A 51,208-nucleotide genomic window follows, 5' to 3' on the forward strand; every position below is an offset into this window, starting at 1 on the left:
CCCCACATTCCTTCTGCAACTTCAGATCCAGCGCCCCACATTTCCCTGTATCTTCAGATTTAACACCCCACATTTCCCCCATATTTTGAGATCCAGCACCTCACATTCACAGGTAGGTACCTTCATTTCCAGTGTCCCACATTTGCCCCGTACCTTCAGATCCAGCACCCCACATTTCCCTTTAATGTATTCCAATGCCCTACATTTTCCCCATCAGATCCAGTACCCCACATTTGCCCCGTACCTTCAGATCCAGCACCCCACATTTCCCTTTAATGTATTCCAATGCCCTACATTTTCCCCATCAGATCCAGTACCCCACATTTTCCTGTATCTTCAGCTCCAGCACCCCACATTTCTCCTGCTCCATTAGATCCAACACCCCACATTCCACCCTACCCCCCCCCCCCCATCAGATCCAGCACCCCACATTTCATAATTTGGATTATCAACTTTTAACTCTTAGCACTCCTGACCCCGGGACCAGAAGGGTTAAGACCTCTGTAGAGGGCAGCCTTCTATTTATAGGGGTCTGATCCGGTTTCTTGGATTGGTTCCCGGGAGAAGTGAGCGGTCCTCTCAGCTGTTCCTGGCAGGGGGTGTCCCTATAGAGAACTCTCTGGACTCTGTTGGGGGGTGCAGGGCTTTGTCTCGTATGTAGAGGACAGATGGAGGCTGAGGCGTTATTATCCTGAGGTTCAGTCTGAGGTTTTTTAGTGGCCCTAGAAGAGGATCTGCACAGAGGAGTCACCAGGCTCTCCGCAGGCTCCGCTGCCAGCATGCTGTGGTCTTTGCTGGAATTTCTCTTCAATCATGTCCTCCTGGTCACCATTTGCTGCTTTGTGGCCTCCACAGTGGTGCTGCAATGTATGACTCGAATCCGCAGCACCATGAAGATCGACCGAGCGCAGAAACTGAAGGATCAGGCTCTCCGACTGATGGAAAAACATGGCGGTGACTTCAGGAAACAGGTACTCTATAGAAGGAACAGGTATTCTATAGAAGGAATCGGTACTCTATAGAAGGAACAGGTACTCTATAGAAGGAACAGGTATTCTATAGAAGGAACAGGTACTCTATAGAAGGAACAGGTACTCTATAGAAGGAACCGGTACTCTATAGAAGGAACCGGTACTCTATAGAAGGAACAGGTACTCCATAGAAGGAACAGGTATTCTATAGAAGGAACAGGTACTCTATAGAAGGAACAGGTACTCTATAGAAGGAACAGGTACTCTATAGAAGGAACCGGTACTCTATAGAAGGAACATGTACTCTATAGAAGGAACAGGCACTCTATAGAAGGAACAGGTACTCTATAGAAGGAACAGGCACTCTATAGAAGGAACCGGTACTCTATAGAAGGAACATGTACTCTATAGAAGGAACAGGCACTCTATAGAAGGAACAGGTACTCTATAGAAGGAACAGGTATTCTATAGAAGGAACAGGTACTCTATAGAAGGAACAGGTACTCTATAGAAGGAACAGGCACTCTATAGAAGGAACCGGTACTCTATAGAAGGAACATGTACTCTATAGAAGGAACAGGCACTCTATAGAAGGAACAGGTACTCTATAGAAGGAACAGGTACTCTATAGAAGGAACAGGTACTCTATAGAAGGAACCGGTACTCTATAGAAGGAACAGGTACTCTATAGAAGGAACAGGTACTCTATAGAAGGAACAGGTACTCTATAGAAGGAACAGGTATTCTATAGAAGGAACCGGTACTCTATAGAAGGAACAGGTATTCTATAGAAGGAACAGGTACTCCATAGAAGGAACAGGTACTCTATAGAAGGAACCGGTACTCTATAGAAGGAACAGGTACTCCATAGAAGGAACCGGTACTCTATAGAAGGAACAGGTATTCTATAGAAGGAACAGGTACTCTATAGAAGGAACCGGTACTCTATAGAAGGAACAGGTATTCTATAGAAGGAACAGGTACTCTATAGAAGGAACAGGTATTCTATAGAAGGAACAGGTACTCTATAGAAGGAACAGGTACTCCATAGAAGGAACAGGTACTCTATAGAAGGAACCGGTACTCTATAGAAGGAACAGGTACTCCATAGAAGGAACCGGTACTCTATAGAAGGAACAGGTATTCTATAGAAGGAACAGGTACTCTATAGAAGGAACAGGTATTCTATAGAAGGAACAGGTACTCTATAGAAGGAACCGGTACTCTATAGAAGGAACAGGTATTCTATAGAAGGAACAGGTACTCTATAGAAGGAACAGGTATTCTATAGAAGGAACAGGTACTCTATAGAAGGAACAGGTATTCTATAGAAGGAACCGGTACTCTATAGAAGGAACAGGTACTCTATAGAAGGAACCGGTACTCTATAGAAGGAACCGGTACTCTATAGAAGGAACAGGTATTCTATAGAAGGAACAGGTACTCTATAGAAGGAACAGGTACTCCATAGAAGGAACAGGTACTCTATAGAAGGAACAGGTATTCTATAGAAGGAACTGGTACTCTATAGAAGGAACAGGTACTCTATAGAAGGAACCGGTACTCTATAGAAGGAACAGGTATTCTATAGAAGGAACAGGTATTCTATAGAAGGAACAGGTACTCTATAGAAGGAACAGGTACTCTATAGAAGGAACAGGTATTCTATAGAAGGAACCGGTACTCTATAGAAGGAACCGGTACTCTATAGAAGGAACCGGTACTCTATAGAAGGAACCGGTACTCTATAGAAGGAACAGGTATTCTATAGAAGGAACAGGTATTCTATAGAAGGAACAGGTACTCTATAGAAGGAACCGGTACTCTATAGAAGGAACAGGTACTCTATAGAAGGAACCGGTACTCTATAGAAGGAACCGGTACTCTATAGAAGGAACAGGTATTCTATAGAAGGAACCGGTACTCTATAGAAGGAACAGGTATTCTATAGAAGGAACAGGTATTCTATAGAAGGAACCGGTACTCTATAGAAGGAACAGGTATTCTATAGAAGGAACAGGAACTCTATAGAAGGAACAGGTACTCTATAGAAGGAACCGGTACTCTATAGAAGGAACAGGTACTCTATAGAAGGAACAGGTACTCTATAGAAGGAACCGGTACTCTATAGAAGGAACAGGTACTCTATAGAAGGAACCGGTACTCTATAGAAGGAACAGGTATTCTATAGAAGGAACAGGTACTCTATAGAAGGAACAGGTATTCTATAGAAGAAACAGGTACTCTATAGAAGGAACCGGTACTCTATAGAAGGAACCGGTACTCTATAGAAGGAACAGGTACTCTATAGAAGGAACAGGTACTCTATAGAAGGAACCGGTACTCTATAGAAGGAACAGGTACTCTATAGAAGAAACAGGTATTCTATAGAAGGAACAGGTACTCTATAGAAGGAACAGGTATTCTATAGAAGAAACAGGTACTCTATAGAAGGAACCGGTACTCTATAGAAGGAACCGGTACTCTATAGAAGGAACCGGTACTCTATAGAAGGAACAGGTACTCTATAGAAGGAACCGGTACTCTATAGAAGGAACAGGTACTCTATAGAAGGAACAGGTACTCTATAGAAGGAACCGGTACTCTATAGAAGGAACAGGTACTCTATAGAAGAAACAGGTATTCTATAGAAGGAACAGGTACTCTATAGAAGGAACCGGTACTCTATAGAAGGAACAGGTACTCTATAGAAGGAACCGGTACTCTATAGAAGGAACAGGTACTCTATAGAAGGAACAGGTACTCTATAGAAGGAACCGGTACTCTATAGAAGGAACAGGTACTCTATAGAAGGAACCGGTACTCTATAGAAGGAACCGGTACTCCTTAGAAGGAACAGGTACTCCTTAGAAGGAACAGGTACTCTATAGAAGGAACAGGTACTCTATAGAAGAAACAGGTATTCTATAGAAGGAACAGGTACTCTATAGAAGGAACCGGTACTCCTTAGAAGGAACCGGTACTCTATAGAAGGAACAGGTACTCTATAGAAGGAACCGGTACTCTATAGAAGGAACAGGTACTCTATAGAAGAAACAGGTATTCTATAGAAGGAACAGGTATTCTATAGAAGGAACAGGTACTCTATAGAAGGAACCGGTACTCCTTAGAAGGAACAGGTACTCTATAGAAGGAACAGGTACTCTATAGAAGGAACCGGTACTCTATAGAAGGAACAGGTACTCCTTAGAAGGAACAGGTACTCCTTAGAAGGAACAGGTACTCTATAGAAGGAACAGGTACTCTATAGAAGGAACAGGTACTCCTTAGAAGGAACAGGTACTCCTTAGAAGGAACAGGTACTCTATAGAAGGAACAGGTACTCTATAGAAGGAACAGGTACTCCTTAGAAGGAACAGGTACTCCTTAGAAGGAACAGGTATGCTATAGAAGGAACAGGTACTCTATAGAAGGAACAGGTACTCTATAGAAGGAACAGGTATTCTATAGAAGGAACAGGTACTCTATAGAAGGAACAGGTATTCTATAGAAGGAACAGGTACTCTATAGAAGGAACCGGTACTCCTTAGAAGGAACAGGTACTCTATAGAAGGAACAGGTACTCTATAGAAGGAACCGGTACTCTATAGAAGGAACAGGTACTCCTTAGAAGGAACAGGTACTCCTTAGAAGGAACAGGTACTCTATAGAAGGAACAGGTACTCTATAGAAGGAACAGGTACTCCTTAGAAGGAACAGGTACTCTATAGAAGGAACAGGTACTCCTTAGAAGGAACAGGTACTCTATAGAAGGAACAGGTACTCTATAGAAGGAACAGGTATTCTATAGAAGGAACAGGTACTCCTTAGAAGGAACAGGTACTCTATAGAAGGAACAGGTACTCTATAGAAGGAACAGGTACTCTATAGAAGGAACAGGTACTCCTTAGAAGGAACAGGTACTCCTTAGAAGGAACAGGTACTCTATAGAAGGAACAGGTACTCCTTAGAAGGAACCGGTACTCTATAGAAGGAACAGGTACTCTATAGAAGGAACAGGTATTCTATAGAAGGAACAGGTATTCTATAGAAGGAACAGGTACTCTATAGAAGGAACCGGTACTCTATAGAAGGAACAGGTACTCTATAGAAGGAACCGGTACTCTTTATAAGGAACAGGTACTCTATAGAAGGAACAGGTACTCTATAGAAGGAACAGGACACAAGAAATAGTATTTTTATTCCATCAGTGCCCGTCCTTTACAGCAGGGAGCCTCAAACTACGGCCCTCCAGCTGTTACAGAACTACAAATCCCATGAGGCATTGTAAGACTCTGGCATTCACAGACATGACCAGGCATGGTGGGAATTGTAGTTCCGGAACAACTGGAGGGCCATAGTTTGATGACCCTTGCTAGAGTGTCAGCTCTGCAGCCTATACTATCTTCCCTTCCCACCCTGATTGTCTTCTGCCTGCAAGTCATGGGGGAGTCGGTGATCGGGGGGGTCTTTGAAAGTTCTATCTGGTACATACTGATTGTGAAGATATTGGGATATCTTGAGGTGTATGGCCATGATTGCAGCCATTTCCTGGACTCTAAGCAGACAGCCTGCACTGCTCTGCTATAGGTTGGTGATATTCTCTCCATCATGGCTTCCATATTTATCCCATTCAGCCATGGAGTTTTATTTTATTAGATCTGTGATGAGCCTCTTCCATCCGTACAGTAAAATTCTGCAACCCTGAGCAACCAATCAGCATTCTCCTTCCATTGATCTGCCCGCTCCTCGCACAGAAGAGACATCTGGTTGCTATGGGTGATGGAAATGTAACATGAAGTTATTATTCTGTGTTCCGTATTGTTATAACCTCATGGAAACATCTATGAGTCTTCCAGGATTCGTCCTCCTGAGGTTGGTGAAGGTCGGAGTCAAAGTCTGAGGGGTGTCAATGTTTGATTGTTGGACTGAGGACATGAAATGGGGGAGTCTGGTAGAGATGTGTAGGGGGAAAATGCAGCAACTTTCATGGGTATTCAGCGTATTTTCAGGGACAGTTTGAGTTTTCTTGGGCTGCTTTTGTATTCCATATTATTTTACTTGTATGGCCTTGCCCAATATTCTGTTTTTTTGGGTTCTAAGGGTTGGACATTATTATTGTTTGTTTATTATTGGACAGTCTTATTTTTTTTATTGGGTTCTGGGTATTGGGCAGTATTTCGGTGTATTTTGTTATGGGTTTTGGATTTTATTTCGGTTTTATGGGTTCTAAGAGTTGGACATTCTTTTGATGTGTTGGGTTCTGGGTATTGGATTTGATTTTGGATTGTTGGGTTCTTGTTGGGTTGGACATTCTTTTTTAATTTTGGGTATTGGACCTTCTTATAGTTTTTTGTGTTCTGTGTATTGGACAGTCTTTTGGCGTGTTGGGCTCTAAGAGTTGGGCATTCTTTGGTGTGTTCTGTATTGGACATTCTTATGGTTTTGTAGGGTTCTGGTTATTGGACAGTCTTTTGGCCTGTTGGGTTGTTTGGTTCTGGGTATTGGGCAGGCTTTTGGCCTGTTGGGTTCTGGTTATTGGACAGTCTTTTGGCCTGTTGGTTTCTGGTTATTGGACAGTCTTATGGTTTTGTTGGGTTCTGGTTATTGGACAGTCTTTGGTGTGTTGGGTTCTGGTTATTGGAATGAATTTCGCAGTTCCATTCTAAGCTGAGACCGCAATCTCCCCGCCGGTAGCCGTGAAGGCATCAGGTGTCAGTGCACCATTCAGAGGTGTAAGAGCGTTATCAAGAAGAAAGGGTGCCGCTCACCAACCCAGAGACTCTGTAAGCAGGGTGAAACATGTCAGGGGTACGTGGCTGGAGCAACACTGGCTGAGGCCGCATTCATCTACAGTACATACTAATGCCCTGGGTTGGTGAGTGGCACCCTTTCTTCTCTTTGATAGGGTTTTGGGTATTCGACAGTCTTTTAGTGTGTTGGGTTTCGGGTATTATTCTGGTTTGTTGGGTTCTAAGGGCTGCACATTCTTTTAGCTTTTTGGGTATTGGACATTGTTATGGTTTTGTTGTGTTCTGGACATCATTTTTTTGGTTTCTTGAGTTCCAGGTATTATTATGGTTTGTTGGGTTCTAAGGGTTGGACATTATTTTGGTTTGTTGGATTCTAAGAGTTGAACGTTGTTTTTGTGTGTTGGGTATTGGACCTTGTGTCAGGGTCTGGGTCTGGATCTGAACCTGGGAACTGCTGTGCCACCTGATATGCTTGACCACTTCCTTGCAATTCCTTGACCACTTTGAATCTTGTTTCTCTTGAACTTTTAACTCTTTGCTCCTCCCATGAAGAGGTTTGTTGGGTTCTGAGTATTGAACATTCTTTTGGCATGCTGATTGCTTGGTTGAGCGCAGCATTTTAGAGTTTTTTCTTGGGTAAGCCATGAAGCTTTGTGTACAGAACATACTAGGCAGACATACTTTTGGACTGTTGGGGGGAGGCTATGCTGGATGGATTTTGGACCTTAAGTGGTAGACTTGTCCTATACTAAAACAGATTTTGGGTGTGGAGATCGGAGGATCTAATACTGATCTGATAACAACCCACTGATGAGTCATTGTGTGAAGATCATGGACAGTGGCCACCCCACCATGGACAGTGGTCACCCCACCATGGACAGTGGTCACCTCACCATGGACAGTGGTCACCTCACCATGGACAGTGGCCACCCCACCATGGACAGTGGTCACCCCACCAAGGACAGTGGTCACCTCACCATGGACAGTGGTCACCCCACCATGGACAGTGGTCACCTCACCATGGACAGTGGTCACCTCACCATGGACAGTGGTCACCTCACCATGGACAGTGGCCACCCCACCATGGACAGTGGCCACCTCACCATGGACAGTGGCCACCCCACCATGGACAGTGGCCACCCCACCATGGACAGTGGTCACCTCACCATGGACAGTGGTCACCTCACCATGGACAGTGGTCACCTCACCATAGACAGTGGTCACCTCACCATGGACAGTGGTCACCTTACCAGTCCTCAAACTGAGGTTTCAGACCCGCCAGGCTCAGAGTTAGTGGAGGACACATCATCCCAGATTGAAAACACCGGATGTTCAGATGAATTTGGTTTCATCTCCTAATAAAATAAAGAAAATGTAGTTGTAGGAAGATGAAACCAATTCCTCCTCATAGAACGTACGATGAGTTACACATTTTGTTATGTTATGTTCTTATTCCAAAATGGATTCAATTCATTATTTTCCTTAAAATTTTACAAACCATCCCCCATAATGACAACGTGAGAGAAGTTTGTTTGAAATCTTTGCAAATGTATTAAAAATAAAAAAGGAAATATTCCCATGTACATAAGTATTCACACCCTTTGCCATGACACTCAGAATTGAGCTCAGGTGCCTCCTGTTTTCACTGATCATCCTTGAGATGTTTCTACAACTTGATTGGAGTCCACCTGTGGCAAATTCAATTGTTTGGACATGATTTGGAAAGGCACACACCTGTCTATATAAGGTCCCACAGTTAACAGTGCATGTCAGAGCACAAACCAAGCCTTGAAGTCCAAGGAATTGTCTGTAGACCTCGGAGACAGGATTGTATCCAGGCTCAGATCGGGGGAAGGGTACAGACAATTTTTTGTAGCATTGAGGGTCCCAATGAGCACAGTGGCCTCCATTATCCCGGCCAAACTGAGCGATCGGGGGAGGGGGGCCTTAGTCAGGGAGGTGACCAAGAACCCGATGGTCACTCTGACAGAGCTCCAGCGTTTCTCTGTGGAGAGAGGAGAACCTTCCAGAAGAACAACCATCTCTGCAGCACTCCACCAATCAGGCCTGTATGGGTGTGGCCAGACGGAAGCCACTCCTCAGTAAAAGTCACATGACAGCCCACCTGGAGTTTGCCAAAAGGCACCTGAAGGACTCTCAGACCATGAGAAACAAAATTCTCTGCTCTGATGAAACAAAGATTGAACTCTTTGGCCTGAACGGCAAGCGTCATGTCTGGAGGAAACCAGGCACCGCCCATCACCTGGCCAATACCATCCCTACTGTGAAGCATGGTGGTGGCAGCATCCTGCTGTGGGGATGTTCTTCAGTGGCAGGAACTGGGAGACTAGTCAGGATGGAGGGAAAGATGAATGCAGCAATGTACAGAGACATCCTTGATGAAAACCTTCTCCAGAGCGCTCTGGACCTCAGACTGGGGTGAAGGTTCATCTTCTAACAGGACAACGACCCTAAGCACACAGCCAGGATAACAAAGGAGTGGCTATGGGACAACTCTGTGAATGTCCTTGAGTGGCCCAGCCAGAGCCCAGACTTGAACCCGATTGAACATCTCTGGAGAGATCTGAAAATGGCTGTGCACCTCCCCTCCCCCATCCAACCTGATGGAGCTTGAGAGGTCCTGCAAAGAAGAATGGGAGAATCTGCCCAAAAATAGGAGTGCCAAGCTTGTAGCATCATACTCAGAAATACTGGAGGCTGGAATTGGTTCCAAAGGAGCTTCACCAAAGTATTGAGCAAAGTGTGTGAATATGGTTCACGATAATATCCGCGCCAAGGAGAGATGCAATCTATTGCTAGATTTTTCTAGGAAATGGCTGCTGCCTACCTCTAAAATATGGACCAGTGGTCAATATTAAATCAATGTGGGGAAAGTGAGGTACCTGGCGCTGCCCTGTAGTAATAATATTAACGTGTGCTATATCATATATAAGGGGTTAATACATAAACATACATAAAGTGCAATATATAAACCAATAAATTATGTAAATGATTAATACATCAAAAAGCATATATTGTTGTTGAGGTGCCTTAGTGCAATAAATCAGTGCGCATCAATTTCATAAAGTGTATGTGCGCATATGCAAAAGGTGCTAATGGTGCTCTCAAAGTAATATTAAAAAATTATATAAACTGCCAGTTGATATCAATCATCACAATATATTTAAAGTGATTAAGTGCAATAAATCTGTGCAGCATAATTTACATAAAGTGCACGTGCGCCTGTGCTGCCATAATAGGTAGCACCTGCTGGTGCTGGCAGTAATATCCCAAACCACTAATAAAAATAAAAAATATTGAGAGTGGTAAAAATGGTCATTAAAATATACCAAATAATGAATAGTGAACTATAACAACAACTAATAAAAATAGTGTGTGCAAACAAAAGGGATAAAATAATATACGTGCAAGTGATAGACTCTGACTGTGAAAAAAATGTGATTATGTATGGTATATGAAATAGAAAAATTTATATATCTCTAGTGAGAAAAATTCAATCTGATGGGTGAATAGAAACAGAAATAAAGTTCATATAAAGTCCATAAAAAAGTGCCAAAATGAGCGTGGGCTATTGCGGTATTCAGCTCCGAGGGTGTTTTCCGTGGTGCTCCGAATATAAGGGTGTCAAGTGTGGAGACAGTGCTGCCCTTAATATCGACTATTGCCCGCACTCACCAGAAGTTTTCACCCCGACAGGGGTAATCAGCATATAACACCTAGATCTATTCCCTGGTCCTGGGTGGTCCCATAAGCTGATCCCTTTATAGTAGCCGTATATGCCGCTTATATTATGTGCCCCTCGCGCTCACAAGCCGTGGGTCTGTTATGGGGTTTAAAAAAAAAAAAAAAATGTTGCTTGTGTGTCTCACCTACCACATGTAAGTAAGAAACCTAGGTGACTGATACTGCATACACTATCTACAACCTGACAGTCAGTGCTGCTGATCTCTTGCTGAGTCTTTGAAGCCACATCCTGTCTACAGGGACAGAGAATTGCCACCCCATAACAGACCCACGGCTTGTGAGCGCGAGGGGCACATAATATAAGCGGCATATACGGCTACTATAAAGGGATCAGCTTATGGGACCACCCAGGACCAGGGAATAGATCTAGGTGTTATATGCTGATTACCCCTGTCGGGGTGAAAACTTCTGGTGAGTGCGGGCAATAGTCGATATTAAGGGCAGCACTGTCTCCACACTTGACACCCTTATATTCGGAGCACCACGGAAAACACCCTCGGAGCTGAATACCGCAATAGCCCACGCTCATTTTGGCACTTTTATATGAACTTTATTTCTGTTTCTATTCACCCATCAGATTGAATTTTTCTCACTAGAGATATATAAATTTTTCTATTTCATATACCATACATAATCACATTTTTTTCACAGTCAGAGTCTATCACTTGCACGTATATTATTTTATCCCTTTTGTTTGCACACACTATTTTTATTAGTTGTTGTTATAGTTCACTATTCATTATTTGGTATATTTTAATGACCATTTTTACCACTCTCAATATTATTTATTTTTATTAGTGGTTTGGGATATTACTGCCAGCACCAGCAGGTGCTACCTATTATGGCAGCACAGGCGCACGTGCACTTTATGTAAATTATGCTGCACAGATTTATTGCACTTAATCACTTTAAATATATTGTGATGATTGATATCAACTGGCAGTTTATATAATTTTTTAATATTACTTTGAGAGCACCATTAGCACCTTTTGCATATGCGCACATACACTTTATGAAATTGATGCGCACTGATTTATTGCACTAAGGCACCTCAACAACAATATATGCTTTTTGATGTATTAATCATTTACATAATTTATTGGTTTATATATTGCACTTTATGTATGTTTATGTATTAACCCCTTATATATGATATAGCACACGTTAATATTATTACTACAGGGCAGCGCCAGGTACCTCACTTTCCCCACAAAGGGTGTGAATACTTATGTACATGGCAAAGGGTGTGAATACTTATGTACATGGGATTTTTTTCCTTTTTTACTTTTAATAAATTTGCAAAGATTTTAAACAAACGTCTCTCACGTTGTCATTATGGGGGAAGGGTTTGTAGAATTTTGAGGAATATAATGAATTTACTCCATTTTGGAATAAGGCCGTAACATAACAACATGTGGAAGAAGTGAAGCGCTGTGAATACTTTCCGCATGCTCTGTATGTCCCACTAAATGGTTCTATGGGGCCGGCGCGCAGCAGCCTTGCAGTATGTGGACTTGTTGTGAACAGGATAAAGGGCTGACGTTTGTTACCTTGTCGTTATCAATCATCTGTTGCACCTGCAGGGCTCTAATGAGGAAAGTGGCAGGGTCTGCATCCCTTTAGACGTGATTTCCCTTTGGGAGTATCTCACCAAAAATGACATTCCTATTGCAGGGGATTACCAAAATCTGACTTGTGTCTTACTGCAGAGGTAGGGAAAATCTGTTCTCCCAGAGGTGGGTGCATTGTGTTACCGGTGTCTGTGTGCTGGGTCAGAGCTCTGCTCTTAAGGCCCGTACACACGTACCGATCGTCGGCATACAAACGTCGGCGGACGAAAGATCTGCCGATTGTACGCGTGTTAGTATGGTGCCTCCGACAGATGTCTGCGCACAATCCGCGGACAAAAGTCTTTCGTGCAAACATGAAAATTTTTGTCTGCGGACACCAGAACGGACGATTGTTCGCCTGTCAGTACAGAATTCGGCCGACAGACCGCAGATTTGCAAGACTGGGCATGCTCAGAAAATTAAAAACACAGGGAAAGTTAACCATTACATGACATCACTTCTGCAGTCAGCTGAAGTCTGCAGACAAAATTCTTGTGCTGTCCTTGTGCTGTCTTTGCACTTTTCAGCAGACACCGACATCCCGGGGAGAAAAGACGAACATTTGTATGCCGACCATCGGTACGTGTGTACGGGGCTTCAGTGTGTGTAAGAGATCAGATCTGCCAGACAGAGATCTGTGTGTGTGTATAGTGGCTTAGCAGACCAATCGGCAAACAAACTGCAGGTAGTGATAATATCCCCCCAATTTGTGTGTCTGGAGTGTGTGGGAAGAGGGATAACTCCAGGATATCACCTCCCAGGATAGCTTTTAGAATCTTGGAAGTGTGTGGGGATCACCTGGCTGCTTCTCAACCCTTAGGATGCCTCTGATTGTATGTAAGATTTGTATCTGCCTGTATGTGTCCAGCCAGCTGTATTTGGGTGATACGTCATCTATTGGTGGCCAGTGGTATTGCAGGTTGTGACAACTATCTCAGCTCACCTCATTCCTTCTACAACTCACTAAGTCTTGGCTGGATCAGGGAACTTGTAGTCCTCTCAACAATCTGCCAGCATGCTGGTCAATTTCAGAGGATCTCTATGGATGTCTCTATAAGTTTCTCCATGGATGTCTCTATGAGTCGGTCTATGGATTTCTCCATTGATGTTTCTATGGGGGTCTCTATAAGTGTCTTGATGGATGTCTCTATTGAGTGTCTCTATGGATGACTCCATGAGTGTCTCTTTGGATGTCTCCATGGGTGTCTCTATGGATGTCTCTATGAGTGTCTCTTTGGATGTCTCCATGAGTGTCTCTTTGGATGTCTCCATGGGTGTCTCTTTGGATGTCTCCATGGGTGTCTCTTTGGATGTCTCCATGGGTGTCTCTTTGGGTGTCTCCATGAGTGTGTCTTTGGATGTCTCCATGGGTGTCTCTTTGGATGTCTCCATGGGTGTCTCTTTGGATGTCTCCATGAGTGTCTCTTTGGATGTCTCTATGAGTGTCTCTTTGGATGTCTCTATGGGTGTCTCTTTGGATGTCTCCATGAGTGTCTCTTTGGGTGTCTCTATGAGTGCCTCTTTGGGTGTCTCTATGAGTGCCTCTTTGGGTGTCTCCATGGGTGTCTCTTTGGATGTCTCCATGGGTGTCTCTTTGGATGTCTCCATGAGTGTCTCTTTGGGTGTCTCTATGAGTGCCTCTTTGGGTGTCTCCATGGGTGTCTCTTTGGATGTCTCCATGAGTGTCTCTTTGGATGTCTCCATGGGTGTCTCTTTGGATGTCTCCATGAGTGTCTCTTTGGGTGTCTCCATGGGTGTCTCTTTGGATGTCTCCATGAGTGTATCTTTGGGTGTCTCCATGGGTGTCTCCATGGGTGTCTTTTTGGATGTCTCCATGGGTGTCTCTTTGGATGTCTCCATGGGTGTCTCTTTGGGTGTCTCCATGGGTGTCTTTTTGGATGTCTCCATGGGTGTCTCTTTGGATGTCTCCATGGGTGTCTCTTTGGGTGTCTCCATGAGTGTCTCTTTGGATGTCTCCATGGGTGCCTCTTTGGATGTCTCTATGAGTGTGTCTATGCATGTCTGTATGGATGTCTCCATGGATGTCTGTATGAGTGTTTCTTTGGGTGTCTCTATGGATGTCTCTATGGGTATCTATGGATGGCTTCATTAATAATAAAGTGACAGTTTTAGGCTCCTGCAATGAGTTTACTGGTGAGGATTGAAGGGGGGTTAATCCCAGGTGGGGGGTTGTTGTTTCTATTTTCTGCCCCCATTACGGGTGATATGACTCATGTTATCCGGAGATTATAGATGAATTATAATAAGAGGGGGGCGGGACTGGCAGAGGCTATTTCTGGCCCAATTGTTTGTGCCAGGCGGAGGGTAGTGCCCAGTCTCTCGTTGTCTGAGGACAGTGGCGCAGTGTTCGGGGAGATGCTGAGCTCTCTGCGATTCCTCCTGTCCGGAATGACGGTCACTCACCTGCTGGTGGCTGTCCTGTGCGCTGTAGTAGTTGGATTTCTGCTTGTACGATGGACGGATCGGAGGCGGTGTGATCAGAGGATTGGGAGCGCCGTGATGGAGAGAGAATGTTCCCTGCGGCTCATGGAGAAGGCTGTGCTGCAGTATATGGAGCAGGTGAGAGGGATCCAGGGGCCCCCACTATGGGGCCTGGGGACCCCCCAATTTCAGTGTTCTCTGTACAGCACTGCGGTATGTCAGAGCTATATAAATGTATAATAATAATAGTGTGTGACTGTAGTGGGGGTTCCGTGTATAGAACCTGCTGGATCATCTGTACCGTGTATAGAAGCTGCTGCATCTGTACAGTGTATAGAACCTGCTGCATCTGTACTGTGTATAGAAACTGCTGCATCTGTACCGTGTATAGAAACTGCTGCATCTGTACCGTGTATAGAACCTGCTGCATCTGTACCATGTATAGAGCCTGCTGCATCTGTACCATGTATAGAGCCTGCTGCATCTGTACTGTGTATAGAACCTGCTGCATCTGTACAGTGTATAGAGCCTGCTGCATCTGTACCATATATAGAGCCTGCTGCATCTGTACCGTGTATAGAGCCTGCTGCATCTGTACTGTGTATAGAGCCTGCTGCATCTGTACCATATATAGAGCCGGCTGCATCTGTACCGTGTATAGAGCCTGCTGCATCTGTACTGTGTATAGAGCCTGCTGCATCTGTACTGTGTATAGAACCTGCTGCATCTGTACAGTGTATAGAGCCTGCTGCATCTGTACCATATATAGAGCCTGCTGCATCTGTACTGTGTATAGAACCTGCTGCATCTGTACTGTGTATAGAGCCTGCTGCATCTGTACGGTGTATAGAGCCTGCTGCATCTGTACCATATATAGAGCCTGCTGCATCTGTACTGTGTATAGAACCTGCTGCATCTGTACGGTGTATAGAGCCTGCTGCATCTGTACCGTGTATAGAGCCTGCTGCATCTGTACCGTGTATAGAGCCTGCTGCATCTGTACCGTGTATAGAGCCTGCTGCATCTGTACCGTGTATAGAGCCTGCTGCATCTGTACCCTGTATAGAGTCTGCTGCATCTGTACCATGTATAGAACCTGCTGCATCTGTGGCATATATAGAGTCTTCTGCATCTGTAACGTGTATAGAACCTGCTGCATCTGTAACGTGTATAGAGCCTGCTGCATCTGTACCGTGTATAGAGCCTGCTGCATCTGTACCGTGTATAGAACATGCTGCATCTGTACCATGTATAGAGCCTGCTGCATCTGTACTGTGTATAGAACCTGCTGCATCTGTACAGTGTATAGAGCCTGCTGCATCTGTACCATATATAGAGCCTGCTGCATCTGTACCGTGTATAGAGCCTGCTGCATCTGTACTGTGTATAGAGCCTGCTGCATCTGTACCATATATAGAGCCGGCTGCATCTGTACCGTGTATAGAGCCTGCTGCATCTGTACTGTGTATAGAGCCTGCTGCATCTGTACTGTGTATAGAACCTGCTGCATCTGTACAGTGTATAGAGCCTGCTGCATCTGTACCATATATAGAGCCTGCTGCATCTGTACTGTGTATAGAACCTGCTGCATCTGTACTGTGTATAGAGCCTGCTGCATCTGTACGGTGTATAGAGCCTGCTGCATCTGTACCATATATAGAGCCTGCTGCATCTGTACTGTGTATAGAACCTGCTGCATCTGTACGGTGTATAGAGCCTGCTGCATCTGTACCGTGTATAGAGCCTGCTGCATCTGTACCGTGTATAGAGCCTGCTGCATCTGTACCGTGTATAGAGCCTGCTGCATCTGTACCGTGTATAGAGCCTGCTGCATCTGTACCCTGTATAGAGTCTGCTGCATCTGTACCATGTATAGAACCTGCTGCATCTGTGGCATATATAGAGTCTTCTGCATCTGTAACGTGTATAGAACCTGCTGCATCTGTAACGTGTATAGAGCCTGCTGCATCTGTACCGTGTATAGAGCCTGCTGCATCTGTACCGTGTATAGAACATGCTGCAGCAAAACTGACATTAATAAAGAAAAGAAAATGACATATACATTGCTGGCAATACAGATCCTACCCCCTATGTAAATGAGTATGGGGTTCATTGTATCCCTACCCATTAACCAAAAAGAAATAAAAGCAGTTTTTGACAAATCCTTTATTAGAATTAAAAAAAAAACCGTGTCCCCCGATCTAGATCCAACGTCAATCATGGTGCCCATGCACCGCCGGAACCCGAAAAAAGAGAAGAAAAAAAAAGCACCTCCTGTGACCCAAAGGGCCTGGTATGGATGGGGGGGGGGGGGGGGGGGCTAAGCCATTTTTTTCACATTTTCATATTGCCGACAATGTTTTTTTTTTTTTCCATCCAACACAGAAGCCCGTTGACAGCTGATGACTCAGCCGTTGTTAAGGACGCCCAGGCCGGCTTCCCCGCTTGCTCCTTAACAACCAGCAATTCACTATGCCCTGATTGGGCAAAGCTTTGACCCATCAGGGCTTAGAATGCACTGTACAGTGTGCAGTGCATTGTGGGGAGCTCGGCCGGGGAACACTTTCACTGAGCGCCCTGCAAATTCGAGTGTTCGCGGAATGGGCGATGTTCGGGCCGAACTTATCCTCGGGTCGAACCGATCGCCCAACACTAGGCAATACCCATCCTAGTGGGTGACCCATTGAGATGTATAATATTCATATCTGGGGTTATTGTTTTGCCCAGGGTGCTCCGCAGCAGAAGTATCAGTTCAGCTCAGGCTGGGTACACCCTGGAAGAACTACGAGTCACCCCTTCTTCACCATTTAAAGTCTGCACCAATCAGGGGAGCTGTTTTCTGATTGGCCGCAGCACTGTTACTCTGGGGAGTGGGGAAACCCTGAACTCCCGGAAGCTGTGCACCAAAGAGGGGAGTGTTTCAATGCAATTTTCTTTGTATAATCATAGCTCCTCCCTCTGTTTGTGATGTCACCTCCTGTACAGTGGTGACAACACCTGCATTGCTCTGGATATATGTAGCTCCTCTCCCTGTATGTGTTATGTCACTTCCTGTACAGTGGTGACAACATCTGCCTTGCTCTGGAGTCTGGATACACATAGCTCCTCCCTCATTATGTGTGATGTCACTTCCTGTACAGTGGTGACAACATCAGCCTTGCTCTGGAGTCTGGATACACATAGCTCCTCCCTCATTATGTGTGATGTCACTTCCTGTACAGGGTGACAACATCAGCCTTGCTCTGGAGTCTGGATACACATAGCTCCTCCCTCATTATGTGTGATGTCACTTCCTGTACAGTGGTGACAACATCAGCCTTGCTCTACACATAGCTCCTCCCTCAGTATGTGTGATGTCACTTCCTGTACAGTGGTGACATCTGCCTTGCTCTGGAGTCTGGATACACATAGCTCCTCCCTCAGTATGTGTGATGTCACTTCCTGTACAGTGGTGACATCTGCCTTGCTCTGGATTTACATTGCTCCTCCCCCTGTGTGATGTCACTTCCTGTTGTCTTGTTTCAGCATGGTGATGTGGATGCGGGTCGGATCCTCTCGCTGTCTCTGAGTGATCTGGTCAGTGAGTTGAAGAGCGGTTCAGTGTCTCCGGAGGCCGTGCTGCACGTCTATATAGAGAAGGTGACAATGGATGGGGGGTCATTTACTGCTAAAGTGATGTAATTCAGAACAGCCAATCAGGTCTTAGCATTCTTTATCTAATTCATTCCAGACTGCTCAGGGCAGAATGCTGATTGGTCATACAATTATTTACAATTAGTCGGTTCTGATCATCTTCTAATCTGTGGATGGCACCAGGCTGTCTCTGGGAGAATGTTAGACAGTAGAGTTTGGCCCTATTGGGGGGAATTATTCCTCAGCTGCCCTCCCCTCCTCCATTCACACTCCAGCCAGCCATGTGTACCTTGGTGGTCGGCCAATCTCTGGCTCCTGCATTGGGGTCGGTTATGGGCTGGGCTCCTGTAGAGTTCAGGATTCCTCTTCATTGGTGGTCTGCACATCCAACCATCACCCAATAATGAAAGTCAAGGGCCACACCCTTCCTAAGAGGTTCAGATACAACTTTATTCCAAAACAAGTAAGAGGGACAATCTAAAAAGAAGCCAATGCGTTTCAAGGGTCTAAGAACACCCCTCCCCCTCCTCATCAGGGCTAGAAAGAACACCTCTACACCAATCCAGTCATATATCGGTGTTGGGTTGATATGGAATTGTTTTTTTGTTGTTTTAAGCCCTATTGAAGGGGGCGCTCTTGGTCCCACGAAATGCATTGGATACCTTGTGGATTGTCTGACATTTATCAGAATAAAGTTTTTTCTGAACCTCTTAGCGGGGGTTTGGCACTTCAATTTAAATGTTGGTACATTACACTACAAACCAAGGAGACGTTGGAGATCCTCTGGGGTGTAGAAGCTGCCTGTCCAGGGCCCAGATCAGTTACACCCCCATCAATACCATAAGATGGCCCTACCAATGAGATAACCCTATGAGTCCAGCGCTACCAATGAGATAACCCTATGAGTCCCGGGCTACCAATGAGATAACCCTATGAGTCCCGGGCTACCAATGAGATAACCCTATGAGTCCAGGGCTACCAATGAGATAACACTATGAGTCCAGGGCTACCAATGAGATAACCCTATGAGTCCCGGGCTACCAATGAGATAACCCTATGAGTCCAGCGCTACCAATGAGATAACACTATGAGTCCAGGGCTACCAATGAGATAACCCTATGAGTCCAGCGCTACCAATGAGATAACCCTATGAGTCCAGGGCTACCAATGAGATAACCCTATGAGTCCAGGGCTACCAATGAAATAACACTATGAGTCCAGTGCTACCAATGAGATAACACTATGAGTCCAGGGCTACCAATGAGATAACCCTATGAGTCCAGGGCTACCAATGAGATAACCCTATGAGTCCAGGGCTACCAATGAGATAACCCTATGAGTCCAGCGCTACCAATGAGATAACCCTATGAGTCCCGGGCTACCAATGAGATAACCCTATGAGTCCCGGGCTACCAATGAGATAACCCTATGAGTCCAGGGCTACCAATGAGATAACACTATGAGTCCAGGGCTACCAATGAGATAACCCTATGAGTCCAGCACTACCAATGAGATAACCCTATGAGTCCAGCACTACCAATGAGATAACCCTATGAGTCCAGGGCTACCAATGAGATAACCCTATGAGTCCCGGGCTACCAATGAGATAACCCTATGAGTCCAGCGCTACCAATGAGATAACACTATGAGTCCAGGGCTACCAATGAGATAACCCTATGAGTCCAGCGCTACCAATGAGATAACCCTATGAGTCCAGGGCTACCAATGAGATAACCCTATGAGTCCAGGGCTACCAATGAAATAACACTATGAGTCCAGTGCTACCAATGAGATAACACTATGAGTCCAGGGCTACCAATGAGATAACCCTATGAGTCCAGGGCTACCAATGAGATAACCCTATGAGTCCAGGGCTACCAATGAGATAACCCTATGAGTCCAGCGCTACCAATGAGATAACCCTATGAGCCCAGCGCTACCAATGAGATAACACTATGAGTCCAGCGCTACCAATGAGATAACCCTATGAGTCCAGGGCTACCAATGAGATAACACTATGAGTCCAGGGCTATCAATGAAATAACACTATGAGTCCAGTGCTACCAATGAGATAACACTATGAGTCCAGGGCTACCAATGAGATAACCCTATGAGTCCAGGGCTACCAATGAGATAACCCTATGAGTCCGGGGCTACCAATGAGATAACACTATGAGTCCAGGGCTACCAATGAGATAACCCTATGAGTCCAGGGCTACCAATGAGATAACCCTATGAGTCCAGGGCTACCAATGAGATAACCCTATGAGTCCAGGGCTACCAATGAGATAACCCTATGAGTCCGGGGCTACCAATGAGATAACACTATGAGTCCAGCGCTACCAATGAGATAACCCTATGAGTCCAGCGCTACCAATGAGATAACCCTATGAGTCCAGGGCTACCAATGAGATAACACTATGAGTCCAGGGCTACCAATGAGATAACCCTATGAGTCCAGCACTACCAATGAGATAACCCTATGAGTCCAGGGCTACCAATGAGATAACCCTATGAGTCCAGCGCTACCAATGAGATAACACTATGAGTCCAGGGCTACCAATGAGATAACCCTATGAGTCCAGGGCTACCAATGAGATAACACTATGAGTCCAGGGCTACCAATGAGATAACCCTATGAGTCCAGGGCTACCAATGAGATAACCCTATGAGTCCAGCGCTACCAATGAGATAACCCTATGAGTCCCGGGCTACCAATGAGATAACCCTATGAGTCCCGGGCTACCAATGAGATAACCCTATGAGTCCAGGGCTACCAATGAGATAACACTATGAGTCCAGGGCTACCAATGAGATAACCCTATGAGTCCAGCACTACCAATGAGATAACCCTATGAGTCCAGCACTACCAATGAGATAACCCTATGAGTCCAGGGCTACCAATGAGATAACCCTATGAGTCCCGGGCTACCAATGAGATAACCCTATGAGTCCAGCGCTACCAATGAGATAACACTATGAGTCCAGGGCTACCAATGAGATAACCCTATGAGTCCAGCGCTACCAATGAGATAACCCTATGAGTCCAGGGCTACCAATGAGATAACCCTATGAGTCCAGGGCTACCAATGAAATAACACTATGAGTCCAGTGCTACCAATGAGATAACACTATGAGTCCAGGGCTACCAATGAGATAACCCTATGAGTCCAGGGCTACCAATGAGATAACCCTATGAGTCCAGGGCTACCAATGAGATAACCCTATGAGTCCAGCGCTACCAATGAGATAACCCTATGAGCCCAGCGCTACCAATGAGATAACCCTATGAGTCCAGGGCTACCAATGAGATAACACTATGAGTCCAGCGCTACCAATGAGATAACCCTATGAGTCCAGGGCTACCAATGAGATAACACTATGAGTCCAGGGCTATCAATGAAATAACACTATGAGTCCAGTGCTACCAATGAGATAACACTATGAGTCCAGGGCTACCAATGAGATAACCCTATGAGTCCAGGGCTACCAATGAGATAACCCTATGAGTCCGGGGCTACCAATGAGATAACACTATGAGTCCAGGGCTACCAATGAGATAACCCTATGAGTCCAGGGCTACCAATGAGATAACCCTATGAGTCCAGGGCTACCAATGAGATAACCCTATGAGTCCAGGGCTACCAATGAGATAACCCTATGAGTCCGGGGCTACCAATGAGATAACACTATGAGTCCAGCGCTACCAATGAGATAACCCTATGAGTCCAGCGCTACCAATGAGATAACCCTATGAGTCCAGGGCTACCAATGAGATAACACTATGAGTCCAGGGCTACCAATGAGATAACCCTATGAGTCCAGCACTACCAATGAGATAACCCTATGAGTCCAGGGCTACCAATGAGATAACCCTATGAGTCCAGCGCTACCAATGAGATAACACTATGAGTCCAGGGCTACCAATGAGATAACCCTATGAGTCCAGGGCTACCAATGAGATAACACTATGAGTCCAGGGCTACCAATGAGATAACCCTATGAGTCCAGCGCTACCAATGAGATAACACTATGAGTCCAGGGCTACCAATGAGATAACCCTATGAGTCCAGCGCTACCAATGAGATAACCCTATGAGTCCAGGGCTACCAATGAGATAACCCTATGAGTCCAGCACTACCAATGAGATAACCCTATGAGTCCAGCGCTACCAATGAGATAACCCTATGAGTCCAGGGCTACCAATGAGATAACCCTATGAGTCCAGCACTACCAATGAGATAACCCTATGAGTCCAGGGCTACCAATGAGATAACCCTATGAGTCCAGGGCAACCAATGAGATAACACTATGAGTCCAGGGCTACCAATGAAATAACACTATGAGTCCAGCGCTACCAATGAGATAACTCTATGAGTCCAGGGCTACCAATGAGATAACCCTATGAGTCCAGCGCTACCAATGAGATAACCCTATGAGTCCAGGGCTACCAATGAGATAACACTATGAGTCCAGGGCTACCAATGAAATAACTCTATGAGTCCAGCGCTACCAATGAGATAACACTATGAGTCCAGCGCTACCAATGAGATAACACTATGAGTCCAGCGCTACCAATGAGATAACACTATGAGTCCAGCGCTACCAATGAGATAACTCTATGAGTCCAGCGCTACCAATGAGATAACCCTATGAGTCCAGCGCTATCAATGAAATAACCCTATGAGTCCAGCGCTACCAATGAGATAACCCTATGAGTCCAGCGCTACCAATGAGATAACCCTATGAGTCCAGCGCTACCAATGAGATAACCCTATGAGTCCTGCGCTATCAATGAGATAACCCTATGAGTCCAGGGCTACCAATGAGATAACACTATGAGTCCAGGGCTACCAATGAGATAACACTATGAGTCCAGGGCTACCAATGAGATAACTCTATGAGTCCAGGGCTACCAATGAGATAACCCTATGAGTCCAGCGCTACCAATGAGATAACCCTATGAGTCCAGCGCTACCAATGAGATAACCCTATGAGTCCAGGGCTACCAATGAGATAACCCTATGAGTCCAGGGCTACCAATGAGATAACCCTATGAGTCCAGCGCTACCAATGAGATAACCCTATGAGTCCAGGGCTACCAATGAGATAACCCTATGAGTCCAGCCATACCAATGTGATAACCCTATGAGTCCAGCGCTATCAATGAGATAACCCTATGAGTCCAGGGCTACCAATGAGATAACCCTATGAGTCCAGCGCTATCAATGAGATAACCCTATGAGTCCAGGGCTACCAATGAGATAACCCTATGAGTCCAGCCATACCAATGTGATAACCCTATGAGTCCAGCGCTACCAATGAGATAACCCTATGAGTCCAGGGCTACCAATGAGATAACCCTATGAGTCCAGGGCTACCAATGAGATAACCCTATGAGTCCAGCGCTACCAATGAGATAACCCTATGAGTCCAGCCATACCAATGAGATAACCCTATGAGTCCAGGGCTACCAATGAGATAACCCTATGAGTCCAGCGCTACCAATGCAATAACCCTATGAGTCCAGTGCTACCAATGAGATAACACTATGAGTCCAGCGCTACCAATGCAATAACCCTATGAGTCCAGCGCTACCAATGAGATAACACTATGAGTCCAGTGCTACCAATGAGATAACACTATGAGTCCAGTGCTACCAATGAGAAAACACTATGAGTCCAGCGCTATCTTTCCACTTTCCTCACCCATCACCCAATGTCCGCCTCCCGCTGTTCACATCGGGGGTCATCTATGGCCTGGGGGTCATCTATGGACTGGACTCGTAGTGTTCAGGAAGACATTCCTCTTCATTGGTTACCTATTCTACAACGCATTACATCTCCTGTATATAGATGGACGCCCCAATCCACTGATCAAGAGATAAGAGAACTTCTTCTAGAACTCCATTCTGAGATGTCCAGGCTCAATGACGAGTGATGACAACGGTGACATTTCTGCCATGTTAGTAAATCCCATTGTGTCTTATTTATGGTCCAGGCTTTGGAGGTGACGCGAGAAGTGAACTGTGTGACAGATTTCCTGGCAGAGTGCGAGGCACAACTACAGGAGCTGAAGAAGCAGCCGGAGAAAGAGAAAGGTCTTCTCTATGGAGTACCAATCTCACTAAAGGACAATGTCGGATACAAGGTGACGTCTTCCTGGGTGGCGTCATATAAAAAAATTAGACTTCCCTTCCCCCCATCCCATCCCCAAACCACAAAAAGATTGCATGCTCCTCTCCTGTACCTCCATCCAATCCCCATACCACCATATTGTATGCTCCTCTTCTGTACCTCCATCCAATCCCCATACCACCATATTGTATGCTCCTCTCCTGTACCTCCATCCAATCCCCATACCACCATATTGTATGCTCCTCTCCTGTACCTCCATCCAATCCCATTCCACCATATTGTATGCTCCTCTCCTGTACCTCCATCGAATCCCCATACCACCATATTGTATGCTTCTCTCCTGTACCTACATCCAATCCCCATACCACCATATTGTATGCTCCTCTCCTGTACCTCCATCCGGTCCCCATACCACCATATTGTATGCTCCTCTCCTGTACCTCCATCCAATCCCATACCACCATATTGTATGCTCCTCTTCTGTACCTCCATCCAATCCCCATACCACCATATTGTACGCTCCTCTCCTGTACCTCCATCCAATCCCCATACCACCATATTGTATGCTCCTCTCCTGTACCTCCATCCAATCCCCATACCACCATATTGTATGCTCCTCTCCTGTACCTCCATCCAATCCCATACCACCATATTGTACGCTCCTCTCCTGTACCTCCATCCAATCCCCATACCACCATATTGTATGCTCCTCTCCTGTACCTCCATCCAATCCCATACCACCATATTGTATGCTCCTCTTCTGTACCTCCATCCAATCCCCATACCACCATATTGTATGCTCCTCTCCTGTACCTCCATCCAATCCCATACCACCATATTGTATGCTCCTCTCCTGTACCTCCATCCAATCCCCATACCACCATATTGTATGCTCCTCTCCTGTACCTCCATCCAATCCCATACCACCATATTGTATGCTCCTCTTCTGTACCTCCATCCAATCCCCATACCACCATATTGTACGCTCCTCTCCTGTACCTCCATCCAATCCCCATACCACCATATTGTATGCTCCTCTCCTGTACCCGGTGATGTTGGTCCTGTCACCTCATTGGTGGGCTCATCCATAGAGGTGGAAGTTTGGAGATGTGTTTGTGGAGGAATGACTCTGGGATTCGTCTCTCTGCAGGGACATAACATGCACTGCGGTTTGGTCCATTTCCTGGGAACGCTGGAAGCTGAGGACAGTGCGGTGGTCCATGTGCTGAAGAAACAGGGAGCCATCCCATTCGTGAAAACCAACGTCCCCCAATCCCTGATCAAGTAATCCCTACACTGGAATGTCCCCAAATATTCACCCAGAAAATAGGGAGTCTGAAAGTTACAGTGAATGCTGGGATTCAGTAGTGAATGCTGGGATTCAGTAGTGAATGCTGGGATTCAGCTGTGGCTGTGTAGTAAATGCTGGGATTCAGTAGTAAATGCTGGGATTCAGTAGTGAATTCAGTTGAGGCTGTGTAGTGAATGCTGAGATTCAGTCCTGACTGTGTAGTGAATGCAGAGATTCAGTTTGGCTGTGTAGTGAATGCAGAGATTCAGTGTGACTGTGTAGTGAATGCAGAGATTCAGTGTGACTGTGTAGTGAATGCTGTGATTCGGTGTGATTGTGTAGTGAATGCTGGGATTCACTTCTGACTGTGTATTGAATGCTGGGATTCAGTAGTGAAGGCTGGGATTCAGTGTTGCTGTGTAGTGAATGCAGAGATTCAGTGTTGCTGTGTAGTGAATGCAGAGATTCAGTGTGGCTGTGTAGTGAATGCAGAGATTCAGTGTTGCTGTGTAGTGAATGCTTGGATTCAGTAGTGAATGCTGGGATTCAGTGTGGCTGTGTAGTGAATGCAGAGATTCAGTGTGGCTGTGTAGTGAATGCAGAGATTCAGTGTGGCTGTGTAGTGAATACATTCCCATTAATGAAGATTCTTTTCCATTCTTCAGCTTTGATTGCAGTAACTCCATATATGGACAGACTTTGAACCCCCACAATCACAGGAAGACGTGTGGGGGCTCCAGCGGGGGTGAAGGTGCTCTGATCGCAGGGGGCGGAGCTATCCTCGGAGTGGGCACTGACGTGTTGGGAAGTATAAGAATGCCGTGTAGTTTCTGTGGAATTTGTGGCCTCAAACCCTCCGGAGACCGGCTGAGGTGAGTGCGTCCGAATCCTTACACTGGGAATCATTTACTGACCTCAGAGTTCTCAGATGTTCAGGGGGAGGTGTCTCCTTGTGGGGTTCCATGTCACCTCATACATTGCATCCGGAAAGGTGAAGCTCCTTTGACACCAATTCCAGCCTCCAGTATTTCTGAGTATGATGCTACAAGCTTGGCACTCCTATTTTTGGGCAGTTTCTCCCATTCTTCTTTGCAGGACCTCTCAAGCTCCATCAGGTTGGATGGGGGAGGGTCGGTGCACAGCCATTTTCAGATCTCTCCAGAGATGTCCAATCGGGTTTAAGTCTGGGCTCTGGCTGGGCCACTCAAGGACATTCACAGAGTTGTCCCTCAGCCACTCCTTTGTTATCTTGGCTGTGTGCTGAGGGTCGTTGTCCTGTTGGAAGATGAACCTTCACCCCAGTCTGAGGTCCAGAGCGCTCTGGAGGAGGTTTTCATCAAGGATGTCTCTGTACATTGCTGCATTCATCTTTCCCTCCATCCTGACTAGTCTCCCAGTTCCTGCCGCTGGAAAACATCCCCACAGCATGATGCTGCCACCACCATGCTTCACAGTAGGGATGGTATTGGTCAGGTGATGGGCGGGGCCTGGTTTCCCCCAGACATGACGCTTGCCATTCAGGCCAAAGAGTTTCATCTTTGTTTCATCAGAGCAGAGAATTTTGTTTCTCATGGTCTGAGAGTCCTTCAGGTGCCTTTTGGTAAACTCCATGCGGGCTGTCATGTGACTTTTACTGAGGAGTGGCTTCCGTCTGGCCACACCCATACAGGCCTGATTGGTGGAGTGCTGCAGAGATGGATGTTCTTCTGGAAGGTTCTCCTCTCTCCACAGAGAAATGCTGGAGCTCTGTCAGAGTGACCATCGGGTTCTTGGTCACTTCTCTGACTAAGGCCATCCTCCCCCGGCCCGCTCTAGGAGGAGTCTTGGAGGTGCTGCAGAAATGTTTCTGTACCCTTCCCCCGATCTGTGCCTCCATACAATCCTGTCTCCGAGGTCTACAGACAATTCCTTGGACTTCATGGCTTGGTTTGTGCTCTGACATGCACTGTTACCTGTGGGACCTTATATAGACAGTTGTGTGCCTTTCCAAATCATGTCCAATCACCTGAATTTTCCTTTTCAGTTCAAAATCAATCAAGTTGTAGAAACATCTGAAGGATGATCAGTGGAAACAGGAGGCACCTGAGCTCAACTCTGAGTGTCATGGCAAAGGGTGTGAATACTTATGTACATGGCAAAGGGTGTGAATACTTATGTACATGGGATTTTTCCCTTTTTTATTTTTTATAAATTTGCAAAGATTTCAAACAATCTTCTCTCACGTTGTCATTATGGGGGATCGTTTGTAGAATTGTGAGGATAATAATGAATGGAATCCATGTTGGAATAAGGCTGTAACATAAAATGTGGGAGAAGTGAAGCTCTGTGAGAACTTTCCGGATGCTCTGTATGTTCTGGACTTACCATAGAGAACTGGAGACCTGCACTGCGATGATTGGTCATGTGACGTCAGAGGGGACATGTATGGTGTTTTCTCTACACAGGTGGATGAGTACCCAGAAACGAGGGGCCCTGGACCAGACTGTGCATGGGGCCCTTTCTTAGTAGCTACCCCACAGCTAGCAGAAGATGTGAATATCAGACAGTTGGAGATAGTAGTAGTAGTAGTAGTGGTAGTGGTAGTAGTGGTAGTAGTGGTAGTAGTAGTAGTAGTGGTAGTGGTAGTGGTAGTAGTGGTAGTGGTAGTAGTGGTAGTGGTAGTGGTAGTGGTAGTAGTGGTAGTAGTGGTAGTAGTGATAGTAGTAGTAGTAGTGGTAGTAGTGGTAGTAGTGGTAGGTGTCCGTTGTCTTCTGTTGGACTGGTTCTGTAATGTTAAAGACTTTTCCAGTTCTAGTCAGGAAGACTCCCCAACATTTATACCACACAGGCAACACCGACACCTTCATCCAATCACCATGGAATGTGTAGATGATAATTGTCCAACAAGAGGATGGGATGATGGAACGAGAACAGGGGGGTTCCTCAACTATCACACCCACCATCCAATTCTTGGATAATCCACATTGACACATGTCATAGAGAGCGAATTAAGGTGTCATTGTTCCTTGTGTGGATCTAAATGTTGGGGTGTCTTCCTGACACTCATTATAGAACTGAAGAATTGGTTTGGAGAAGCTCCATGAGACCATTTACCAATAGAAGTATCATGACCTGGATCCATGACACCAAATACTACTACACCATGACCTGGATCCATGACACCAAATACTACTACACCATGACCTGGATCTGTAAGACTAACTACTACTAGATACACCATTACCTGTATTCATGAGGCCAACTACTATTGGATATAACATGATCTAGATTTGTGAGACCAGCTACTACTAGATACACCATGACCTGGATCCTTGAGACTAACTACTATTAGATATCCCATGACCTTTATCCATGTGACCAACCACTACTAGATACACCATGACCTGGATCCATGAGAACCTTCAGACATCAGAGAATTGTGTGATATACCCTGGAAGGTGTAGAGGGGTCCTGAAAATGCTCAGGGCCCCCATTATTAGTACGGATGCTGCACTTTATAGGACGGTTTATGTCTCAATGTTTGCCCTCTAATTTTTGTGTTTTCTAGTGAGAAAGGATTGCTGTCTCCAGTCCAGGGGATGAAATCAGGTCAGCCATTTGTATTATTTTATAGATAACATTCAGCTAAAACTGCTGAACCAATATTAATACATCGGACATCATACTATGGATGACATCTGCTGTGCACCGTTCTCCATCCTTCGTCACCATGTAGATCAGACATGATGTTCTGTACATGGCATTGTATGTTGTCTCTGAAAGATCTCATGTTGTGTGTTTGGTGTCCCCAGCTGTCAATATGCCGGGTCCCATGGCACGAGATGTGGACAGCCTGGCCCTGTTTATGAAAGCCGTACTCTGTGATGAATTGTTCCAGCTGGACCCCACCATCCCCCCGCTACCGTTCAAAGATGAGGTACGAAATGTCATTGTCTGACCTGGAACCTTTGCTGTGAGGTCTCCGGTTCTCTCTGGATCCAGAATGTCTGAGCTGTTCTCCTTTTTCTCTAATATGTGTCCTCTGGGGTCCCTCTCCCCTCTGAGTGTCCTGTAGAATATGTTTCTCCTGGGACCCTTCCTCCCTCTAACGTATCTCCTGTATGTCTCATCTGGGGCCCCTTTCCCCTCTCATGTGTCTTTTGTCCGATATGTCTCCACAGGGGCCTCTTTCCACTCTGATGTGTCTCCTGTCTGATATGGCTCCCCTAGGGACCCTTCTCTCCCCACTGACATGTCTCCTCTAGGGCCCTTCTCTCCCCACTGACATGTCTCCTCTAGGGCCCTTCTCTCCCCACTGACATGTCTCCTCTAGGGCCCCTCATGACCTGGATACTCCATTTCTGGTTTCCAAAAATTCCCTCTGGGGCCCCTCTCCCCTCTAATGTATCACCTCTGGGGCCCCTCTCCCCTCCTATGTATGACCTCTGGGGCCCCTCTCCCCTCTGATGTATCACCTCTTGGGCCCCTCTCCCTTCTGATGTATCACCTCTGGGGCCCCTCTCCCCTCTGATGTATCACCTCTTGGGCCCCTCTCCCCTCTGATGTATCACCTCTGGGGCCCCTCTCCCCTCTGATGTATCACCTCTTGGGCCCCTATCCCTTCTGATGTATCACCTCTTGGGCCCCTCTCCCCTCTGATGTATCACCTCTGGGGCCCCTCTCCCCTCTGATGTATCACCTCTGGGGCCCCTCTCCCCTCCGATGTATCCCCTCTGGAGCCCCTCTCCCCTCTGATGTGTCCCATTTGGGGCCCCTCTCTCCTCTGATGTGTCCCCTCTGGGGCCCCTCTCCCCTCTGATGTATCCCCTTTGGGGCCCCTCTCTCCTCTGATGTGTCCCCTCTGGGGCCCCTCTGATGTGTCCCCACTGAGGCCCCTCTCCCCTCTGATGTGTCCCCTCTGGGGCCCCTCTCCCCTCTGATGTGTCCCCTCTGTGGCCCCTCTCCCCTCTAATGTGTCCCCTCTGGGGCCCCTCTCCCCTCTAATGTGTCCCCACTGAGGCCCCTCTCCCCTCTGATGTGTCCCCTCTGGGGCCCCTCTCCCCTCTGATGTGTCCCCTCTGGGGCCCTTCCCTTGTTCTTTGAAGCAGAGGTAATATCTCCCATACCTTCCCACCATGTTATGGGTGATGTGGCCCTATCCATGGACAATGATGTCTCCCTGGGGTCACCTCTCAGTAGGAGAAGATGGGGATATTTTTCGGTATTTATCATTTTCATGTCGCAGTTTTCTCCTTCCAGATCTATAAATCGACAAAGAGTCTGACCATTGGATTCTATGACACCGATGGATATTTCCTCCCCCATCCGAGTGCCAAACGAGCAATTCAGGAAACCAAAACCCTCCTGGAGGAGGCGGGACACAAGGTGCGCCCCATAATCCTTCACTCTGAACTGAATTTATTTAAAGCGGAAAACTGAGCAAAAGAAAATGGCGGCATCCGGGGGTTTCCCATGCTGGAAATGTTTGAGATCCAAAATACATTCATAACAGAAGGTGTGGGAGATGTGAGAGGAGTTAAAGATGTAGGATGTGTGAGAGGTGCGGGAGGGGTGAGAGGTGCGGGAGGGGTAAGAGGTGTGGGAGGAGGAGTGGGAGGTGTCTGTAGGGGTAAGAGGTGTGGGAGTAGGAGGTGTGAGAGGTACAGGAGGGGTGGGAGGTGTTGGAGGAGTGAGAGGTGAGGTTTGGGAGGGGTGAGAGGTGTGGAAGAGGGGAGGTGCATTAGGTGTGAGCCGGAGAGGTGAGGTGTTGGAGAAGGGAGGGTTGAGAGGTGTGGGAGAGGTGAGGTGCGGGAGAAGGGAGTAGGAGGTGTGAGAGGTGTGGAAGAGGGGAGGTGAGGTGTGGGAGAGGTGAGGTGTGGGAGAGGGGAGGGTTGAGAGGTGCGGGAGAGGTGAGGTGTGGGAGAGGTGAGGGTTGAGAGGTGCGGGAGAGGTGAGGTGTGGGAGAGGTGAGGTGTGGGAGAAGGGAGGGTTGAGAGGTGCGGGAGAGGTGAGGTGTGGGAGAGGTGAGGTATGGGAGAGGGGAGGGTTGAGAGGTGCGGGAGAGGTGAGGTGTGGGAGAAGGGAGGGTTGAGAGGTGCGGGAGAGGTGAGGTGTGGGAGAGGTGAGGTGTGGGAGAGGGGAGGGTTGAGAGGTGCGGGAGAGGTGAGGTGTGGGAGAAGGGAGGGTTGAGAGGTGCGGGAGAGGTGAGGTGTGGGAGAGGTGAGGTGTGGGAGAAGGGAGGGTTGAGAGGTGCGGGAGAGGTGAGGTGTGGGAGAGGTGAGGTGTGGGAGAGGGGAGGGTTGAGAGGTGCGGGAGAGGTGAGGTGTTCGAGAAGGGAGGGTTGAGAGGTGCGGGAGAGGGGAGGGTTGAGAGGGGTGGGAGAGGTGAGGTGCGGGAGAGGTGAGGTGCGGGAGAGGTGAGGTGTGGGAGAGGGGAGGGTTGAGAGGTGCGGGAGAGGTGAGGTGTGGGAGAGGTGAGGGTTGAGAGGTGCGGGAGAGGTGAGGTGTGTGAGAGGGGAGGGTTGAGAGGTGCGGGAGAGGTGAGGTGCGGTAGAGGTGAGGTGTGGGAGAGGGGAGGGTTGAGAGGGGTGGGAGAGGTGAGGTGCGGGAGAAGGGAAGGTTGAGAGGTGCGGGAGAGGTGAGGTGCGGGAGAAGGGAAGGTTGAGAGGTGCGGGAGAGGTGAGGTGTGGTAGACGTGAGGTGCGGTAGACGTGAGGTGCGGTAGAGGTGAGGTGTGGGAGAGGGGAGGGTTGAGAGGGGTGGGAGAGGTGAGGTGCGGGAGAAGGGAAGGTTGAGAGGTGCGGGAGAGGTGAGGTGTGGGAGAGGTGAGGTGTGGGAGAAGGGAGGGTTGAGAGGTGCGGGAGAGGTGAGGTGCGAGAGAGGTGAGGTGTGGGAGAAGGGAGGGGGAGTAGGAGGTGTGAGAGGTGTGGGAGAAGGGAGGGTTGAGAGGTGCGGGAGAGGTGAGGTGCGGGAGAGGGGAGGTGCGGGAGAGGTGAGGTGCGGGAGAGTGGAGGTGTGGGAGAGGTGAGGTGAGAGCTCGGAGTCTCTTGTATCTCATTGTGTGTATTATAGATTATAATGGATTGGATATTTATCGTTTTTCTCCCCAGCTGGTTCCATTCACCCCGCCTAGAATTGAATTCGCCATGAATGAGCTCTGCATCCGCGGATTCTTCGCTGACGGGGGGAAAACTCTGGTAGAGAAATTGTGAGTTGATGGCGGAGCAGTAAGAAATCTGAGCCTGGTTGGTCATTATTACATGTGTGGTGACTGCGTACATCTCCTGATGGTGTCCTATGAACTGTATAGTGAAATATATTATATATACAGTGTATGGGGGGTTGGTGTATATACAGGGGGGAATAATGATTTGATCCCTGCAGATTACAAAGAAATGGGGGGTGTATAATTTTATCATAGGTGTATTTTATATGATAGAGACAGAATATCAGAAAATCACATGATAGAAATGTTATTAATGGAGTTGCAGTTCAGAGAGTAAAATAAGTATTTGATCCCCTTAGTAGTTGGTGGAGAAACCCTTTTTGGAAGCACAGAGGTCAGACGTTTCTTGTAGTTGGGAAGCACAGAGGTCAGACGTTTCCTGTACATGGAGGCACAGAGGTCAGACGTTTCTTGTAGATGGAGGCACAGAGGTCAGACGTTTCTTGTAGATGGAGGCACAGAGGTCAGACGTTTCTTGTACATGGAGGCACAGAGGTCAGACGTTTCTTGTAGATGGGAGCACAGAGGTCAGACGTTTCTTGTACATGGAGGCACAGAGGTCAGACGTTTCTTGTAGTTGGAAGCACAGAGGTCAGACGTTTCTTGTACATGGAGGCACAGAGGTCAGACGTTTCTTGTAGTTGGGAAGCACAGAGGTCAGACGTTTCTTGTAGTTGGGAAGCACAGAGGTCAGACGTTTCTTGTAGTTGGGAAGCACAGAGGTCAGACGTTTCTTGTAGATGGAAGCACAGAGGTCAGACGTTTCTTGTAGATGGAGGCACAGAGGTCAGACGTTTCTTGTAGTTGGAAGCACAGAGGTCAGACGTTTCTTGTAGATGGAAGCACAGAGGTCAGACGTTTCTTGTAGATGGAAGCACAGAGGTCAGACGTTTCTTGTAGTTGGAAGCACAGAGGTCAGACGTTTCTTGTAGATGGAGGCACAGAGGTCAGACGTTTCTTGTAGTTGGAAGCACAGAGGTCAGATGTTTCTTGTAGTTGGAAGCACAGAGGTCAGACGTTTCTTGTAGTTGGAAGCACAGAGGTCAGACGTTTCTTGTAGATGGAAGCACAGAGGTCAGACGTTTCTTGTAGTTGGAAGCACAGAGGTCAGACGTTTCTTGTAGATGGAGGCACAGAGGTCAGACGTTTCTTGTAGTTGGGAAGCACAGAGGTCAGACGTTTCTTGTAGTTGGAAGCACAGAGGTCAGACGTTTCTTGTAGATGGAGGCACAGAGGTCAGACGTTTCTTGTAGTTGGAAGCACAGAGGTCAGATGTTTCTTGTAGTTGGAAGCACAGAGGTCAGACGTTTCTTGTAGTTGGAAGCACAGAGGTCAGATGTTTCTTGTAGTTGGAAGCACAGAGGTCAGACGTTTCTTGTAGTTGGGAAGCACAGAGGTCAGACGTTTCTTGTAGTTGGGAAGCACAGAGGTCAGACGTTTCTTGTAGTTGGAAGCACAGAGGTCAGACGTTTCTTGTAGTTGGAAGCACAGAGGTCAGACATTTCTTGTAGTTGGGAAGCACAGAGGTCAGACGTTTCTTGTAGGTGGAAGCACAGAGGTCAGACGTTTCTTGTAGTTGGGAAGCACAGAGGTCAGACGTTTCTTGTAGATGGAAGCACAGAGGTCAGACGTTTCCTGTAGATGGAAGCACAGAGGTCAGACGTTTCTTGTAGTTGGGAAGCACAGAGGTCAGACGTTTCTTGTAGATGGAAGCACAGAGGTCAGACGTTTCTTGTAGATGGAGGCACAGAGGTCAGACATTTCTTGTAGTTGGGAAGCACAGAGGTTAGACGTTTCTTGTAGTTGGGAAGCACAGAGGTCAGACATTTCTTGTAGATGGAACCACAGAGGTCAGACGTTTCTTGTAGATGGAAGCACAGAGGTCAGACGTTTCTTGTAGATGGAGGCACAGAGGTCAGACGTTTCTTGTAGTTGGAAGCACAGAGGTCAGACGTTTCTTGTAGATGGAAGCACAGAGGTCAGACGTTTCTTGTAGATGGAAGCACAGAGGTCAGACGTTTCTTGTAGTTGGAAGCACAGAGGTCAGACATTTCTTGTAGTTGGGAAGCACAGAGGTCAGACGTTTCTTGTAGGTGGAAGCACAGAGGTCAGACGTTTCTTGTAGATGGAAGCAGAGGTCAGACGTTTCTTGTAGTTGGGAAGCACAGAGGTCAGACGTTTCTTGTAGTTGGGAAGCACAGAGGTCAGACGTTTCTTGTAGTTGGGAAGCACAGAGGTCAGACGTTTCTTGTAGATGGAAGCAGAGGTCAGACGTTTCTTGTAGTTGGGAAGCACAGAGGTCAGACGTTTCTTGTAGATGGAAGCAGAGGTCAGACGTTTCTTGTAGGTGGAAGCACAGAGGTCAGACGTTTCTTGTAGATGGAAGCAGAGGTCAGACGTTTCTTGTAGTTGGGAAGCACAGAGGTCAGACGTTTCTTGTAGTTGGGAAGCACAGAGGTCAGACGTTTCTTGTAGTTGGGAAGCACAGAGGTCAGACGTTTCTTGTAGTTGGAAGCACAGAGGTCAGACATTTCCTGTAGATGGTGGCCAGGTTTGCACACATCTCAGGAGGGATTTTGGTCCACTCTTCTTTACAGATCTTCTCTAAATCCTTAATGGCTTCTTATCTGTTGCTTGGCAACTCGAACCTTCAGCTCCCTCCATAAATTTTCTATGGAATGAAGGTCTGGAGACTGGCTAGGCCACTCCATGACCTTAATGTGCTTCTTCTTGAGCCACTCCTTTGTTGCCTTGGCGATATGTTTTGGGTCATTGTCATGCTGGGAGACCCATCCATGACCCATCTTCAGTGTTCTGGCTGAGGGAAGAAGGTTCTCATCCAGGATTTTACAATACATGGCCCCGCCCATTGGCCCCTCAATGTGGCAAAGTCAGCCTGTACCTTTATCAGAGAAATAGCCCCAAAGCATCATGTTTCCACCTCCGTACTTGACTGTAGGGATGGTGACTTTAGGGAAGGTGACTGTAGGGAAGGTGACTGTAGGGATGGTGACTGTAGAGACAGTGACTGTAGAGACAGTGACTGTAGGGACAGTGACTGTAGGGACGGTGACTGTAGGGACGGCGATTGTAGGGACGGTGACTGTAGAGAAGGTGACTGTAGGGACGGTGACTGTAGGAATGGTGACTGTAGAGACAGTGACTGTAGGGACGGTGACTGTAGGGAAGGTGACTGTAGAGACAGTGACTGTAGGGAAGGTGACTGTAGGGATGGTGACTGTAGGGACGGTGACTGTAGGGATGGTTACTGTAGGGAAGGTGACTGTAGGGACGGTGACTGTAGGGACGGTGACTGTAGAGATGGTGACTGTAGAGAAGGTGTCTGTAGGGACGGTGACTGTAGGGACGGTGTCTGTAGGGACAGTGACTGTAGAGACGGTGACTCTAGGGAAGGTGGCTGTAGGGAAGGTGACTGTAGGGAAGGTGACTGTAGAGAAGGTGACTGTAGAGAAGGTGACTGTAGGGATGGTGTCTGTAGGGATGGTGACTGTAGGGATGGTGACTGTAGGGAAGGTGACTGTAGGGACAGTGACTGTAGAGACGGCGACTGTAGGGACGGCGACTGTAGGGACGATGACTGTAGAGAAGGTGACTGTAGGGACGGTGACTGTAGGGAGGGTGACTGTAGGGAGGGTAATTGTAGGGAAGGTGACTATAGAGAACGTGACTGTAGGGATGGTGACTGTAGGGATGGTGACTGTAGGGATGGTGACTGTAGGGAAGGTGACTGTAGGGACAGTGACTGTAGAGAAGGTGACTGTAGGGATGGCGACTGTAGGGACGATGACTGTAGAGATGGTGACTGTAGGAACGGTGACTAGGAACGGTGACTGTAGGGAAGGTGACTGTAGGGACGGTGACTGTAGGGAAGGTGGCTGTAGGGAAGGTGACTGTAGGGACGGTGACTGTAGAGAAGGTGACTGTAGGGATGGCGACTGTAGGGACGATGACTGTAGAGATGGTGACTGTAGGAACGGTGACTGTAGGGAAGGTGACTGTAGGGATGGTGACTGTAGGGAAGGTGGCTGTAGGGAAGGTGACTGTAGGGACGGTGACTGTAGGGACGGTGGCTGTAGGGAAGGTGACTGTAGGGACGGTGGCTGTAGGGACGGTGACTGTAGGGAAGGTGACTGTAGGGACGGTGACTGTAGGGACGGTGACTGTAGGGAAGGTGGCTGTAGGGAAGGTGACTGTAGGGACGGTGACTGTAGGGACGGTGACTGTAAGGACGGTGACTGTAGGGACGGTGACTGTAGGAACGGCGATTGTAGGGACGGTGACTGTAGAGAAGGTGACTGTAGGGACAGTGACTGTAGGAATGGTGACTGTAGAGACAGTGACTGTAGGGACGGTGACTGTAGGGAAGGTGACTGTAGAGACAGTGACTGTAGGGAAGGTGACTGTAGGGACAGTGACTGTAGGGATGGTGACTGTAGGGATGGTTACTGTAGGGAAGGTGACTGTAGGGACGGTGACTGTAGGGACGGTGACTGTAGAGATGGTGACTGTAGGGAAGGTGACTGTAGGGACGGTGACTGTAGAGATGGTGACTGTAGAGAAGGTGTCTGTAGGGACGGTGACTGTAGGGACGGTGTCTGTAGGGACAGTGACTGTAGGGACGGTGACTGTAGAGACGGTGACTCTAGGGAAGGTGGCTGTAGGGAAGGTGGCTGTAGGGAAGGTGACTGTAGGGAAGGTGACTGTAGGGAAGGTGACTGTAGAGAAGGTGACTGTAGAGAAGGTGTCTGTAGGGATGGTGTCTGTAGGGATGTTGTCTGTAGGGAAGGTGACTGTAGGGACAGTGACTGTAGAGAAGGCGACTGTAGGGACGGCGACTGTAGGGACGATGACTGTAGAGAAGGTGACTGTAGGGACGGTGACTGTAGGGAGGGTGACTGTAGGGAGGGTGACTGTAGGGAAGGTGACTATAGAGAACCTGACTGTAGGGATGGTGACTGTAGGGATGGTGACTGTAGGGAAGGTGACTGTAGGGATGGCGACTGTAGGGACGATGACTGTAGAGATGGTGACTGTAGGAACGGTGACTAGGAACGGTGACTGTAGGGAAGGTGACTGTAGGGACGGTGACTGTAGGGAAGGTGGCTGTAGGGAAGGTGACTGTAGGGACGGTGACTGTAGAGAAGGTGACTGTAGGGATGGCGACTGTAGGGACGATGACTGTAGAGATGGTGACTGTAGGAACGGTGACTAGGAACGGTGACTGTAGGGAAGGTGACTGTAGGGAAGGTGACTGTAGGGAAGGTGACTGTAGGGACGGTGACTGTAGGGAAGGTGGCTGTAGGGAAGGTGACTGTAGGGATGGTGACTGTAGGGAAGGTGACTGTAGGGAAGGTGACTGTACATGTGTCTCCTTGAGGAGGGGGACCTTGCGGGCGCTGCAGGATTTCAGTCCATGGAGGTGTATTGTGTTACCAATGGTGTGTTTGGTGACTGTGGTCCCAACTGCCTTGAGATCATTCACAAGCTCCTCCCGTGTATTCTGGGCGGATCCCTCACTTTTCTTAATGACCATCCTCACCCCATGAGGAGAAATCTTGCATGGAGCTCCACACTGAGGACCATTGATGGTTATTTTGGATTTCTTCCATTTGTGAATAATCGCTCCAACATTTGTCTCCTTCTCACCAATCTTCTTGCTGATGGTCTTGTAGCCATTCCAGCCTTGTGCCGGTCTCCAATCTTCTCCCTGACCTCCTCTGACAGCTCTTTGGTCTTCCCATGATGGTGAGCTGTGATTGGAGGAAAGAGATTCTGTGGACGGGTGTCTTCTATACATATAATGAGTTGTCGTTAGGAGCTCCTTCTTACATTGACAGGACTAATCTGTGACCACATGAGCCCCTCCTGTAGCCAGTCTGTGGGAGGCGGAGTTATTGTTGGTTGGTTGGGGATCAAATACTTATTTTACTCACTGAACTGCAACTCCATTTATACCATTTGTATCATGTATAGGTTCCCCATGTATATACAATGTATGGTGTGTCCATGTACAGTATCTGACAAAAGTAAGTACATCCCTCACATTTCTGTAAATATTTTATTCTTTCTTTTCATGTGACAACACTGAAGAAATTAGACTTTGCTACAATGTAAAGTAGTGAGTGTACAGCTTGTATAACAGTGTAAATTTACTGTCCCCTCAAATAAACTCAACACACAGCCATTAATATCTAAACCTCGGGCAACAAAAGTCAGTACACCCCTAAGTGACAATGTCCAAATTGGGCCCAATTAGCTATTTTCCCTCCCCGGTGTCATGTGACCCATTAGTGTTACAAGGTCTCAGGTGTGAATGGGGAGCAGGTGTGTTAAATTTGGTGTTATCGCTCTCACTCTCTCATACTGGTCACTGGAAGTTCAACATGGCACCTCATGGCAAAGAAATCTTTGAGGATCTGAAAAAAAGAATTGTTGCTCTACATAAAGATGGCCTAGGCTATAAAAAGATTGCCAAGACCCTGAAACTGAGCTGCAGCACGGTGGCCAAGACCATACAGTGATATAACAGGACAGGTTCCTCTCAGAAAAGGCCTCGCCATGGTCCACCAAAGAAGTTGAGTGCCGTGCTCAGCGTCATATCCAGAGGTTGTCTTTGGGAAATAGACGTATGAGTGCTGCCAGCATTGCTGCAGAGGTTGAAGGGGTGGGGGAGGGGTCACCCTGTCAGTGCTCAGACCATACGCCGCACACTGCATCAAATTGGTCTGCATGGCTGTCATCCCAGAAGGAAGCCTCTTCTAAAGATGATGCAAAAGAAAGCCGCAAACAGTTTGTTGAAGACAAGCAGACTAAGGACATGGATTACTGGAACCATCTCCTGTGCTCTGATGAGACCAAGATAAACTTATTTGGTGTCAGATGGTGTCAGGCGTGTGTGGGGGCAACCAGGTGAGGAGTACAAAGACAAGTGTGTCTTCCTACAGTCAGGCATGGTGGTGGGAGTGTCATGGTCTGGGGCTGCATGAGTGCTGCCGGTGTTCCGTGAGAATTACCTACCCGTGAGAAAAACCTACCCCTCGTCACTTCCGGTACTCCGCACTGTATGTAATGCAGCGGGTACATTAAAACAGCTGTGCTGATATACGAGTGATCTCCGCTCCTGTCCCGGTCACTTCCCTGCTCTCGGATAGTAAATATAAAAGCGGCAGCGGCTGTATGAAAACATAAATCACTGAGCCGAAAGCCGCTTTTATATTTACTTGCCGAGAGCAGGGAAGTGACCGGGACAGGAGCGGGGATGACTCGTATGTCAGCACAGCTGTTTTATGTAACCGCCGCGTCGGTAGGTTTTTTTCACGGTACACCGTGATCGTTTTATACTAGTGCGCATGCGCACTAGTAAGCTCCTCTGTTCTGTCATTAGGTATCCGGCGCTCTGAGCATGCGCACTGCTGCGCTGCTCAGATGCTTCTGGCCGGAAGTGACGAGGGGTAGGTAATTCTCACAGGGTAGGTAATTCTCACGGAACACCGGCACTGGGGAGCTACAGATCATTGAGGGAACCATGAATGCCAACATGTACTGTGACATACTGAAGCAGAGCATGATCCCCTCCCTTCAGAGACTGGGCCGCAGGGCAGTGTCACGATCGACCACGCCCACGGCGACTAGCTAACCGAGACGTGGTTTTGTGACTGGGGAGTATAAGGGAAATTCCTACTGAGTAATTAGACTGACTGTGATACTTTCACAGCCCGCACTGCCTTTGGTCACCACTAAAGGGAGACTCCACTCCAATCCAGCTGGCTGACCACACACAGGCAGATACGAATCTTACATACAATCTGGTGCACTGTAAGGGTTGGGGAGCAGTCTAGCAATTATCACACACTACTAGGATTCCTCCAGCTATACTACAAGCTAGAACCCCGGTGTTAATCACTCTTCCCACTGTCCACACACCACAAACGATAGCCTGCCACCACCCAACAGTTTGTCCGCAGACTGGTCTACTGGGCCACTACACACACGCAGATCTCCGTCTGGTTTACAATCTGCATGCAATCTGCCAAAACACAGTGCAATTGCATACAGATTGGCATGTAGCTTAGACCAAACAATTAGGCACTAAAATGCAACAATCTCTCCAGAGATATGAGTCCTAGCTTAGTACACAGAAGTCACTTATTATTTTTATAATTTAATATCCCGAAAGTGGGCAGTGCATAAAAAATATATACAAAGCAAAAGGAGTTACAAAAAATACACAAAATATAAAAAGACACACAATTGGCAATTTGCTATGAAAATAAAAAGGAATAAAAACAGAAATAAACTTTACCAAAGCTTATCCCTTGGTAGAAGCATACCGGAAACCGTGTGGGGACTCCCCAGTTTAGAACTGGCTTCATGGAAGAACACTGTGCAAATCTCAGGTTTCCCAATTTATTGGAATATGAATGTGGGCTGGACTTTAGCCCTTGACCAATCAACCCCAGGGGGTGTCCCCATCCCAGCCCACACGATGTTTTGTGTTCTGAACTGACCAGAGTCGAATCGGCCCAGAACGGCGCTGACCGCTGAGTCAGGGATAGGAATTCTGACACCAGCGCATCGGTCTGATCGCGACAGTACCAAACAACGCCTGCCTGCCACAATCAGGCACCATATAACGGTTTTGTGCAATTATCCAGGATTCCACACACGCTACAGACACAGATTTACATGTACTTGTAGCCCAACACGTGAGCCATAAGAATGAATTATTTTCCTCTCTCTGTCACTAATATTTTAGCTTTTATGAGAGATAAAATATGTTCCTTAGATCTGATGATACCAATCACAGCTTGCAGACCATTTGAAGCCTCTCACTGCCCCCCTGCGGATCCCTGCAGCCAAGGTGACCAGCAGTCCTCTTTGAAGCTCCAGGAAGGTGACAATTCCTGTCCATTTGTATGGGAGACTTTATTGGCATGTAGGTGTCAACTCTATCCGAGAGAATGGTCCTGTCTCTTTCAGATGCTAATAGCAGGACATGTGTGTATGACTGATACTAAATACTACAATTCTTAATAACCCAAAAGGACACTACATCTACAATTATACTATTTCTACAGATCACTTCATATCTCACTAAGGCTCAACTACCCTACACTTACATTTATGTTACAGGCAATATTCCAACATAATGACCCCAAACACCTCCAAGATGACCATTGCCTTGCTAAAGAAGCTGAGGGTAAAGGTGATGGACTGGCCAAGCGTCTCCAGACCTAAACCCTATTGAGCATCTGTGGGACATCCTCAAACAGAAGATGGAGGAGGGGAAGGTCTCTAACATCCACCAGCTCTGTGATGTCATCATGGAGGAGGGGAAGAGGACTCCAGTGACAACCTGTGAAGCTCTGGTGAACTCCATGGCCAAGAGGGTTAAGGCAGTGCTGGAAAATAATGGTGGCCACACAAAATATTCACACTTTGGGCCCAATTTGGAGATTGTCACTTAGGGGTGTACTGACTTTTTTTGCCAGCGGTTTAGACATTAATGGCTGTGTGTTGAGTTATTTTGAGGGGACAGTAAATTTACACTGTTATACAAGCTGTACACTCACTACTTTACATTGTAGCAAAGTCTCATTTCTTCAGTGTTGTCACATGAAAAGATAGAATAAAATATTTACAGAAATGTGAGGGGTGTACTTACTTTTGTGAGATACTATATATACAATGTATGGGCTCTCCATGTATATACAATGTATAGATTGTGTCTCTCCCGTGCAGTAAGCCGGACGTGGTGGATCCACACCTGAAGCAGCAGCTCCTCCTCTGGAGAATTCCGGCCATCCTGAAGAAGATTGGGGCGTTCTTCATGAAGCCGATGGTGAGTGAATCTCACATCACAGTGACTGAGCTGATGATGATTTTGTAATTCTCAAATCTTCTACCCCCCCCCCCGAGACTCTGCACAGGACTGTTAGGGTGCTGTGGATGCTGCCATCTTGGACTCCTTGTGCCAAATTTTGTATGAATGGCAGTGGTGTCACAGATGGGAGGGGGGATGGAATGGCAGCGGTGTCACAGATGGGAAGGGGGACGGAATGGCAGTGATGTCACAGATGGAAGGGGTGATGGAATGGCAGAGGTGTCCCTGATGGGAGGGGGGATGGAATGGCAGCGGTGTCACAGATGGGAGGGGGGATGGAATGGCAGAGGTGTCCCTGATGGGAGGGGGGATGGAATGGCAGCGGTGTCACAGATGGGAGGAGGGATGGAATGGCAGTGGTGTCACAGATGGGAGGGGGAAGGGAATGGCAGTGGTGTCACTGATGGGAGGAGGGAAGGAATGGCAGAGGTGTCCCTCATGGGAGGGGGGATGGAATGGCAGCGGTGTCACAGATGGGAGGGGGGATGGAATGGCAGTGGTGTCACAGATGGGAGGGGGAATGGAATGGCAGTGTTGTCACAGATGGGAGGGGAGATGAAATGGCATTGATGTCACAGATGGGAGGGGGGATGGAATGGCAGAGGTGTCCCTGATGGGAGGAGGGATGGAATGGCAGTGGTGTCACAGATGGGAGGGGGGATGGAATGGCAATGGTGTCACAGATGGGAGGGGGGATGGAATGGCAGTGGTGACCCTGATGGGAGGAGGGATGGAATGGCAGTGGTGTCACAGATGGGAGGGGGGATGGAATGGCAATGGTGCCACAGATGGGAGGGGGGTTGTAAAGTGTGTGGTGAACAAATGTTCTCCTCCTGGGTGTCCTCATCACTGACCAATGAAATTCTATCCGGGAGACCTAAATCTGGTTCCTATGTACCGCCTGATACAGAAAGCGGCACGGGAAGTGTAGTATCCCATAGCAACCAAACCTAAGTGGAGGTAATTTCAGCGCCACCTACAGACTCATCATGAATATCTCCTCATAGTTCCCGCGAATTGCCAACCACCTGGAGGCGCACAGCGGAGTGGGGTAGGTGAGGTGTGGCTTCTTACCCATAATGCTTAGCGAGCTTTCTAACCGCCAATCTACTGACCACCAGCTGACTTGTTTTCCATTAATTGCTATAAATCATTTCCACACACCGCCAGCAAGAGTGTTTACCAGTCTGTGCCCAGTGTATGGATATACCAGTCTGTGCCCAGTGTATGTATGTGTATGGATATACCAATCTGTGCCCAGTGTATGGATATACCAGTCTGTGCCCAGTGTATGGATATACCAGTCTGTGGCCGGTGTATACCAGTCTGTGCCCAGTGTTTACCAGTCTGTGCCCAGTGTATGGATATACCAGTCTGTTCCCAGTGTATGGATATACCAGTCTGTGCCCAGTGTATACCAGTCTGTGCCCAGAGTATGGATATACCAGTCTGTGCCCTGTTTATACCAGTCTGTGCCCTGTGTATACCAGTCTGTGCCCAGTGTATGGATATACCAGTCTGCCCTGTGTATACCAGTCTGTGCCCAGTGTCTGAATATACCATTCTGTGCCCTGTGTATACCAGTCTGTGCCCAGTGTATGAATATACCAGTCTGTGCCCTGTGTATGAATATACCAGTCTGTGCCCTGTGTATACCAGTCTGTGCCCAGTGTATGGATATACAAGTCTGTGCACTATGTGTATGGATATACCAGTCTGTGCCCTGTGTATACCAGTCTGTGCCCAGTGTGTGAATATACCAATCTGTGCCCAGTGTATACCAGTCTGTGCCCAGTGTATAGCAGTCTGTGCCCAGTGTATGGATATACCAGTCTGTGCCCAGTGTATAGCAGTCTGTGCCTGGTGTATGGATATACCAGTCTGTGCCCTGTGTATGGATATACCAGTCTGTGCCTAGTGTATAGCAGTCTGTGCCCAGTGTTTACCAGTCTGTGCCCAGTGTATGGATATACCAGTCTGTGCACTATGTGTATGTATATACCAGTCTGTGCCCAGTGTCTGAATATACCATTCTGTGCCCTGTGTATACCAGTCTGTGCCCAGTGTATGAATATACCAGTCTGTGCCTTGTGTATGAATATACCAGTCTGTGCCCTGTGTATACCAGTCTGTGCCCAGTGTATGTATATACCAGTCTGTGCCCTGTGTATACCAGTCTGTGCCTAGTGTATAGCAGTCTGTGCCCAGTGTTTACCAGTCTGTGCCCAGTGTATGGATATACCAGTCTGTGCACTATGTGTATGGATATACCAGTCTGTGCCCTGTGTATACCAGTCTGTGCCCAGTGTGTGAATATCCCAATCTGTGCCCAGTGTATACCAGTCTGTGCCCAGTGTATAGCAGTCTGTGCCCAGTGTATGGATATACCAGTCTGTGCCCAGTGTATAGCAGTCTGTGCCTGGTGTATGGATATACCAGTCTGTGCCCTGTGTATGGATATACCAGTCTGTGCCTAGTGTATAGCAGTCTGTGCCCAGTGTTTACCAGTCTGTGCCCAGTGTATGGATATACCAGTCTGTGCACTATGTGTATGTATATACCAGTCTGTGCCCAGTGTCTGAATATACCATTCTGTGCCCTGTGTATACCAGTCTGTGCCCAGTGTATGAATATACCAGTCTGTGCCTTGTGTATGAATATACCAGTCTGTGCCCTGTGTATACCAGTCTGTGCCCAGTGTATGTATATACCAGTCTGTGCCCTGTGTATACCAGTCTGTGCCTAGTGTATAGCAGTCTGTGCCCAGTGTTTACCAGTCTGTGCCCAGTGTATGGATATACCAGTCTGTGCACTATGTGTATGGATATACCAGTCTGTGCCCTGTGTATACCAGTCTGTGCCCAGTGTGTGAATATCCCAATCTGTGCCCAGTGTATACCAGTCTGTGCCCAGTGTATAGCAGTCTGTGCCCAGTGTATGGATATACCAGTCTGTGCCTAGTGTATAGCAGTCTGTGCCCAGTGTTTACCAGTCTGTGCCCAGTGTATGGATATACCAGTCTGTGCACTATGTGTATGTATATACCAGTCTGTGCCCAGTGTCTGAATATACCATTCTGTGCCCTGTGTATACCAGTCTGTGCCCAGTGTATGAATATACCAGTCTGTGCCTTGTGTATGAATATACCAGTCTGTGCCCTGTGTATACCAGTCTGTGCCCAGTGTATGTATATACCAGTCTGTGCCCTGTGTATACCAGTCTGTGCCTAGTGTATAGCAGTCTGTGCCCAGTGTTTACCAGTCTGTGCCCAGTGTATGGATATACCAGTCTGTGCACTATGTGTATGGATATACCAGTCTGTGCCCTGTGTATACCAGTCTGTGCCCAGTGTGTGAATATCCCAATCTGTGCCCAGTGTATACCAGTCTGTGCCCAGTGTATGGATATACCAGTCTGTGCCCAGTGTATAGCAGTCTGTGCCCGGTGTATGGATATACCAGTCTGTGCCCTGTGTATGGATATACCAGTCTGTGCCTAGTGTATAGCAGTCTGTGCCCAGTGTATGGATATACCAGTCTGTGCCCTGTGTATACCAGTGTATGGATATACCAGTCTGTGCCCGGTGTATAGCAGTCTGTGCCCTGGTTGTTCCCTAATCTCTGCTCTTCTCCCCTCCCCCAGCTCGGTGAAGGGTCTCTGGAGACATTACACGGCCATTCAGGTAGGTCAGGTGACTCTGATGATGAATTGGGTTGATGGTGCCGGTTGGACGGGTCACTGACCATCGCCTCTGATTTCAGGAATATCGCAGCGAGTTCATTGGTGAATGGAGGAAGCTCGGTCTGGACGCTCTGCTTTGTCCTGCGCTCAGTCCTGCCTTCAATATCGGCCACCCCGGGAAACTCTTTGGTAACTCCCATACTCCTCTGCACTAGCTCCGCCCCCTGTGATGTCACAGTGCTTTTCTTATGTGGTCACCCTTGTCTGGCCAGTGCTTATCCTGATTGCACATGCAGATCCTGCTGCCCATACATGGCATGGTGTACATTCGCTCATCCAAACATTCGATGTGGGCGGGGAGAACTGTGCTGTGTCCCTCCCCCGCCCTCAGAACACATTGGCTGCATTGCTGATCGAGCGCAAATTTTCCAACAAGCTCGTGGTGAAAAGTCGATTATTAGACCGACTCCTCACAAACGGGAATGGCCACAGATGGATCGAAGTTTGACCAATCCCTGCATGGCTTCTCTACACAGATCCACATAGGAGAGCTCCACTCCAGGATTCTACCTTCACTGAGGCCCTGATGAAGGGGGTGTGGCTCCTGACTGCCGAAACGCGTTGCCCGTTTTTTTACGTTGTAATATAGTATGGTAGAAGAAATTAATTTGGACTCTTTTATTGTCTGGTCAGGTGATCCTTCCATTATGTGATCTGGTCAGGAATGATCTACTAAAGGGAAACTCCACCCCAGTCACTATAAATGTACATTTATCACCTGACAATTCTGTTCTGCCAGTCTAATGATCCACGCACCTTCCACACTGCATAGCCAGGAGGTGACACCACTATTTTCCAAATCTCCCTCTGAAATAGTAACTAATAGTAACCAATTTAATTTAAATTTGTTGAAAATTTGTTTTGTTTATTAACCAATTCTGGACCGGAAGATTTTCCCCCTTCCTGACCAGGTCCTAGTTTGCGATTCGGCACTGCGTGACTTTAACGGACAATTGCGCGGTCGTGCGACGCTTTACCCAAATAAAATTTACGTCCTTTTTTCCCCACAAACAGAGCTTTCTTTTGGTGGTATTTGATCACCTCTGTGGTTTTTATTTTTTGCGCTATAAACAAAAAAAGAGCGACAATTTTGAAATAAAAACAATCTTTTTCACATTCTGTTATATAACATCCCCCCAAAAAAAATTTTAAAATCAAATTTTTTTACATTTTAGGCCAATTTGTTTTCTGCTACATATTTTTGGTTAAAAAAAAAATCGCAATAATTGAAAAATTTGCGAAAAAGTTATCGCGTCTACTAAACTACAGGAAAAATTTATGTAATTTTTTTTTTTTTTACTAGAAACGGCGGCGATCTTCGATTTTTAGCGGGACTGCGACATTGCGGCAGACAGATCGGACCCCTGACTGACATTATTGACACTTTTGGGGGGGACCAGGGACATTACTACAGTAATCAGTGCTATACATATGCACTGTTACTGTAATAATGACACTGGCAGGGAAGGGGTTAACAGCATAGGACAGGTGATCAAAGGGTTAAATGTGTCCCTAGGAGAGTGTTTTTAACTGTGGGGGGGGGGGGGTGTGGCTTGTGAAATGATCATAGAGACATGTGATCTTATATATGATCATTCCAGGGAGAAGAACGGTCAGCTGTGTTTACAACGTCCGACCGTCCTTCTCTCTCAGCGGGGAGCGATTGCGGGTGTCGGGGGACAATCGGAGCCGCCTGACACACGCATTGGCTTCCCCGCTGACGATCGGGGACAGGAGTGCGCCCCCTAGCTGCCTTCAGGCAAGCGACATAGACCTTCGTCGTTCTGCCTGTAGGAGCCAGACTGCCGCAGTAAATATACTGTAGGCGGTCGGCAACTGGTTAATTTTCTAAGGAATTCCAAATTTTCGGGACGATTCAAATTCGGATTGGTCGAAAAATGATCAACCGATTCTAATTCTGTGTGGAGAAGTAGCTGTGTAACAGAACCGTGATCCACACTGTGTTTGTGTGCTTCCGTCAGTATACGGCTTCCTTTAGTCATGAACATAGATATCAGATATTACAGCCGCCCCCCATACAAAGCTAGCCGACAACTTAGCTTGTTCTGGAATCTTCTACTTTATTGAACAGTCACACAGTTTATTTACAGCATGGCCCTCCCCCTCCTGATAAGATTACCACACAGGTCAGGGGTTGCCTGATTACATTATCATATGCAGATGAATTTGTATACAGAAATGGAATTAACCTGAACTAATTATCTAGTCATCTGGACAGAAACAATATGTGAGTTCATTAACATTTAACAATGGGACAGACAGACAATCCACATCACACCTCAATACACAGACAATAGGAAGAGACCACCAGTGACAGACTGTCTCTGACATTGAAGTACAATACACATTATCATAAGTGTAAACACAGAACCTATTTGAAGTAATCCAAACCATATTATCAGTGTCCATTAAGTATCCGTCTTCCACTCCCAATGACAGTGAGTAGCGTCACAAGCTGATTGTTAAGCAGGGGGCCGGGAAGCCAGCCGCCTGCGTCCTTAACAACCATGAGTAATCAGCAGTCATCGGGCTTCCCCACTGACAGCTGAAATGTAAACAAGATAATGCTGGCATTAGAAAATTCTGATAAAAACAACAACGTGGGCCCCCCCCCCCAATCCATACCAGACCCTTATCTGAGAATGCAGGAAAGGGGAAGAAAAGCGAGTGCTCCCCCCCCCCCCTCCTGAACAATACCAGTCCACATGCCCTCAACATAGAGGGGGGGGTGCTTTGGGGTGGGGGGCCTCCACCTGACATTTCTTAAATAGCTAAGGGGCATCAGAGGATGACCCTGCCCTCTTGTAACGTCACCGGCCCAGCATTCCCACAGACCGTGGTCCAGGTCTGGTGGTCCGGGGGTGTGGCCTGAGATGGATCCACATCGGGGGACATTGTTTTTTATTTTTTAATAAAGGAATTGTCAAAAACTCGTGTCCTGTCTTTATTCACTTTTTACACTTTTTTGTTGAATGAGTAGGGATACTATGTACCCCATACTCATTCACAAAGGGGGGGGGCTGGGATCTGATTCTAATAAGCCCCCTGCCCGCAGACCCCCACAACCACAGCCCAGGGTTGTGGGGAAGAGGCCCTTGTCCCCATCAACATGCGGACAAGGTGCTTTGGGGTGGGGAGCAGAGCCCCCCGCCCCAAGGCAACTTCCCATGTTAAGGGCATGTGGTGTGGTATGGTTCAGGAGAGGGGGTCACCTGCTCGTCCGCCCCCCTCAACCCTCATTTCCAGGCTACATGCTCGGATAAAGGTCTGGTATGGACGGGGGGGGGGGGCCCAAGCTGTTATTTTTTCTGAACTTTCTATTTGCCGGCATTGTTTTGTTTACCTTTCAGCTGTCAGTGGGGAAGCCCGCTGACAGCTGATGAGCCATCAGTTGTTAAGGACGCGACGGCCGGCTTCCCAGCCCACTGCTTAACAGCCAACTATTCTTCACGCAGAATTCCAAATGGTCGATCAATTTGTGACCGAACGATTCAAATCGTTCTGAAAATTTGGAATTCGTTATAAAATGAATAAACAAAGAAAAGTTAATGAAAACGAAACAAAACGAAACAAATTCCAAAACGAAATAAAATGAGTAACATAACGAATCTATCCGAAACAAAATTCTTCAGTTCTACTGGGTGGGTGGGGGGGCTCATCAGCCCCCGGTCTGTGTGATGGCCGTGCAGCGTTCTGGGTGGTATACTTGGAGGTGTACAGCATGCTCTGTGGTCACATTGTATGTGGGACAGATCTGGTGGGGGTCACCCTCCCATGCCATGGCGCACACTCACTTGGTTTGGTTTTTGATGTTTTCCAGCCGGATTCTGCTTCACCATGCTCTTCAATATCCTCAATTTCCCGGCCGGAGTTCTTCCTGTCACCACGGTCAGTGCGGAGGATGAGGAGGAGCTGAAACATTATAAAGGATATTACAACGACCTCTGGGACAAGGAGGTCATCCAGGTCAGTGCGTCCCAAGATCTGCCACAGTGACCCCCCACAGCCTTCACCATCACCCAACGTAAGGGGGACACAGACCATTGACTCTGCAACTACACCTAACCGACTGATGACTCCACCCCACCGATGGATGACTCCACCCCACCGATGGATGACTCCACCCCACCGACGGATGACTCCACCGACTGATGACTCCACCCCACCGATGGATGACTCCACCCCACCGACGGATGACTCCACCCCACCGACTGATGACTCCACCCCACCGACTGATGACTCCACCCCACCGATGGATGACTCCACCAACTGATGACTCCACCCTACTGATGACACCAACCCACCGACAGATGACTCCACCCCACCGACTGATGACTCCACCCCACCGATGGATGACTCCACCAACTGATGACTCCACCCCACCGACGGATGACTCCACCGACTGATGACTCCACCCCACCGACGGATGACTCCACCCCACCGATGGATGACTCCACCCACCGATGGATGACTCCACCAACGGATGACCTCCACCCCACCGATGGATGACTCCACCAACTGATGACTCCACCCTACTGATGACACCAACCCACCGACGGATGACTCCACCCCACCGATGGATGACTCCACCCACCGATGGATGACTCCACCAACTGATGACTCCACCCTACTGATGACACCAACCCACTGACCGATGACACCACCCCACCGACAGATGAGTCCACCCCACCATCTGATTTCTCTACCCCACCAACTGATGGCTCTACACCACCGACT

At 47.5% G+C, this 51,208-nt stretch overlaps 1 protein-coding gene across 1 annotated transcript; it reads left to right on the forward strand.

Moving 5' to 3' along the window:
• Positions 1–714: 714 nt before the first annotated feature.
• Positions 715–50,467, forward strand: LOC309543562 (vitamin D3 hydroxylase-associated protein-like; the record flags this gene model as incomplete). Its single annotated transcript, XM_082276033.1, has 14 exons — positions 715–971; positions 18,067–18,180; positions 24,175–24,324; positions 25,462–25,595; positions 26,268–26,474; positions 29,150–29,190; positions 29,394–29,518; positions 30,841–30,966; positions 32,690–32,787; positions 42,568–42,667; positions 43,717–43,760; positions 46,352–46,391; positions 46,471–46,579; positions 50,292–50,467. The coding sequence occupies exons 1-14, from the start codon at positions 780–782 to the stop codon at positions 50,465–50,467; spliced, it is 1,656 nt and encodes a 551-aa protein (XP_082132159.1). The 5' UTR covers positions 715–779.
• Positions 50,468–51,208: the final 741 nt, after the last annotated feature.

This window comes from Pelophylax lessonae (genome assembly GCF_965119305.1).
Source record: "Pelophylax lessonae genome assembly, contig: HAP1_SCAFFOLD_214, whole genome shotgun sequence".
Lineage (NCBI taxonomy): Eukaryota > Metazoa > Chordata > Amphibia > Anura > Ranidae > Pelophylax > Pelophylax lessonae.